This window comes from Cornus florida, unplaced genomic scaffold (genome assembly GCF_030987335.1).
Source record: "Cornus florida cultivar Cherokee Brave unplaced genomic scaffold, ASM3098733v1 CherokeeBrave_3.0.0_Hap2_Chr02, whole genome shotgun sequence".
In the NCBI taxonomy this organism is placed as follows: domain Eukaryota; kingdom Viridiplantae; phylum Streptophyta; class Magnoliopsida; order Cornales; family Cornaceae; genus Cornus; species Cornus florida.
This window is the reverse complement of record NW_026775572.1, coordinates 68,386,904-68,458,992: the sequence shown is the minus strand read 5'-3', so window position 1 is coordinate 68,458,992 and position 72,089 is coordinate 68,386,904. Positions and strand designations below refer to the sequence as shown.

The 72,089-nt window shown below is 35.8% G+C and overlaps 5 protein-coding genes and 1 pseudogene across 5 annotated transcripts; all 6 read left to right on the top strand.

Annotated features, from left to right (window-relative positions):
* The first annotated feature begins 6,029 nt into the window (after positions 1 to 6,029).
* LOC132297795 (small nucleolar RNA R71) lies at positions 6,030 to 6,128 on the top strand (annotated as a pseudogene).
* A 5,380-nt stretch (positions 6,129 to 11,508) lies between these two features.
* On the top strand, positions 11,509 to 15,361 carry LOC132287509 (protein NRT1/ PTR FAMILY 3.1-like). Its single transcript, XM_059789785.1, has 4 exons — positions 11,509 to 11,588; positions 11,686 to 11,903; positions 12,297 to 12,856; positions 14,097 to 15,361. The coding sequence occupies exons 1-4, from the start codon at positions 11,513 to 11,515 to the stop codon at positions 14,989 to 14,991; spliced, it is 1,749 nt and encodes a 582-aa protein (XP_059645768.1). The 5' UTR covers positions 11,509 to 11,512; the 3' UTR covers positions 14,992 to 15,361.
* A 15,716-nt stretch (positions 15,362 to 31,077) lies between these two features.
* LOC132296373 (uncharacterized) lies at positions 31,078 to 31,596 on the top strand. The gene has a single exon (XM_059794583.1). It carries the CDS (start codon positions 31,078 to 31,080, stop codon positions 31,594 to 31,596), a length of 519 nt encoding a protein of 172 aa, XP_059650566.1.
* A 10,707-nt stretch (positions 31,597 to 42,303) lies between these two features.
* LOC132287493 (ACD11 homolog protein) lies at positions 42,304 to 48,205 on the top strand. The gene is made up of 5 exons (XM_059789784.1): positions 42,304 to 42,695; positions 42,802 to 43,048; positions 45,498 to 45,670; positions 46,983 to 47,128; positions 47,787 to 48,205. The coding sequence occupies exons 1-5, from the start codon at positions 42,643 to 42,645 to the stop codon at positions 47,891 to 47,893; spliced, it is 726 nt and encodes a 241-aa protein (XP_059645767.1). The 5' UTR covers positions 42,304 to 42,642; the 3' UTR covers positions 47,894 to 48,205.
* A 2,438-nt stretch (positions 48,206 to 50,643) lies between these two features.
* On the top strand, positions 50,644 to 52,521 carry LOC132295239 (uncharacterized). The gene is made up of 3 exons (XM_059793419.1): positions 50,644 to 51,019; positions 51,122 to 51,203; positions 52,228 to 52,521. The coding sequence occupies exons 1-3, from the start codon at positions 50,903 to 50,905 to the stop codon at positions 52,422 to 52,424; spliced, it is 396 nt and encodes a 131-aa protein (XP_059649402.1). The 5' UTR covers positions 50,644 to 50,902; the 3' UTR covers positions 52,425 to 52,521.
* Positions 52,522 to 53,955: 1,434 nt separating this feature from the next.
* On the top strand, positions 53,956 to 55,288 carry LOC132287477 (heavy metal-associated isoprenylated plant protein 6). The gene is made up of 3 exons (XM_059789782.1): positions 53,956 to 54,098; positions 54,273 to 54,354; positions 54,954 to 55,288. Exons 1-3 carry the CDS (start codon positions 54,087 to 54,089, stop codon positions 55,172 to 55,174), a joined length of 315 nt encoding a protein of 104 aa, XP_059645765.1. The 5' UTR covers positions 53,956 to 54,086; the 3' UTR covers positions 55,175 to 55,288.
* Positions 55,289 to 72,089: the final 16,801 nt, after the last annotated feature.

Here is a 72,089-nt window from a genome sequence, read left to right as displayed (position 1 = left end):
TACTGTATTTTGCGATAGCAGTCAAAACCTACTTGTTGCATGTTAAGGGTCAGCCGACATGCCATGTTGCCTACCAATCAACACGCAACATTTTAATTATTTAAGAAACGGGCATATTGGTTCGCTAATATATTAATGACGTGATATGTTGGACCCACAAAATATCAACAACTTGGTAAAATATTTTTACAGAATTGCTTGTATCATCTCTCACGTCATTCCCAACCATGTCTGCGGGGTTTGACATCTACACAAGCCATAGTGCTATCCTTATCTCCATTTCCTCCGTTGTTCACTGACACTCCTCTCCATTTGGTCTCAAATCTCAATATGATTTTATTCGTATATATATGCATATAAATATATAATTATATATAATATTTTAATGTGATTGAGCCGAGCTGAGCTGAACTGAGATTTAACCTATTTAAAGCCGGCTCATTTTTTTGTTAGTTCAATTCGTACTCGAGTTAGGTACTCGATTAGTTTAAAATGTGAAATTGAGTTAAGTTCAATTTGTAAGTACAATATGATGCTCTTTTAATAAAACGAACCGAATTTAATCTCATGTTTGCGTTCAAAATCGATTTAGGCTAAGTTTGTATTCATGCTGATAAAGTTAGAAGTTAGTATTTTGCCATTAATTTTCTTACCAAGCTTACTTGTCAATATCATCTCCACCAGTATAATCTTTTTCTATGAAACATGCACTAAAAATATACAATATATTCTCATGATATAAGTTTTAAAAAATTACATGCAAAATCTTGAACATGCTTATGCAATTTATAATAATGAGTATATACAAACCTATGTTTATGAATATACGAATTTGTACGAGTTCATGTTGATGAGGATATACTTTCGTCTCTAATAAAGTTTACGAGTTCATATTCACAAACTAAAATGAATCCGGATTGAAGTTTAAAGTTGTATTTTACAATAATTATTTAAGGTAGAATTAAAGTAGTTTAAGATATATATATATAGTAGGTATTAGAATCCCATATTCCCCATATTCTAGAAGTATATAGATGGTTCCAAATCAAAGATATATATATACATAGTAAGTGTAAGAATCCCATATTCTAGAAGTATACAGATGGTTCCAAATCAAAGATGCAAACACGCCTTTCTCATCATTTGGGCCAGATATCCTTTGATAGCATGATATAAATCTATTTATATAATGCTAAAAAATGTACATTGAATTGATATCCATTATTTATTTTGTGTGATCAATGAAAACAATGTTAAGTGATTCCAGCTAGCCATTTAACACAATTATTTTTCAAATTTTCAATCATTTGTTTATTATTGACAGTCCAAATAACTTTCAAGTGGTTGGTTTACCCATTTAGCTTTCTAAAGCATGAAAAGTAGAAGATAGATCTGAACTTTACCGATCATTATTATGGGAAAAGTAGATTTGATTTCAAAACATAATTATAAGTTAGACTTTACATTTGACACACTTATTTAACTGTAATCAAAGAAATTACCATAAAACTCATTTCAAATGGTACGGACGGGATAAGACATACCTAGCCAAAAAAAAAAAAAAAATTGAAAATCTAGGGTCTTTTTTTTTTTCTTTTTTTTTTTAAGAAAGTTAATTTGATACTGACACTCCACCAATATGGTTAGCGTTTCACTTTCTTTCTTCTTTAATTGAAATAAAAAAGAAAGTCTATATACCATAAAATAATGGTGGATATGACAGCCACTGTCAACAAAGGTGGCTCCTCCACCCTGTTATCACTTGGAGTTATAAGCGGATTCAAAAAATTTTGTAAGAGGTGCCGGACTTTTAATTTGTGGGGCAAATTAATATGGTGGGTTTATTTTTATAATTTCAATTGATTTTTTTTTTTTATAAACTTTAAAAAATGTAAAGGGTTTGTACATTAAAGGGTTTGTACTTCATAACTGATCCGGCTAATTTTATGGATGTGCGAGGATTTTTTTGTACTTTACACACATACACGCACATGAAACATGGGATTTTTTAGTCTAATTTTTTTACAAATCATATCTTTATTTTTTTTATAATTCTTTCAAATTGAGCAGCAAGCCTACAACAGAATTTTCTTTTCTATCTATTTTAATACTCTCTAACACTAAGATAAAGTTAAAGTTTTAGCAAGAGGAGAGAGAACATTTTAAATTAAAAAAAAAAAAGTGTGAACAAACGGAGATGGAGAAATTTCATAGTTGATATTGAATATTAAGAGGGGCCAAAGAAAAAATATATATATTAAGAAGATACATTGGTCATTTTATTTACTAAATTAAAAAGGTAGAGTGTCAAAGTATATTTGTGGAGCAAAAAATCAATTTCCTCCCCCACCATCATCATCTCCCCCTCCTCCATTAGCAATTTTTGCACAATCGCACCTACATAACCTACCGATGCACCGGTAGTAATAAAAAGACAAGGAAGAGAAGCAAAAGAACAACAAAAGTAGTTTTAAATATAGTTGGTAAAGAGTACTTGCTCAGACGAGGATTGAAATATATAATCCTTATACATACATGGTTGGTGGCCGGTTGTGACCGTGAGTGACCACAAGTTGTTTGTTGTAGTGTTACAAAAATAAACTTTCAGAAAAAAATATCTAAGTATCAAGTTGCCAATGGAACCATTTTTTATGTAATATTTATCCATTTTGTACTCATGTATTCATAAGAAAGCAATTGTAATTTTTTCAGAGATTTTTTTTCATATAATTGATGTTTATATATAGCTCTAATATTTTTTCTTTCTACAAATTCTACAACTATTTCTTCTTGGGATAAAAGAACAACATTTGCTTATAAAACTTAAGTTCCTCAGTAATCTCCGCGTTCAAAACCAGCCATAACCAATCCCAAAATAATATAAACCAACATAAGCAGGGGCGGAATCAGAAAATTCGTTCAAAAGGGACATGTTAACACTGACAAAATATATATTTTTTTCAAACAGGCCGAAAATATAATAGCGTGACAACAGTGCATTAGAAAAGTGAATAAAAAATAAATACAAAAAGAAAAAGAAAAAGAAAGTTATTGCACATAAATTATGCATGAGTACAAGGAAAAAGAAGTTTTTAAGAAGAAAAGGGATTTTTTTAAGAAGAAAATAAAATAAAAAGAAAAAAATATGAGAGAATTTTGAAGGAAAAAATAGTTTTAATTGTAGAAAGAGAATGCAAATTTTTTTGAAGATGACAAAAAGAAATTTGAAGAATAAGGAGGAAAATGAATAAAGAATTAAACACGTTTTTAGAAATAGATAATTTTTTAGGGGATAGTTTATAAATTTTATAGGGGTATTTTATAAATATTACAAATTATACGCATAAAATAAAATAAAATATAGTAGATTTAGGGGTAGATGGGCCATTTTATTAATTTTAGGGGGGCATTTTATCAATTTTTACATATTTATGTATAAAAAAAATAAAAATCTAGTTAGGCAACATAGGTCTCCGCCCCTGAACATAAGCACTAGCTAACTTGCCGATCTAAAAAGAAAAAAACTAACACCGAAAAGTAAAGGATATCATTATGAAAGAACTATGCATTGCCATTCAAAAAAATAAAAAAAACTATCCATTGGAATTCAAGTAGCTATTAATCAACCAGCCACAAAAATTGATCAAAAATGGAGAACTAGAGAGAATATGAGAGAAGAGTTGGTGAAATTCAAGAGTCTTGGTTTTAACATAGAAGGGGAAATATAATATAAGTGTTGGTCCCACCTTTGAATTAGGGTTTGCCCTTGTGAATGTCAAAATAATGTTTACAAGGCTAATTCAACATTACTCAATGAATTCTGGTGTGCTTAGGGGCAGTATGGTCATTTACCGTGTGTGAAAGCACTATTGATGTTGAGTAGAGAAGGTACATTGTGCTTTTAGTCCAATTTACATGCCAATATGTGATATATTTCTGGTTTTGTAAATGATATTTGGCTACAGAGACTCTTTGGGGCAAATAAGTCTTTTCACATATTCATTTTGTCATTTTAACTATCTTGGGATATTGCATTGTATTTCATTGCTCAAAGAGTCATTTTATTTGAGTATAGACAGCTGCAACAACAGTTTTCTATAAATGTTGACAAATGTCCACTTCAGGGGTATTTTGGTCATTGTAGATGATGAATACTTGTGTGACACGTGTCCTGTGGTCCTAGTATGAGAATGTGAAGTCTATTATGCATTTCTTAGAGACCAATTTTGAATTATATAATTGATATATACATATATATTAGCTGTCACATTGTTAGTGCACTAGAGGACAAAATTTGCAAATGTAGCAAGGGCATTATGGTCCTTTTACTTAAGGAATGTCAGTACATTCTCTGGCCAATGATTAGTGGATTGTGCCATGTGTATTTTCTTATTAGGGTTAGACAATATATTCATGTACCCTATATATATACTGTTATAACATTGAGACTCCTAAGCTTTGAGTGAACACCCTTATGAGCTATATTGTGACGTACACTCGAGACACCAAGAACAATGAACAAAATCTGAGTTTTGAGAACAAATTTGTGAGTTAATTCAACTCAGAGATCCATATAGTGTGAGTGTGTATTTGAAGATGATGTTTAAGGCTGTGTAGTACTGGTTTGCTGGTGCAGAGGGCTGGTTTGCTAGTGCAGAAACCATGCTTGTATACATTTGTTAGTTGCAGTAGTGTTTGATGTCTCAAACTTCCATAAGTGCTTGTTTTTATTGGTTTATCTTTCTGGTACGAGCTTATATACTTGATATCTTGCTGTGAGTTGCAGTCTTATCATCTGAGCAAGTTTATATAGATGAATCAAGGCTGTTTAAGTTAAGATTTGCACAAAGAAATGGTCATTTGTGGTTTTGTGCTTTGAAACCACCCTAGCTTTTAGGGTTTTCTGCTGTATAATGTGAGTCATACGTAATGGAATATTTAGAAAATTTTGTATTTTTAGAAACAGATTTGTGTCTTTCTAATATATACTTATTTTAACAATTAAATAATTAATCACATGTAGATAAAATAAAGCAAAGTAAGAGTTAGAGATGACACCAGGATTTTTAGCAAGGAAATCTCAGTTAATAAAATACATCAACTATTTGAGCTGGAAAAACCTAATGGACTGTGCAGTCCAAAGTAAACCGATCCATTGTGTTTGATACAAAATACACTGAACTTTGACTCTGGCTTACACCCTATCGTTCTACCAAATACCAATAGTTGACAATCTCCTGGCTTTGTGACGTCCCGTCCAACAGCAACTTGACCTCAAGCTTATGCTTGCTCTTTGTAGAAGAATAGCAAGTAGATCAAACAACATTCCTCGAATGCTTTGACCCTTTCAAAGTGTGACCGCTTTTACTTATATTCTTCAATATCTGAATTCGATGTAGAATTAGATCTGCTTTTCTTTGATCGTTGTAGATGCAAAACTTTGATCACAATCAGGATTTGAGCAACACTCTAAACTCGGTCTTGTGTTTATGTGTATGTTCTAAAACGACTGACAGAAAAATCTCTTGGATTTTCTGTAAATATAATCTTCTTAAGGCCTTTATGAATAATGAAGTTGGTTAGCAAAAATGGCATTTGCTTGCTCATGGTTGTCATTTTACACATGTTCATGGGGACAATTGGAACTAGAATGTAAGACACTTGAATAAGTCATACATGATTCATTAGATGCACGATGATGAATATGATTGGGGGAGGAAGATATTTGATTCGCCGAAGTTTGGTTGATCAAAAATTGATCAAACCTTTGAGATAATGATTTCATCTCGGCGGTTATATCATTGGAGTTGTCAACTTGATACAAGCCAACATTCTTCCTTCCACCTAGATTTCTACCATTTTTAGAAGACAAAGATTTATGCATGGAATTTTCACTCATACTTTCATACAATTGCCACACATCATTTTCATGCTTATCAAGATAAGAACTACTCATTGATGCATCAACCATACCCTTGTGATTATCCGGTAAACTTTCAAATAAATATTGAACTAATTGCCACTTAGGTATGTCATGATGTGGGCACTTTCTAAGCTAGTCATTGAAACTTTCCCATGCCTCATGAAGCATTTCCCCATCCCCTTGAGAAAATTCACGAATGGAAGTTCTCATGGCATTGGTCTTTGATACCGGGTAGTACTTCTTCAAGAACTCTTGTTGCATTTCTGCTCAAGAAATTGTCGAAAAAGGCCTAAGATTGTTAAACCAATAATTTTCCTTATCTTTGAGGGTAAAAGGAAAAAGTTTGAGTCTTAACACTTCTTCTGGCATGTCCGTGTATTTCACGGTGGAACATACTTCAAGAAACTCATCCAAATGCTTATAGCGTTCTTCACTTGGAAGTCCATAATAGTTAGGAAGCATTTGAATGGTTTATGGTTTGATTTCATAGTGATGTGCTCTAAATGGAGGCAATTGAATGCAAGTGGGTGTATTATATTCATTAGGCACATAATGGTCTCTTAAAGCAAGAGGGGGATTTACAACCGGTGGTGCTACTCGAACACCGTGATTAGCTTAAACCATAGGAGGTTATGGAGCAAAGATTGGTTGAGGCATTCCCAATGGAATTTGACCTTGTTGTTGTGGTAGAATGAATGGTCTAGGCATGCTTAATGGTATTTGGATGTTTGCATGATGCACATTAGGGTGGAGGATGCCTTGTTGGTCTATGTAACCAAGGTCCTCCACATGGTCATTGTTTTGCTCCTCCATTGATAAAATGGAGTGATGAGAACTACTTCTTCCCTAGGATTACGAACAACCTATTCAAGATGAAAATTAAGAGGAACAAGAGTAGGATTTAATGACCTACGATCATGCATGCACTAGCAAAACAAATAATAAGAAATAAGCAAGTAACAAACACTTCGCCCGCACAACAAATCAACAAATCTTTACATACAATGATCCCATACTCCCATACTTGAACAATATGCAAAGAAAAGTAAATTGCCTCCACGCGGGCTCAGGATTTATCTAAGAAATGAAAAACAAGCCTCCACGCAGGCCGACGATTTAACTAGAACTTGAGTTAGAAAGATTTCACAAAGGGTCCTTAAGCAACTTTAATTTAACTTTCAACTTCCTAGCCTTGCTTTGCTTTGCAATTTTTTAGATTTTTAGTCCTTTTGCCTTGCTTAGCTCCTTGTTTTGAATTCTCCTTTACTCAACTTCCTTCACTCAATGCACCTAGTCAATCAAGAACAAACACAATAAGTAACTAAGAAGAAAATAAGGAAAAGACACGATCAAAACAGAACTAATTCTTATTTGTTTCCAAAACACGGCGTTGCCAGTTAAATCCCCGACAACAGCGCCAAAAACTTGGTGGGTATTTAGCCGCGGTTCACCAAAAGTTTGCAAAGATATGAACTAAGAATGTGAGTGTGCAATGTGGCCAAGTTTTAAATTTATAAAAGCCACTATTACCTCTAACTAAAAATATAGCTAGGGTGAGTAAGGATCGTCCCAAGGGATTGTGGGTGCCTTTGCAATGGAAACAATATATAGGGTTAGTAGGTCGAGTGATCAAAGATTGGTTGGATTGATTGATTAAGCTATTATGCAAACGAAATTAAAGTAAACAAAATTCAATGATTAATAAAGTAAAGAAAGATATAGAGGGGAGAACTTGGGGTACTAGAGCTCACCACTAAGCTTGACTTCATTAGACACTAGCAATTGTATATTAATAGGGAAATTGACTTGTAACTTGTGTGTGTGTGTAACATTAATTGAAACTAGGCATGGATAGCAAATAAACATATATTGTCAAGCCAAATCAAATGGAAAGCACAATCTATCAAATGAGACCAAAATCCATTCAATGAAACCACAATTTATGCACACACAACTATCTAGAAACATATACCTAATGCATTCATAAGTATGGAACACGAAGGAACAAGAGTAGATTGTCCACCTATCTGTGAATTTAAAGCAACTATACTACATCTACACTAAAGACATTAAATTAAATTAAGTAAGCTAAAGGTGTGGTACAATCCATCAAGAAACAAGTGTGAACCATCAAATAAATTGCAAGAGTGTTCAATTAAGCTCTATGTTTTGACCATTTCTAGTTAACTTCATCCATACACATAGAGATGCATAAATTCCACTAAATCTAGAGAAAAGCACATGAATCATCCATTCTAGCATACATAAACATATGGTTAGAAGTAGATAATCAATTGAAAGCACTAATCCATACACATCAAGTAAAAACTACAAGATATATATATAAATCCAAGATCAAAACATTTGTTACAAATGAATCCCCAAAAATATACAAAGAACTAAGTCTAGGAAGCAAACTTAAGGGCTACTCTAGCCCCAAGTAGATGTCTAGCCATTCATTGAAGTAGTCATCCAACCCTCAATGGCTATCTCCATGGTAGGAATGACCTCCTTCTTAATGAAAACCCTAGAAGAATGAAAGAACTCTCAAAATGTGTAAAGCTCTCTAATCTCTAGCCTCCTCTCCAAGATAAGAAAAATATAAGTTATGTTGAATGTTACAAGTTATGATGTAAAAATGGCTCAAAATCCTTATATAGGTAGGTCAAGTGTCACACCCAATGGTCTAGGCTCGTACACCAAGGTCTCTCCAATGATTGCACTATGAGCCAACTTTTAATGAGCTGGAATTTATTTTTTTTTCGGACTTGAGGAGGTTCGATCGATTGAACTGTGGAGAGATCGATCGAACTTGGCTGAGATCCATCGAATGCTGCAGAGATCGATCATCCTTAGTGGCGTTTTTTTAAATAAAGACAAATCTCTGAGATATTTTAGGATATTTTTGGGAAGAAGACAAAAGTGGTAGGTGGGTGGTAGGTGTGGATAAGATCAAATCATTTCGATCGATCTAGGAAATGTTGGATTGATCGAACTTGTTGAATTCTTTTGGATAAAGACAAGGGCTTGGATCCATCTTGAACTGTTTAGATCAATGAACTTTCGATCGATCAAAAAAATGCTGAGATCGATCGAACATGTTAAATTTCCACACTTTGCTTCATTTAGCTTCCATTTTGCTTCTTTCTTCCATTCAACTTGAGTTAACTTCTTTAATGCTCTTATTTGGCTGAATTGACTTATTTTTGGGATAAGCACCTAAAAAGGGCAATAACACGAAATTAGAATAAAACGGAGAAATAAGATAGATAAAGGTCCTAGAATGCTCAAGCTTATGGGGTTTAAACGCGCACTTTTCTGCGCTCATCAGTTTACTTTGGTTATGGAGTTTTGCTAGTTGTGGGATTTATTTAGAGTTTTGGTATCAAAGTATTTAATGATTATTTAATAAATATTTTAGTTCTCTTTTCAACTATATTATTTATTTTATTATTTATTCTCTAGTTTTCTGTGCTTGTTTTAAATATTAATTGTTTGATATCCCCCGGTCTTCAGGTGCAGACCTGATCAAACCTTGTTCGAAAATTGGGACGTATCACACATACACTCGAGACCCCAAGAACAATGAACAATATATGAGTTTTGAGAACAACTTTGTGAGCTAATTTAATTCAAAGATCCAGATAGTGTGAGTGTGCATTTGAAGATGATGTTTAACGCTGTGTAGTGTTGGTTTGCTGATGCAGAAGGCTGGTTCAAAGAATCAAATCAAGCTTGAGGCCTTTCTTGTGACTTCCAGAGGTTGAGGCAAGTGTATCTTATCATTTTATATTTGCAGAAACCATGCTTGTATACATTTGTTAGCTGCAGTAGTGTTTGATGTCAACCTCCATCTGTGCTTGTTTTTACTGGTTTATCTTTCTAATATAAGCTTATGTAATTGTTATTTTGTTGTTTGTTGCACTCTTATCATCTGAGTAAGTTTATATAGATGAATCAAGGCTGTTCAAGTTGAGATTTGCACAGAGAAATGGCCATTTGTGGTTTTGACCTTTGAAACCCTAGCTTTTGGGGTTTTCTGATGTATAAGGCATGTCTGTGTACTATCATTGTTATACCTTGTTGTTATCACTATGATTATAATCTGAACTTGTGTGTATTGAAGAAACAAAGCTGCGAAAACCATTTTCTGGTCTGTGTTGATACGAAATTCCAATTTTACCCCTCAGACCACAGATTCAACAGAATGAAGAATTGCATGCAGCTGTTGTTTGATACTTTTGAGTTGTACGATCACTTTTATCCTTTATAATAGCTAAAGTATTGTTGTTATACATCTTTTATAATGTATTTGGTGAGTTGTGAGAGCTCATAGGGTCCAAGCAGGGTTGCTTAGGACAGGGAGAGTGCTTATGTGCATTGTATGTGAGCTAGGGTACGTGCAGAGAGTGAGACAGCTGAGTGCGTTTCTTTTTACATTACAACTAGTGGATTTGCACTGGCTAAGTCAGGAATCAAGGTTTTTGATCTCTAGTTAAGAGAGATTTTCCTTGTAAAATCATTGAGTACCTGTGGTAGAATGTGTGAGCCTTTATCAGTTATTGAAGACAGCCTTTATCACATATAAATTGAACCTATAATTTGAATAAGTGTTGAAAGAAGACTTGTAAAAGAACCAATCCCCCTTTTGAGGGAAAAAAACGATGAAATGAAAAGGATATTGGTGAAGCGCCATTATTAGCTCTCTTCAAATAAATGTGATTATTTATTTAGGTTAATGCCAAGTTAAGTATTTGGATATTTAAGATCAACTTGATGAACTCAAATAAGTTATTCAAGTTTGGATGAAACTCAAGTAGAGTTTAGATATTGAATGGAAGCTTGAACTGATCCTAATCTATCAAGTATTCGTTCATTTTATTAAATTTATTTGGTATAATAAGGTGACTGAATCCACAATAAATATTTGTGATGTGTAGCATTACTTTGTGTGAAATAAGGTGAATACAATCCTTTGGGTTGTGAATAACAACTTTTATATGGTTTTTGTGGTTTTTAAAATATGTATTTGTTAAAAAAAAAAAAGAAAAAAGGGGAGGACTTTTGCCCAAGGGTAAGGTTATTTTATTTTAAATTCAGTCACCACTTGAAAATAAAAATAATCTCAGTATGTGACGGTAAAATTTTAAGTCACATTTGGTGCGCTCCCGGCTCTCTGGCTTGCGACACTTTCGCTCTTGTTGTCATTTTGTGTGCATAACATAGGCTAAAACAACATAGATCGAGTCTTCGTCGGAGTTACAGCCGTTAGTTACTGTGTTAGAACAGCATACATCTGCAGTGGTCCTAATCTCGCACAGGAAAAGTCCATCACATCTCCTTTGGCTTCAACGAAAATTTGATTGCATATCTGCTGCATAATAATATAAGAGGAGAAAAGTGGTTATTGAATTTCACCCACCACCCAACTCATGCACTCCTAATCCTCTTATATGTGGCCACAAATTAATTACTGAATGAAACTTCAAAAAGTTACAGGCGTTAGTTACTGCATAAAACCTCCAAACAGACTATAAATAGTTGGCTTTGGGGTCCATTCTAACACCACACAAAAACTAGCTCAAGAAGATGAAAATGATGGAGAAGGAAGGTAGCCATGTTGAAAAGAAAAAGGGTGGATTGATCACCATGCCCTTCATCTTCGGTAATCTCATATATATAAATTTTCTTTTTGAAACTACTTAGTAATGATCTTGTGAGATCTTGGTTTTTTAATTGGTGGTATTGTTTTTTTTTTGCAGCTAATGAGATTTGTGAGAAGTTGGCTATGGTGGGTTTTAGCACTAATATGATTAGCTACTTAACACAACAGCTTAACATGCCCCTGATCAAAGCAGCCAACACCATCACTAATTTCAATGGCACTGCGAGCTTGACACCATTGCTCGGGGCCTTCGCTGCCGATGCATTTGCCGGACGGTTCTGGACCATAACAGTTGCTTCCATCATATACCAAATGGTAAGACTGTGTGTGTGTTTGTGTGTGTATATGAAGAGACTAATAGATTTTTTGATTTTTTGATAACTAACCAAGAGAAAACAGATGTAGTTTATTCAAATAAGCACATGAATGACTAAACAGAGTAAAATAACTGTGCGTAGATGATTCCCCTGTCTGTATTTTTGAATATTTTAGAAAGTCCTCTAAAATGGGTCGCATGTCACTTGTGCATTTGGTAAGTTACTTGCAAATACTTTCGGTGTTTATGAATCAAATATAAATCCCTCAAAAACAAATTGTTCAAATTGATGCATGTGTACATGAATATTAGTGAATCAAAATTTTGTCAAATTATTGAGATATTTGTTGTTTGAATATAAAATCTAATTTTTACCGTATTTTTGTAATCAGGGATTGATATGTTTGACAATATCAGCAATACAACCAAAGTTGAGGCCTCCACCATGTGAAGCTGAGCAAGTGTGCCAAGAGGCCAATTCCCGGCAACTGGCAATCCTTTACATCTCTCTTCTACTGACGGCGTTGGGGGCCGGTGGAATCCGGCCTTGCGTGGTGGCATTCGGAGCAGACCAATTCGACGAAGCAGACCCTAAGCAAAAGAGTAGGACATGGAAGTACTTCAACTGGTACTATTTTTGCATGGGGTTTTCGATATTATTGGCAGTGACCGTGATTGTTTACATTCAAGATCATGTTGGATGGGGATGGGGACTTGGAGTCCCTACCATAGCTATGGCTTTATCGATCATAGCTTTCATTTTCGGATACCCTTTGTATCGAAATTTAGATCCAGCAGGGAGCCCATTTACGCGTTTATTACAAGTATGCGTCGCTGCTGTAAGAAAGAGAAACCTGGACATGGTTTCTGATCCTAAATTGCTCTACCAGAATGAGGCGCTTGATGCTCCAATTTGTGTAGCTGGGAAGCTTCTTCACACTAAGCATATGAAGTAAGATTCTCTCACTGATTCAAAAGAAACTCACGCCCCATTTATTTTTACGAGAAGTTGAATCTTAATCATTTATTTTAGAAAATAAAAAAAAAATATCATGAAATTACAGAGTATAGTATTTAAATCATTATAATCATTATGGGAGAACCTTATGATTCAAGCATTCTTGCCAAGCACAAATAATTCATAATTCTCCATTTTGACTGAACAACAATGGCTTGTTGGCCTTTTGTCTTCATTAGATCATCCCGCTCCACTTGTACTAGAAAATTTAACAAGAAATCTTATACCAACCATTTTTTTTTTATTGATTGCTTTAATCAGTTTGCTGAACTGTCAGAATCTTTTGCATTGAAAATATCACACTTGTGCATCGAAAATATCACACTTCGTCAGAGATTCAGATCACCCCATAAATAAATAAATGTTTTATTCATTGCATTGGTTCATTAATCCCAAGGTTTAAAATATCACCCTTTTGATTATTCATCTCTGTGTTTTTTCTTTTTTTTAAATTGTAAAAGTATTCTTTCAAAGATATGTATTTGTACAGGCCCATAAATGAGAGAACAGTCCATGGCCTAGCCCTTGTGGACCTGCAAGGACTGTGAAGCAGTCCAAGCCCATACATATATTATGTATTTGTACAGGCCCATAAATGGGAGAACAGTCCATGGCCTAGCCCTTGTGACCTGTAAGGACCGTAAAACAGTCCAAGCCCATATATATATATTTCTAACTAATAAACCATATTTTAAATAGACATTACTTAGTGCAGTTGGTAAAGCGTCTAATTAGCTTGTGAGTGACCTACAAGGACCCTAAATCAATCCAAGCCCATATATATATATATTTCTAACTAATAAACCACAGCTCAAATGGACATTACTCATTGCCCTAATTAGTAAAATGCTTAATTAACTCCTCGAGTGAGTGTGTCTGTATTCGAATTCACCCTCTCTCTAGTTCCCCTCCCCCCAAAAAAAATATATATATATATATTTTGATTATGACTTGTTTTGGGTATAAATAAATAAAAAGATTTTTTAATTGGATAAATTTATCCTTCGGAGGCTGCTTCAAAATGTAATTGGTTAAAAAATGACCCTTTTTTTTTACAGTAAGTTAGAAGGACCTATTTTTCTTCTCAATAATTACAAATTTATATGAACATAAAATTTGTGACTACTAAATGTCGGGGAAAGTTTAATTTTTGCTCATATATGGTGTGTTGCAGATTTCTCGACAAGGCAGCCATTGTGACCGAAGAAGACAACCTCAAAACTTGTCAAACGCCGAATCTGTGGAGGCTAAACACCGTTCACAGAGTTGAAGAATTAAAATCCGTGATCCGAATGGGACCGATATGGGCAGCTGGAATCATCATCATCACAGCCTATGCCCAACAACACTCTTTCTCACTCCAACAAGCCAAAACCATGGACAGACACCTCACAAAGTCCTTCCAAATCCCCGCAGGCTCCATGACCCTCTTCACCATGATCTCCATGCTCGCCACAATCGTCTTCTACGACCGCATCTTCGTCCCTATCGTCCGTAGATTCACAGGCCTAGACCGGGGCATCTCCTTCCTGCACCGGATGGGCATTGGCTTTGTCATTTCCATACTAGCCACCCTAGTTGCTGGCTTCACTGAAGTAAAGCGAAAACGTGTGGCCATGGCCTATGGTCTCGTCAACAAGCCTCATGCCACCATTCCCATCTCGGCATTCTGGCTCGTGCCACAGTACAGCCTTCATGGCATCGCTGAGGCCTTCATGTCCATTGGACACCTCGAGTTTTTCTATGACCAGGCACCCGATAGCATGAGGAGCACTGCGACAGCGTTGTTCTGGACTTCCATTTCACTCGGGAATTATCTCAGTTCCTTCTTGGTTTCGCTAGTACACAAATTTAGTGCTGGTCCCGGTGGCTCAAATTGGCTTCCTGATAACTTGAATAAGGGGAAGTTGGAATACTTTTACTGGTTGATCACATTGTTGCAGGTTGTTAATCTTGTTTATTACCTGTGCTGCGCAAAGTTCTACACTTTTAAACCCATTGAGATTCGCAGAACTGAAGATGATAAGTACTCCAAAGAAGATCAAATTAAGCTTGCAACCCATGTTTAGTTGCATTCTTATGTCATGGTTAGTTTAAAAAAACAGTGTAGACTCGTTTTATTTCCTACTTGTTAAGCTTATAGGATCAATTAGTTTATCTATAGTGTGCTAATGTGTACAATATAATAATTAAATGGAGTGAACTTTTTGCCATAAAGTATCAAGGACACAAATTTTCCTTCTTTCCCGGATTAACATTTGCAAAGCAAGTATTGTTTCTTTTGTTTAATTCTAGTGAAGTGTAATTTTCAATTTAGTCATGTCATATTGTTCAAAAAAAAGAAAAAAAAAATCGAATTTAATTGAGTTGGTCAATTAAGGTGTTTTAATATTGTATGGTATTATAATTTGAGATTTAAATTGAGTTGGTCAATGTTGTTTTGCGTGCGGATCCCTTCATTTGGTAAGAGTCTTAGTCCAAGAAGGCAACATACATGTTTTTTCTCTTTTGGCAAGATTAACCCATTTGGGTGATATATATATATACTGTGTGAATCCAAACAAGCAAATTTGGCAGACAAATGCTCGGGCAATTACGTGAAGTAGTAGTAGTAGTGGTAGTAGTAGTAGTAGTATTATGTTGAGTTAGGCAGATGTTCACACCTATATATATGCACAATTGCTCCCTATTCAGCTCAAATCCTTTCTCTTTGGGAGAGTAGTTAGGGATGGCAATTTCTTTTGACCCGGGGTTTTCGCCTTGTCCTGTACTTAATGGGTGGATTTAATTGGTGTTTCTCTAAATGAGTTTGGAATAGATATAATAAAATAATTGAAAATCCGAAACAGGCTTTGGGCAGGGCGAATTTAGTGATGAACCCACCCCGACTCCGCCCCGATTATATATGCGCCTTTTAATTTCTTTTATATATATGAAATGTATATTTTATTTTTAAGACTCTTGTTACTTTACTCGAAGTGTCCGTTAATATATTAATATTTATTATTTAGTAATTTAAAAATTAGGTCAACTTATTTATCAGCCCAATTTGAACAGATTGGGCTAGTTTTTTTTACTACATAATAAAATTGGCATAACTCGACCAACCCCCATTGTGCCCCGCACTTAAACGGATTATATTGGGCGGAATCAGTACTTTGTCCACCGAAGTAAGGGTGGTGATGATATAACAATTACAAACTCTTTCTGGAGTAGTGGCGGAGTTGGTATGACAGATTTTCTAATAGGACGGAATAAGGTTTAGCCAAACCTGCCCCAACTCCATCTCGTTGCCATCTCTAAGAGCAGTTAGGCTAATGTTTCAATGGTCAATTTCATGACAACCGATTTGGGAAGTGACAAAATATAGTAATCCAAAATGAAACTATTATTCTTCATGAAATCTTATAATTATCCAAGGGAGCTAGTGAACCGTGTATCCAAACTGAAGTTAATATTTGCACTTGCTAATATTTCGTTATTTAAGAAGGAAAAAAATTTAGATGAAAGAGAGAGAATGGGGATGGATGAGACATCCCGAATATTATGTACTTCCTTCTTTTTGTTCCGTTGTATAGAAGAGAAACGAATAAACTCACAAATTAATCACCACATTCGTTAAGAGAGAAGGGAAGAAAGAGTTTTAAATTATTTTTATCATTATACCCATAATTATCTATAGCACTGTCATTTATGGGGGATAATATTATAATTTAAAACCTATATAATAGCCCCCCTTGCCATCCTTCCTCTTGAAAATGAATTAAAGAATTATTTATTGCTTAAGCTGATAGCTTTTGGAGCTCAATAATTCCAGTATTCAAAGCCCCATTTGGGTTCCAGTTTATTCTATTTATACAATGAACTTCTAACACCAGTGGCTAGTTTCTCTCTTTAATTTATTCTCTTCCGATTTCATTCCTAATTTACTACGGATTATTTGGCATTTATCCCTCATCCTTTTCATTTTTTAGTTTCAATTAAGGTTTTATTTCTCATACCACATGTGGCATGGTCACCTCGGTATGTAGTTTCTCTTTACTAGTTGATTGTCTGTGTATGTGTCCAGTCTTGGTTGGTTTGGACTTTTTGCCTCCATACTTTGCCCCAAATTCCCTCCCAGTTTATATAATGATATAAATTGAAGGAAATTTAATTTTTTCATCGAAGAAGGAGAACTTCAACTGGTGTTCCTTTCCCACTTGGATCATTATATCTCCTAAATCTACGCGATCATGTGGCGGTGCTCTTTATTGCTCATCATGGCACGTCCCGGACTTCATGCTAACGCTTTGGTTTGCTCATCTATTTGGTGTTGCTCATTCCAATCCTCTTATTTGGTTCTTGATTCTTACTTTGCAACTTTTGTCCGGCTTTTTGTGAAGAAAATTTCAGGTTAGTTAAATTTCTCCCTTTTTCATCTGTAATTTTTGTTTCTTTGTTATTTGATCACCATGGGTGAGGGTAGCCAGGGTCTCAATCTTATATTTCAACCTGAAAGCATGTCAATTTGGAAACCTTGAGAAGATATTCTCAAGTTCTAAATTTTGTAACCCTTAGGAACTACCCTCTAGATACTAGTTATCTCAAGGTTTAGGGTCTTGAGGAAAGATGAGATGTTTTCGGCTACCCATCTCCAAACCTTCCATTTTCCTCTTCATCCATTCTATCATTTCGTTCTTTACACACTGGGCTTGCCCCTTTGCAAGTAAACTGTACCGACCCAAATTCAAGGGTCCGAATCGCTAACCTAGTCCTTACCTGAACCTGAGGTCAACAAAAGACGTTACCATTCTTTCATATGACAATACATAATATATGTGTCATCTTAGGGTTTATAAATAATAATAATAATAATAATAATATGGGATCATAGCTACAAAATAGGTCAAACAGTCCACTAACCCATCAAAACCTGTAGAGGAACGTCGCCCTCCACTTCTTTTCCCAACCTGAAAAATGTTAAAATAATGAGGTAAGCATAAGTTCAGTAGGAGGTGTCTAAGACACACTTCTTATGACCCCGTGAATCCACGTATAGAATAAAAATCAAGAGAACGGGATCATGTTATACCAAAGATACAATCCATAACTACAACGTCAAATATAACCACAATTGTCATCAAAGTCACAAGTATACCATGTATGACAATGAAGTGCAATGCCATGCCCATGTAGCTCCCCTTATCCGAAACATCTCCGTTTCAACTTTCAAACCGTTAGTGTAATTCGACCCAAGGCACCTCCAAGGCATCATAAAAAGATAATTGGCTAACTATCCACGACAACAAGGCGCCTCAAAGCGTCACATCCGGCCAAGTTAACTCAACCACACTCCCTTCTAGACTACACTAATACCACGGACCACTAGGCGCCCCCTAGGCGTCCGATTTTCGCAAACACATTTCAAAAAATTTTCCCCAAAAACAATTTCATTTGTTTTCTAAAACACTTTTCCCTTTCTCTTTTATTCCCAATGGATGCATGAATGCTTCATGCTTCTAGGCACAATTCAATAATAAAATTCTACATGCTCTTCTACATTATCATCATTTTATTATTATTATTATTATTATATTATTATTATTATTTTGATAGGAAATTCCAAACAATTATTTCACAACCACAACATCAATTTCCATAGCAATTGAGCAGTCACAATATACCAAAATTAAGCATGCTTCTTCACAATAATGTAACTAGTCATGTATATAACCCAATTAGCATGTAAAACACATTTGTCATTTTGAGCACATACAACCACAATAGCAATGGACATAATTAAAATAAAGCATGCTTATGGTCAAATTAAAGAGGAAAATTCACAAAAATCCAAGAAGTCATGGATTAGAACACTCCTACCTCAATTTTGTAGAAAACCCTCAAATGGGTCCAAATTTTTAGAATTCCTAGGATGTACCAAAACTGAAATTACTTACATCCACTTGAAGATCTCGCCGAGCTCTTCGATTTGCCGCAAACGGCACCCAAAAATTCTCACCGGTTGAAGATTAATCAAGAGTTGAAACTTTGAATGAAAAAGAAAAAAAAAATGAAAAAAAAGAGAGGAAATGAGAGAATTGCCACAGAGAGAGTTAGAGAGAGAAAGGTGAGGCCAAAATGCCTCTTAACCACAAATGAATAAAGTGGTGGGTCCCACAACTTTTCTTTTCTTTTCTTTTTTTCCATTTAATACATACATATATATATATATATATATATATATAAGTCATAATATCACATTCTCCCCCACTTTAAAAGATTTCGTCCCCAAAATCTACATTCATTAAAGAAGGAAGCCCATAGCTACACACCTTTCCGAGAAACACCTTATCAAACCGCAGGACTAGGAACTCAACAACCTTATTGCCTTTGACCCGGTTCCAATAGGCAATCACACACTGCCGCCAGAAGGACCCAATGCTCACCACCCTATGAGGGTACTCACTGCTCACGACATCATACACAAAACCCGCTGGATTCAACACTCGACTTAAAACCAACACTGGTCCCCTCTACACCGCTACACAAGGCTTCGGAGCCTGAAAAAAGAATGGTCATAAGACCCTTGAACATGACAACATCCTAAATCAACTCATCCTTTAAAGGATACACAAAATCACAGACAAGGAACCCTATCCATCTCACAATCAAGCTCAAACTCAAATCTACATGTCACTGTCAAACCAATACTTGCCATCTAACACACACCTATACCATCACATAATCTTACCAACGACTACTACCCCTACTATACGAGAATCATTACATCTATAACCTCAAGATTGTTAAACAATGATTCCCCAACGGCTGCATAGACATTAGTCACCAAAACAGTACAGCACACTATCCCGTACTCAGGACACAATCCTTAAAACAGATCCTCGATAATCAAGTGGTCGCACCACAAACCTTTATTGAATACTTGGTCCCACCTAACACACCTCGTCACCCAAGACTAACCACCCGAATCCATACCGTCTCGCCGACATAACATACGATACCATGCTCTCACTGCCCCTGGCAAATCGAACAATCATTGACCTTTGACCAGACATCGTGCTACAGAGGGACTGATTTAGGAGAAATAGTTGGCCAGGCCATTCTCGTCATCAATCTGGTCTCAACACAGACGTCGTTCCTGTCCTCATGTCTAACCTCAAACACACTCTTACATAGTCCACAAGAAAACCATGAGATCCACTCACTATCAATCCATTGTCCTACGTAACCTCAACAACTATATAGTAATATACTTGCTCTAAAAATCCCAATCATACTTTAATCAAACAACCATTAAAAAAAAAAAAAAAAAAAAAAAACAGCACCAAATACCACAGTCATCAACTAGTATAAAAGATCTCTAATCTCCTCTGAAAACCTATACCAGGTAAACAACTCCATAGCATTACTCGATTCAATTCTTACCTCGTCAAAACACACAGTGTAATTATTTCATGCCTGAAATCTCAAAACCAAGGTCAATCATTCCTATTATTCCTCAATAGAATCACACATTCACTTTCTCTAGTCACAAAATTCTAAGACAACATCGACACTTGTCCTCAAGGCACTACTCGAATCAAACGCCTATAAAAACTTCCGAGTACATGACTCACATCACATCACCTAATCGTCCTCAAACCGATATTCAATACACATTCCCTAGCCATCTCTGCTAGTACCAAACACCAGAAACACAATTCGTATTCGGCAACTCGTGCCTCACATTCCACCGATCAAGATCACTCACAAAACAAACGTTACTAAAAACCAACGACTTTATCTCCCTCCGTGGGAGTGAGTCGACCAAACTAACCAAACCTTTACCAATGAACTCTAACAACATAACAACCACACACAAGTCCGTCCACCCACGGACGGGCACAACTCGTAAACGGAGAACAAGACTCATGACAAAAGACGTCCTTGCCAGGACTAAAGTAAATGGAAAGGGTAACGACCCGGCGCTCACAAGAGACTGACCACTCGTACCTGAATCCACCCGATACCCTATCACGCGCTACTCACCAATCATCCTACCATGGACACCTAATCTCACCTAAGACGAAATGAACTCCCTACACACAAGGAGAAAGGACCAACTGGAAACACACATGGGACTACGATCTCGATTGCAGGCGACCTCACCATTAATGGACCGTCACGCTCTATCAACACAGAAACCTCGCATACTATACACCGCGATGCCCCTGCTAATCAAAACCAATCAGGTAAGAGTACCGACGTTCACAACACACTAACACTAGAAACAATCATAGCCCTTCGGACACCACGTCCCGTTCTACCTAGAATCAATCACTCCTAACCGACAATCTCTACGCCATAAAATGACACTTTACCATCCATTCCCTCTCTACCTTTCTGGGTGACACTACGCCATGCTCACAAGACCCGTAACCTCAGTCACAACAATCCACTAACTCCTCAAAAGAAAAAGGTGCCTATCTGGTAACACTGCTCTCGCTGGTTCTAAAAACTAAGCCATTCACAATCACCTCAATTGGCGCACAATCCCATCACCTACCTGACAACATACAACAACACTCATAATTCTAAAACCATACCTAAAACCATTATACTCATTAATGCTAAACATCACACCATAACGCCTCTGCTGCCACTCATTCAAAACAACGGTTCAAACCTATCACCCTACCAGACCATCAAGCCACAACTAAGCAATTCTTCTTCAAACATCCTTAAGGTAACACCTTCAAAACTAGAAATAACCATTCTTCTTGATACTCCCCCCACAACAACCACTATTTGCCACTAGGAAAGAACCTCCATACGGTAATGCCATACCGATAAATCCTCAAAATAAAATGGGCACAATCTCAGAATGTTCAACACCCAACAGTCTCCTCAAAACCACCAACTATGCAATCAATCATTAATACTTAACCAACTACTTAAACCACTCTTTCTAAAGCGATCTACATGCCTAAACAAGAAAACTTAATACCCTAGGTTCAACACCATTAATTCCTCTCTTCGTCGTTCCTCAGAACACCCTTGGCCCCAACAAAGGTCACATGGGGCTAACAACTAAACCCACAAAATCAACCTCGTCCCAATCATTCTAATCATCAGTCTACCTTTTCGAATCCTCAAGCACCAAGCACAATCCCCTAATACCTCAAACATAACATAAAATCCAACTTCAGTCCATAGCCTTCAAATCCTAGAACACAGTCTATTTGGTAACACCGTACCTACCATCAATCACTTTATCCGTAAATGACCGAGCACTTCAATGACATCATACAACCTAGCTTATAGTGCAATCCTGCTCTACGCAACTAAAACTAACCACTATACACTACCTCGAGACTCTCTCAATAATCGTGACAACCTATAACCCCACTCATCCACCGAACTATGTAATCAACTTACTGAAAGTTAATTACCCGTAACACGATCCTACAACTATCCAAAATGAGAATCACTCTTTGACAACCCCGTCTCCAAAATAGACTCTTACAAGACACAAAATACTCCACACCCTACAACCGGTCCTATATCACCCCAGACCTACAAAATCCAACAAGTACCCCACGGCAGTCAGAACCAACACGCCTCCTCAAACCATACCAAAAGATACACATCTACATCCTGTAGACTACATTTGTGACTCAAACAACTTCTGTCACACCTACCACGACTGGTTCGAAAAGAACCTCTGCACCAAACTGTGACCCAAGTCACAAACCCTAACCTCATGAGGTCATACCTTTTTCTGTCGAAACCCTCACTCACACACCCGACCTCCACGGTCACAAGAACCCATTCGCCGATGAATGAAACTCACACACTCTACAGACACCGTGCCATAAAATATGAACCCGTTCTAAAGTCGTACTTTAAGCACCGCACAAAATGGATTAAGAAAATCAAAATGACTACACAGCAAATAACTCAATCCACGAGCTAGAAGCCCACGCCATTCGTTCGATAAGACCCGGCACCCAAAAACCCTGGAGCAACCGAGCTCCTCACCTACTCAGGTCAAAACTCACACAACCATCTCTGTTTCATCCAGTACTATGCCGTTCTAACAACCATGCCAATGCTTAACCACATATACATATAATTACATTAAGTTATATATATATATATACACACAAAATGACTGTAACCCACAATACCATATGAAACATGCTTGCACATACCGTGCTCACCATTTGCCATATTATCACTAAAATGAAACTGCACACACCGTACCTACCACTTGCCGTTACCACATTCCTCATACTTGTCATCTTATCACAATTAACATGCTTTCAAATAACATGTACACTACATTTATATATACTGGCATTTAAACACGTAAGCATGTAAACACTTAGCAAATAAGCATGCCTTTTAAAACCGTAAACACATAAGTAATTAAGCAGTTGGACATGCTTTTCAATCAACTAAACACCTTAACACATAAGCATATAAACATGTAATTCAACTTCCCATGCAACCCTAGGTAGGCCTCTACTCGTCGTCCTAATGGTAATCGAACCATTGCTCTGATACCATTTTTGTAACGACCCGAACCCAAGGATCCGAATCGCTAACCATGTCTTTACCCGAACCCGAGGTCAAGAAAAGACGTTACCATTCTTTCCTATGACAATACATAATATACGTGTCATCCCAAGGTTTATAAATAATAATAATAATAATATGAGATCATAGCTACAAAATAGGTTAAACAGTCCACTAACCTATTAAAACCTGTAGAGGAATATTGCACGCCACTTCCTTTTCCAACCTGAAAAATATTAAAATAATTGGATGAACATAAGCTCAGTAGGTGGTGTCTAAGACACACCTCTTATGACCCCGTGAATCCACGTATATAATAGCAATCAAGAGAATGGGATCATACTATATCAGGGATACAATCCATAACCACAACGTCAAATGTAACCACAATTGTCATCAAAGTCACAAGTATACCATGTCTGACAATGAAGTGCAATGCCATGCCCATGTCGCTTCCCTTATCCAAAACATCTCCGTTTCAACTTCCAAACCGTTAATGTAATCCGACCCAAGGCACCTCCAAGGCGTCACGAAAGGAGGATTGACTAACTATCCACGACCACAAGGCACCTCTAAGGCGTCACATCCGGCCAAGTTAACTCAACCGCACTCCCTTCTAGACTACACTAACATCATGGACCACTAGGCGCCTCCTAGGCGTTCGGTTTTCCCAAACACATTTCAAAAAAATTTCCCTAAAAACAATTTCATTTGTTTTCTAAAACACTTTTCCTTTTCTCTTTTATTCCCAATGGATGCATGAATGCTTCATGCTTCTAAGCACAATTCAACAATAAAATTCTGCATACTCTTTTACATCATCATCATTTTATTATTATTATTATATTATTATTATTTTTTAATGGAAAATTCCAAACAATTATTTCACAACCACAACATCAATTTCCATATCAATTGAGAATTCACAAGTCACACAATATACCAAAATTAAGCATGCTTCTTCACAATAATGTAAATAGCCATGTATATAACCCAATTAGCATGTAAAACACATTTGCCATTTTGAGCACATACAACCACAATAGCAATGTAAAAGATAATTAAAATTAAGCATACTTATGGTCAAATTAAAGAGGAAAATTCACAAAAATCCAAGAAGTCATGGATTAGAACACCCCTACCTCAATTTTGTAGAAAACCCTTAAATAGGTCCAAATTTTCAAAATTCCTAAGATGTACCAAAACTGAAATTGCTTACATCCACTTGAAGATCTTGCCGAGCTCTTCGATTTGCCGAAAATGGGACCCAAAAATTCTCACCGGTTGAAGATTAATCAAGAGTTGAAGCTTTGAATGAAAAAGAAAAAAAAAAAAAATGAAAATAAAGAGAGAGAAAGATGAGGCCAAAATGTCTCTTAACCACAAGTGAATAAAGTGGTGGGTCCCACCACTTTTTTTATTCATCCATTTACTATATATATATATATGTCATAACATCACATAAACCCTAACTTTTTTAGGATAATCTATGCTCTGTTTCCCTTAAACTGAACGAGAGGTCTTGTTTTAGTGAATCCATTATTCTAGAAACGATCCATTGTTCTTCCATCTCAAGTAGAGAATCATGGTTAGTAGTATAGGTCCATTGCAGTTTGACTATTGGGTTAGTCCATATTGAGACTGTCAACATAATATTGGGTTGTCATCATATTGAGACCATTTCTTTGTCCATCATTATTAGTATGCGTGTCTTCAAACTTCTATTATTTTTGTATAATCGTGGCTGAAGCTGGTTATATACTTAATTTAAAATTAAATAACCAGAATCAGTACAATCTGAGATTGTGTTCTTTCTATTGAGCAACAATCACAATTATTAGAACCGAAAGCAAAACTGCTGTGACAGAGATTCTAGAATCCTTTCGCTCGTTCCTTATGCAAATGTTTGTTCTGTGGGTAACAACCATTCATGGTGCAATGGGGTTCATGCTACAACGCGCATTCATGATGTATTGTTCATTGCTGATATGCCTGTTAAGGTGCTAGGATGACAAGTTAAATATATGAATGTCCCTGTTCCTTGGATTAAGACCATTCCTTGTGTAACACGTACACATAACCACGTTGTTGGTTTTTGTGGCTTGAATTTGGTGTATATGCAGTGTTCTGGTGAAGTTGGACCTATTCAAGTTTTCTTTGAACTTATTCGACGTGATTGTAACGCCAACCTATTCATCTTTTGTTGGAACCTATTCAATTTTGGTAGTGAAATCCAAAACAGTGATTTCATCAAGCTGTTATTTTAGAGTTGAAGACTGGTATGGTAACTCCTTGTTGGTAAGTTGTGGAATTCTTGTCCAACAAGGAATTGGGTTCAAAGGCTTTGTAAATAGAGATGGTCATAAAGAGAAGGGAAAAAGTTGTAAGGGGTTGATGAGGAGAGGGAAGAGTATATGTAACTCCCGAGTATATATAAATGTAGCTTTAAAAGAGATGATGAGTAAGTGAGTGGGGTTTTGACATCTAGTTATATATTCCATTCCTTGATTCATAATAGTGAAATCTCTCTCTACATAAACGTAGACCTAGAGTTAGGTAAACCTTATAAAATATTGTGTTGTGGGTATGTGCGTATAATTGTTATCCCCATACATGCTTATGTTAATGCGATGTGAAGATGCTTCTGTTATGTGTGATAAATATGGGATATAACTTTCAACAATATGATTTATCTTTCAAAAACAGCCGACCGTTGGGTGGGTTAGAGGGAGTTAATACCCCCAACAACTGGTATCAGAGCCAATGTTGGGTCAGATTTGAAGATTAATATGAAGTTTATCAATGTATAAGGTTAATTATGGGGTGCAATGGCCCAAAATCTGCTACTACCGAGAAAACAGTTGACGTGTAGGTTCCATTCGTCGACCGATTTGGGGTGAAATGGCCTTTAAGGCCTGCATTTGCTGGTTTGGACCTGTACTACCTTTGTTAACTCTTTCGTAGCCCTGAAAACACATCATTAGTAGGATATAACTAAAATTAGACGTCAATGCATTTAATTAAAACATAATGAGACCGCAATCGAAGTCGAAATGAATCTAGTTATATAGCAATATGGCCTTAAGACCTTACATGGATTTGGAAATCCTAATGAGACCGCAAAATGCAAAAGAGTGGTCTCAAAACCATTTTTATCCGTCAAATAAATACATGACATCATTTAATACAAACTTGTAGCAAAAGAATTACATTGTCTTTACAAATTCATCATTTACATCTAAATCATAGTATACAAAATAGACTACATATCTAGTCCACAAAAGAAGTCCATGGGGTTATCAAGGGAGATGTTGTGGGTTATCTATTACTTCCTTTTCGGTTTCTGAAAATAATAATGAAAGGGTAACCACAATGGCTCAGTAGGAGGTACCTAAAACGCACTCCTTAATGATCTCATGAATCCAATACAAAACATAGAATATAAAGAAGGGGGATCATGCTTATTATGGGGGAAAATAACCATCATACAATTCAAGTCTCATGAGTGAATAAGATGCAATGCCAATGTCACTCCCCATTTTTTAAAATAAAACCTTTGCCAATGCAACAACCGTCAAACCGTTAATATAACCCGGCCTAAGTTAACTCCCCAGCGCCACAAGAAAAGGATTGGCTAACTATCCCTAACCTAAGGTAAGTCCTTAGTGTCATTTGGGGCCTAGGTAGCTCAACCACGCATAGGGCAGTCTCCCTAGTTCCCTTTAGGTTCCATTAACGCCACAGACACAAGGCGATTTCTTGTCGTCCAGTTTTCACAAACATCTTTTCAAAACCCTTCTCAAAAAATTAATTTCTTTCATTTCAAAATCAATTTCCCCTTTTTTTTCACCAAATGCCAATGCATGAATATTACATGCATCTCTATGTCATGCTAACATGAAATTTCTACATCAATTTACAACCATACTTGCATGCTTTGGAAGTAAATTAATACTACAATTCTCATATTATCAACTACATAACCATTGCATTTTAAACATGTAAAGCATGTATTCATTTAATTCAAGTATACATTTTTGTAATAATTCAATTAAACAAGCAAATCAATACATTTGCCACATAGAAAACAACCATCAAGTTTTACATATAAAAACACTAATAACCATAAACATAGTTCACAATTTTAACATGATATATTCACAATACATGGAAGATAACTCACAAAAACCAAAGGAATTGAGGTTTAGAGACCTCCACCTCAAATAATCAAGCAAAAGCCCCAAATGGCCAAATTTTTGAAGTTTCCAAAATGGCCCAAACGGAAATCGGCTCTGATCAAATCGTAGCCCTTGTTGTGCTCATAAAATTTGCCTTCGATGGCAAAGTCTAAATCCAAATAGAAATAGATGAAATTTGAGCTTGAATGATGAGGTTTTAGATAGAGAGATTTTAGAGAGAGAGAAAAAGAGCTATTTTTGGCAAAAAAAAAAAAAAAAAAAAAGGAGGAAATGAACCTCCATTCATCAAATGTGGTCCTTGTATGATACTTTGGTCAACACCGGCTTCGATTGACCATCTAAATGACTAAATTACCCTTTTTCATGCAATATAAACTCCAACATGCCACAATTATGTACTAAAACACACAACCACATAAACATGCTCCAAATAATAATATATGAATTGTAATGAACCCGAAAAGTACCCCCGAGCATGATAAATCAAGGTGCGGGACTCACCCCGGACCTCCCAGTCCGAAAATTCGAAAATTTGAAAAATGCCAAAATGATCCAAATTACATTTCTAAGAGTTCTAAACTCGAAAAAATGTTCTCAACCACTTTCGAAACCTACGTGGCACGCTAACCGGTGCGTAACATGCAAAACAAGAGGGTAAAATAAAATAATCCAAAAAATAAAAAATTGAGAAACGTTACAATGTATATACATATGTGTCTATTTGCACCAAATTTGGGAATCCAAATTGATGTAGGTGGTCGCAACCTTGGGAGAGGCCAAGCGTCTTTTTATCTCATCAACATTTTGGTTAGGACCAAAATAAGCTTAGCGGCCAAATTAAAATTTAAGCTTTAGCCCATCACTTATCTCTGCAAGCTCGATCATATAGCTTTACTTTCTATGTATTTTAATTTATATGTAATTTACATTTCATGCCTTTTAGTTTAACGAAATTGTACATTTAATTTCCAGTAGTGTAACTTTCTATTTGCATTTATAACCTTTTAAATCTAAATACAATGGATCAATGAAACTTTCATTCCACTGATTTTAACACTTCATCTTCATGTCCATAATGGAATGAAAAATTATAGTGATGATGATGAGCATGGTGATAGACCAAATGTATGGTCAAATACACCTTCTGATTATTCTATAATATTGATATCAGCAGCCCTTTTATTCACAGTATGCTCCATCACCTACACCTCCATACCCATTTGATCACTAGCAACCATAAGACGAAATATATAGTACTTTCTAAAGCCAAGAAATGAGTTGCAACCCTGCAGAAGGGATCTCCGTTGCCTCCTCACAATTCATCACCTAATGATCAACAATTTTCACTTAAGTCATGATATAGCACAATCTACCCAAGGAAATATGTTGAGCTCACCTCGTGTCTATGCGAAGAAAGACTCTGGTATGCCCATGAACTCGAAGGACTCTAAATTGTGCAAATGATAGTATTATATCTTATCATCGAAATTGATGAATGGATGTACATAGAGAGGGGTAAAAGATGGTGTAAAGAGAGAAATGATACTATTGAGAAAGAATGGAGAAGTAAAAGATGTGTATAGGGAAAAAAAGGCTATGGTAGAAAGATAAATGAAAGACATCCAAACATGAAATAATTGTGTTAATACATATATTGTTATAATATAGTGGGGTCCACCTCATCATTTACCCTATGTATGAGTGTTACTGCAGAAGATGGTATGTTTAGGGGATTAAGTATGTTAATAGATTATGTAGTGATGTGGGTTATGTATTGCGTGCCTTGTATGAGATAATGTAATAAATGAAGTACAGTGCATTAGGTGGCGTTTTGTAAAAGAGACACACCAACATAAACAAATAAGAGTTCTATCTTTCTTCTCTATCTATTTTCTTACATTCTGTTTTTATATCAATTGTGTTTCACCTTCTCAATATTGCTCTATATTTTATCTTAGATTCATATAACATTATCAGTACGAGACTCTGCCAACTTCAAAGAGTAAGAAAAAATAATTATTTATATTAATTTGTTCTTGTTCATAATTTATAGATAATTAAAATTGATGAGCCTGAAGTGTCACAAAAACTTATTTATTTATTTATATTATAATATTTTAGTTCATTCTTTACTGAAAAATAAATTGATGAGCCTAAAGTCTCGCAACTACTAAATTATTTATATTTAATGATTTTTACAAACTCGAAGTTTTGCATATATTAATAGACTTTTCGTGAGCTTGAAGTTTCACGAATATTTGGTACTCTTTGCGAACCCAAAATTTCGCATATTTTATTGGCTTGAAGTCCAAGTGAACCTAAAGTTCTTTGACCTGAAGTCATTTACACTGAGTACCCTTCCAAACATGAAGTTTTGAAAAACGTAGAAATATAAATTATATACTATTTAAAGAAGTACTTATATATATATATATATATATATATATATATATATATAAGTACTTATGTTCACATTTTGACTTTTTGTATGCTTTACTTTTGTTGCACTTCTGACTATTCCATGTATGTAAGATTATGCCTTTTTAGATATGAAACATAGATGAAAAAGGTGCAAAAAGAAAAAGAGGAAAAATTAAATAAAAAAATTTACCACAAGATTCGGATCGTGGCCCTTTAATGCGCAAGTTAAGTTAAAGAACCACCAAGCCACTTATTCTATTGTGAATTTAAATTGACTGTTATTTATATATTGTATCACCATTATGCAAATCATATTATAGTGACTGCGGTATTTTTATAATCTTAAGTTGATTATTCTTTCATTATAATGCATATTTGTGCTTAATAATTCTAATTATGTTATTTTTTTACTTATAGTCCCCTTCGTAATGTCAAATCTTACCAAGCTCGAATTTGTCACACTTCATATCTTGGGCAAAAACTACTTGTCATGGATCCTTAATGCCGAGATCCACTTGGATGCCATGAATCTCGGAGAGACAGTTAAGGAAGGAAATAATGCGTCCCTGCAGGACCGTGCGAAAACCATGATCTTTCTTTGCCATCACCTCAATGAGAAATTAAAAACGGAGTACCTCACGGTCAAAGACCCACTTACACTGTGAAAAAATTTGAAAGAACGGTATGAGCATCAGAAAACTGTGATCTTTCCAAAAGCTCGCTATAACTGGATCCACCTGCGATTGTAGGATTTTAAAAGTGTAAGTAAATACAATTCACCCCTATTTAATATCAGCTTACAATTGAAATTATTTGGAGAAAAAATTACTGATGATGATATGTTGGAAAAACATACTCCACATTTGATGCCTCAAATGTGCTTCTGCAGCAGCAATATAAGGAGCAAAGATTTGCAAAATATTCTGAGTTGATTTCTTATTTGTTGGTGGCTGAACAAAATAATGAGCTTTGATGAAAAATCACCAGTCCCGTCCAACTGGATTTATACCATTCCTAGGAGCGAATGTGTCCTCATTTGACGGCCATGGACGTGGACGTAGACGCGGATGTAGTAGTGGTCGTGGATATAGTCACAATATAAATAATTATCATAATCGTGATGGTCATAATTTCTCATTGGTTTCTAGAAGGAACTTCACATCGTCCCACCAAAAGTGGAATTTAAATGGGACCAAGCAGGCAAAAGGAAAAACTTTGCAAAACAAAGCTCCTGAGATATATGATGACAAACCTTACTATAGGTCTGGAATGAAAGGGCATTGGTCACTTACCTATCGAACGCCCAAACATTTATTCGATCTTTACCGTGTCTCAATGAATGATAAGAGAAAAGGAAATGAATTCGAAATGAATTTTGTTAATGATGACATGCCAGTTAGTATTACTCACCTCGATGTTTCTGACTTCTTTGTTAATCCGAGTGGTAGTATTAATCATTTGATTGGTGATGGAAATTTCTATACCAATTAATGTGTCCTTCTCTAGCATGTTATGCCTTGTGTGTTTTATTTTGTTTGTATCAGTATGTTTAAATTTTTGTTGTATCAGTATGTCTCTGTCTTAGTTGTACTAGTATGTTTTTATTTTGGTTGTTTTATATGTTTTATCTCCTTTGTATTTCATGTTTGAAGTAATAAAATATATATTTTGTGTATTTAAATAGGCATAGATCTGGCCAAAGCATTGACTGTGTCCAAGATAAATGATGAAGATATATATCTGGCAGACAGTGCAACAACGCACACTATACTCCGGGATAGAAAATATTTTTCATGTATAACATTAATTAAAGCTAGTGCCAATACAATATCAGGTCCAGCAAACCTAATTGAAGGCTCTGGAAGAGCTATCATTGTGTTACCATGTGGAACAAAATGAAATATTGATGATGCTCTATACTCTGCCAAATCCAAAAGAAATTTATTAAGTTTTAAAGATATACGTCTCAACAATTATCATATTGAGACTCTAAATGAAGGGAGTGTTAAATATCTCTGTATTACATACCAAAAGCATGAATTAGAAAAACTTCCTACTTAATCTTTTGGATTATATTATACAAATATAAGAGCAATTGAGTCACATGCAGTGACACAATAGGAGTGTTCTAACCCAAATGTTTTTATACTTTGGCATAATCGCCTTAGTTATCCTGAGTCAACAACGATGCGATGAATCATTGAAAATTCACATGGTCATCCACTAAAGAACCAGAAGATTCTTTTAGCAAATGATTATCCATGCACCGCCTTCTCACAAGGTAAGTTAATAGTCAAACCATCACCTTCCAAGGTCATTGTTGAATGCCCAATATTTTTACAACGAATTCACGGGGACATATGTGGGCCAATTCATCCCCCATGTGGACCATCTCGGTATTTTATGTTTTTAATAAATGTATCAACCCGATAGTCCCATGTAAGTTTACTTTCTACTCGTAATGTTGCATTTGCTAGACTTCTTGCTTAAATAATTTGATTACGAGCACAATTTTACGATTATCCAATCAAGACAATCCATCTTGATAATGCCGGGAAATTCACATCTCAATCATTTGATGATTATTGTATGTCAATTGGCATTCATATTGAACAACCTGTTGCACACACTCACACCCAAAATAGTTTTACAGAATCTTTTATCAAACATCTTCAGTTAATAGCTAGACCATTACTTATGAGAACTAAACTACCTCTTTCTGCTTGGGGACATACGATATTACATGCAGCATCACTAGTTCGCATTAGACCAACTGCATATCATTTTTTTTCACCACTACAACTTGTAACTAGTTAACAACCAAGTATCTCTCACTTACGAGTTTTGGGATACGCTATATATGTTCCCATTGCACCCCCACAACGCCCCAAAATAGGCCCTCAACAACGACTTGGTATTTATGTAGGTTTTGATTCCCCATCTATTATTAGATATCTTAAACCTATGACAAGTGATGTTTTTAAGTTGTGGTTTGTTGACTGTCATTTTGATGAGGCTGTCTTCCTTCAATTAGGGGGAGAAAAGGAAAAGCCAGAAGAGCAACGAGTTATTAATTGGAATGTCTCGACTTTATCTCATTTCGGTCCTCGCACAAATCAGTGTGAACTAGAAGTTCAAATGATCACTCATTTGCAAAGTATTGCAAATCAATTGCCAGATGCATTCACTGACACAAAGAAAGTGATGAAATCACATATAACATCTGCAAACATTCCAGCAAGAATTAATGTCCATGTAGGATAATCTGTCAGTGTTATTGCAAATGCATCTAAGACACGCCAGAAGCGTGGTAGACCAATCGGTGCAAAAGACACTGTTCCCCGGAAGAGGAAAGTACAAGAGAAATCAAATAAAGAAATTGGCGCTCCTGAAGAGGCCACACTTGCAAAAGGAACAATAAAAATAATTGATCAATCTAAATTTTATAAGTAAGTAGCCCTAAAAGAGATACATGTTTCGGAAGTGGCGCATGCCCCGGAAGTGGCGTAAGCCCCTGAAGAGGGACTGATACCTGAAAATAACGATGTCTCAATAAACTAAGGAGAATTGCGGGATAGAAATACAGTTATTATTAATGATATATTCTCATTTGCAATTGATAATAGGAATCCCAAACCTCAAAACGTCGAAGGGTGTCAACGTAGAAATGATTGGCCAAAATGGAAAGAAGCAATATAAGCAGAGCTAAACTCATTAGTAAAACGTGAAGTATTTGGACCTGTAGTAGACACCTGAAGATATCATACATGTAAGGTACAAATAGGTATTTGTATAGAAACATAATGAGAAAAATGAAATTGTAAGATATAAAGCCCGACTTGTAGCCCAAGGTTTCTCGCAGAGACCTGGTATTGATTATGAGGAAACATACTCTCCTGTGATGGATGCAATCATATTTCGCTTATTGATCAGTTTGACAATCTCAGAAGGACTGGATATGTGTCTAATAGATGTGGTTACGGCTTATTTATATGGATCACTAGATAGTGACATATATATGAAAATCCCTGAAAGATTTAAAATACCTGAAGCAAATAGCTTGAAACCATGTACCATGCATTCGAATCAAGTTACAATGATCCTTGTACGGATTGAAGCAATCCGGACGCATGTGGTACAATCGTCTCAGTGAGTATTTAATAAAAGAAGGATATGTGAATAATTCAGTTTGTCCATGTATTTTCATCAAGAAATCAAAATCTGGATTTGCCATTATAGTTGTATATATTTACGATCTAAAACTTGTGGGAACTCCTGAAGAGCTCACCACGACTACTAATTATTTAAAAAAAAAGTTCGAAATGAAAGATCTTGGTAAAACAAAGTTTTATCTTGGCATGCAGATCAAGCATTTACCAAGTGGAATTCTTTTCAATTAGTCAACATACACTGAAAAAGTCTTGAGGCGCTTTCATATGGACAAAGCTCACCCATTAAGTTTCCCAATGGTTGTCCGATCACTTAATGTGAAGAAATATCCTTTTTGCCCTCGAGAAGATGATGAAGAAATTTTTGGTCCTGAAGTAACATATCTTAGTGTAGTCAGTACTCTTATGTACCTTGCAAATTGCACTAGACCTGATATAGCATTTGCAGTCAACTTACTAGCACGGTATAGTTCTGCACCAACTCGGAGACATTAGAATGGAGTCAAACATATTATGCGTTACCTTCGGAGAATGAATGATATGGGGTTGTTTTATTCAAGAAAATCAAAGCCCCAGTTAATTGGATATGCAGATACAGGTTATCTTTCTAACCCACATACTACTCGATCACAAACAGGATACTTGTTTACTTATGGTGATATTGCTATATTATGGCAATCTATGAAACAGACCATGACTGCAACTTCCTCAAATCACTCTGAGATACTGGCAATTCATAAAGTAGGTCGAGAGTATGTTTGGTTGAGTTCTGTGATACAACATATTTGGGAATCATATGGACTCTCCTCAATCAAAGATAGACCAACAATATTATATGAAGATAATACAACATGTATTGCACAGATAATTTAATAACCCTAATTTTAAAAGGATAGTTTCGGTATTATTTTTAATGTTTTAGTTGTATTTTATTTATTTATTTGATTATGTGATTATTTGCTTACACGTTTAATTAAATTGTTTAATTATATATTTATTTGCTTAAATGTGTTATTTGACTTAACTGATTATGTGCTTGAATGTTATTTGACTTAATTGGTTTAATTAAATTGTAGGTGTTGTTTATTTGAAATAAATTGTAGATTAAATGTTTCTTTTGTTTTATTTTATTTTTAGTGGTTAGTAATAATGGGTCAACCAATTGGGTTCCATGGATTACTTGGATAAGGGGTTTAATGGGTACGGATAATTACCCATGGATAGTTGTATATGTATATATAATAAATAAATGTGTGTATATATATATATATACAAGGAAAGTCCTTTAGTAATAATCTGATGTATATTTATATAATTTATAATAAGAATATACATAAATTATACGTAACATATATTTTAGTTACCTTTTTAGTTATTTAAATTTATTATTTTCTTTATTAGTTAGACTTGAATTGGGAAAAGGAATAGGGTTATTATTTAGCCTATAAATATATAACTATATGGTTGGAAAAGGAGATTAGAAATATATCACGTAATATATTTTAGAGAGAAAGAGAAAGAAAGAAGGAAGAGAAAGAGGAAGAAGGAGGTTAAGGTTTTTTATCAAATCCCTAAAGGCAAGTTCTTGTTCTACATTTCTCCCTTAATCTGTGAATTTTATATCTCTAGTATAATTTTAGGATTGTTTAAAGAACAATTAAAACTGAAATATGTAATTTAATTGATCTAGAACATAGGATTTATAAATTATATTTCATGATTGTTCTTGTTGTATGAGTTGATAAATTCATGGATTTGATATGAGTTCTTTATGAATTTTTATATGCCTTGAATAATGTATTTTCATATCTATATATTGATGGAACCTAGAAACATGCCTTAGAATCCTTAAACAATAATGAATAAATTCACAGTAGGGTTTCTGGATTGAATCGCGTAATAGTACCCGATCTGCCGTTACAGTGCTCGAGCCATGGACCGAAAGCTCAAGCCATGGAAGAAAAGCTAGAGCTATTGATGTTAAGCTCAAGCCATGGACTGAAAGCTCGAGCTATTGGAGAAAAGCTTGAGCTATGGTTAGGAAGCTCGAGCCATTAAGGTGAAAGCTCAAGCCTTACCTGGAAAATTTTCGTAAACAGCGTTAAATTAATTTTAATTGAATTTGAGGGATCCTAAACATCAAATAAGGACTTGGTATGAGTTTAAATAAATTCTAAACAAACTTAAATATAACAATGTATGCTATTTGAATTCTTTGAGGAATGAATGGATTTAATCTTTATTTTGTTCTAACAATTAAAATTAAATGTGTAGCATAAATTGTATTTGGAGAATACTTACTTGATTGTATAATAAAATATCGACATGTTTAAGATTCAGTTTGTGTAGAATATATGATGTAGGAAGCTTAAATAAATTATAAGTCATTCCTATTTTGTGATAGTATAATATTATATTATTATGTTTATTTCTGGATTATTTGATGTATTTCTTTAATTGCTACATCAACTATTGGATTGTGTGGATATAGTGCACCAGTATGGGATGGTGGCACTTTAGGGATGGATTAACTTATCAGTTAAGTCCTACTTATTTTATAAGGAAACGGATTAACTAAAATGTTCAATCCTACTTATATTCGTGTCAGGTTAACTGAATAAGTTGAATGATACATAGTGGATTACTTTATATTGGATATATATATATATATATATATATATATATATATATATATATATATTGACATATGCTATGATTTGAGCTTGAGCTTCAGAATCAGTGGATATGGTGTGTATATTGCCAGGGATGTGTAGCTAGATATAGTGTAGTTGTGTGCCCTAGTAGGTCTAGGTATTCATGCTCACTGTATGTGCGTTTTTGCATGTTGCCTACTATTTAGGTTAAGGTAAACCTATAGTCTAGTGAGGTTTCTTTAGTGTCTATATGTATTTATAGACTATGTAGTCATTGTATGGGTTAGCTATAGATATATAGTTTCTCCGGTCTCTGTTTAGGTTGTCGTATAAAGAACTTGTTCGTAGGCCTGACCCACTATTATATTTTTCAGATGTCCGTTAGTTTCAGATATAGAGTTTGTTTGTGCTGAGCAAAGACAGTCCATGTCACTCTTCCGATTCTACGTAGGATTCCATTTATGTTTTAGTTTTGGATTATATTTCTTTTCAGTTATTTCAGTTTGGATATCATCAGAGGTCTACTAGATGGATTCTCGAGTTGTAATGATACTAAAGGTTTTGGATATTTCATTTGCAGGATTAATTATTTATTAATTTAAGAATTTATTATTTAGTTTTCTTTTCTGCTATTTTATTTATTCTTAGTTATTTCTTTTACAATCAAATGCTTGTTTATATACTTAATTGTTTGGTATCCCTCTGATCTGTACTCGGACTTGATCACTCGTGGCTCTAGAATCGATAGGTATTACAGATAAGAAGAGGGTACATAAAAAGTGACAGAACCAAGCACATTTCGTCAAAATTCTTTTCCACACACGAGCTCCAGAAGAGCCGTGATATTGATGTTCAGAAGATATACTTGAATGATAATCTAGCAGATTTATTCATTACAACGCTTCCAACTACAACATTCAAGAAGTTAGTGGATAATATTGGAATGCGTCGACTCAATAGTATTTAATGCTGAATGAGGATGAGCAATTGAATTGAAAATGTATTGGCATACTGTACTCTTTTTCCTTCGCTATGGTTTTTTCCACTGGGTTTTCCTCACAAGGTTTTAATGAAGAAGTTTTAACCTATGCAATACCATTTTCAATGACACAAGGATATTGTACTCTTTTTCTTTCGCTGGTTTTTTATCCCACTGGGTTTTTCTAAGCAAGGTTTTAATGAGGCATATTCTTAGTATAGTACAGTGGACCCTAAGGAGGAGTGTTGTAATATAGTGGGGTCCACCTCATCATTTATCCCATGCATGAGTGTTATTGCAGAAGATTGAAAAGGGTATTTTTGTATTTTTATCTAATTTTTGTATCATTAATGACACTTAATGGTAATTTTTAATTGACATATGATGGTGGGGCAATTTAATACTAGATAACAGAGGTGTTTCATGCACAATTTTTGTATCAACAAAATTTTTTTGCACTTTACCCTATATATTAATAATGATCAAGCAGCACAATTAGTACACATCATATCCTACAGCCATAAAATCAATAAAGGAATATTTTTTACTTAAAGCATAAAGCCCACTGGGCATGCAAGTGCGCTAACAAAAGATTAAAAATATTTTCATATATTTTAAATTGTTCAAACATATTATGAATTGAAAATTTAGCTTGATCTCACACACACACCTATATATATATATATATATAATTGACCCTAAAAGATTCTTCGGCAAATTGAGTTGACTTATCATCTATATTGTTATCAAATTAAGTTTTTTTCTATAAATTATACTTTTTGATGAAAAACATGTTCTGTTTTCATTTCATTGACAATTTTTTTTAGCTGATGTAAATTCATTTTCTTTATATTTTTTGTGAAAAAAGAAATAAGTCCTTTTAATTGATGGCAACATCAATATGCATTTCTTACAATTGTAAATTTTTATTAACTGAATTAACAACAACTAACAAATTGTCATAAGCAATATAAACTCAAAATTTTCAAATTCATATGTTGTAAGGAGAAAAAAGATAGCGAGGTGACTTAATAATATGGAAAGTTTCACCGATTAAATACATATTTAATATTTAATGCGGGAGTAATTTACCAAAAAAAAATTTAGTGCAGGTGTAAAAATATGAGAGAGAAAAAATATATATTATTTAAGAATATAAATATTTGGCCCGAATTTTAAGTTTCTTTATTGGTTAGGGTTTACTAAGAAACATGAATGAGGATGAGAGAGAAAGAGAATCATTTAAGGATATAAAATTTTTTGGCCTAATATTAAGTTTCTACATTGGTAAGGGTTTAAAAAAAAAGGTGAAAAAAAAAGAAAAAAAAAAGAAAAGAAAGTTATTTAATGATATAAATTTATATTTGGATTAATTTTGGGGCTTAATATTAAATTTCTCGGTTAGAGTTTAATTAAAAAGAAAAATTATACATAGACAGAGTTAAGAGTTCTAAATAACAAAATAGTCAAATTTAAAATTTTAATTTTTACTTCGATTTAATTAATTAAAATAATTATTTTGGCGTTGAGAATTATTATTGTTGTATACTTTGAGGGTGATAAAAAGGGGATTATATAAATAAACAAAAGTCTAAAGCACATAATATCCTCTTAGTCTCATTTTCATTGTTTTATTTGTCGGTTTTGTGTACACTCATATCTAAATAAATAAAATAAAATAGTCTTGTTTTGTGTTTTTAAAATTGACACCCAACCAACAAAATCTAAAAGTATCCCAAAGGTGATTGACGCTTTACACCAGTTGATTCTTCAATTAAAAACCTTTAACATGCTTTGCACCTCAGATTGATTATTAGTTAAAAATTCTAACATTTAGTAAATTGTGTAATGTAATATGAGATTAAACACCCAATGCCCCCAGTATACAAGTAAACACGGCATCAACGTAATGAGTATTTGACCACATTTATTGGACACATCGACTCTGTGGGTTATGATTTTTAATGGTAGCCATACACGAATATATTTTCCCTTGTTTAGGTATTTATTTATTTATGAAAACGTTGTGATTGTCGTTTGATTATTATGGATCAAGATGGGTTTGACTGAGCAATTTTTTTGACTGAATGAATTATTTGATTTAAGAAAAGTATTTTTGGAACAAGAATTTGTAGAGAATTTTTTATCTGAACGATAATTCTTGATGCGTGTGTAATTATTTTACTTAATTTAATTAAAATAAAAAATAAACTTTAAAATAGATCACTTTATTATTTAGGACTATTAATTCTACTTAAATGTAATTTTTTCTAATAAAAAGTGTGAATAAAGAGGGGAGAGAAAAAACAAAAAGAGATAAATTATTTTAGGATAAAAATATTTGAAATCTAGTATTAAATATGTGTATTGATTAGTGTTTAATAATAAATAAAAACAATATAACTTATACAAAGAAAGCTAAAAAAAATTTGGGACGTTCCTGTGGGCTAGCCCTCAGGCATCAAAATGGTCAATTGTACCCTTTTTAATTCTACTGTGTGTTTCAATTAGTCCGAGTGTTGCCTCATTAACTTCCCAAATGAAGCCGACCAAACTGCACAAATGTTTGAATTTCGTTCGTCTTCTCGCATTGCCACATGTAAACTTTTTGTTTTTTTTTTGGTTAAATGCCACATGTAAACTTGGTATCGAATTATGACTTGGTCTGGCTACCACCTGGGCTACCATTTTTGCGTGTCAACGTCATCCCAACCTTGATGAAATCTCAAAATTAAGAAATTTTGCATGGGTGTTATTTTTCACAACAATACCTTCTGACATCTGTTTAATTCATGGGTAGCATGCTGATAACTTCAATTTATTTAATTTTTCCTCTGAGGAGTCTAATGTTAATTGTTTGGTGTTTTAGATAATTACTCACAGGGAGGAGGCCGTATGTGCCCAGGGGGCAGATGCCCCTGTTCATGCTGTCTCACTAGAATATATATATATATACATAAATTTTTAAAAATTGACATAATGTCCCGTCTAAAATTAATAAAATAACTCCTCTACCCCTGAATCCACTAAATTTTAGTTTATTTTATGCGTATAATTTCTAAATATTTATAAAACACCCTCATAAAATTTATAAATTATCCCCATGAAAATATCTATTTTTAAAAATGTCTATAATTCTTTATTCATTTTCCTTCTTATTCTTCAAATTTCTTTTTATCATCTTCAAAACTTTTGCATTCTCTTTCATTTTTTTCCTTTTATTTCATTTTCGTCGTAAAAAATTCTTTTTTCTTCTTAAAATTTTTTTTTTCTTGCACTAATGCATAATTTATGTGCAATAACCTTCTTTTTCTTTTTTCTCTTCTTATTTATTTTTTATTCACTTACTCTAATACACATTTATTATACTATTATATTTTCGACCTACTTGAAAAAAAAAATTATTTTATCAATACTAACATACCTCTCCTGAACTAAATTCCTAACTCTACCCGTGGTTACTCATTCACCTCTTTCAATCATGTTTCCTAGTAAATATACGTATATGGTTAGAAACTGATCTAATGAACCGAAATCTTTTTGTTTTGCTTTCTCCATTATCTCAAATTGCATAACTAATTACCTATCCATTTTGTTCCCAAAAATGAGTGAACACTGACAAAATTTTGCTGTAACCCAAAGTGACGTAGTGTTCACACTGTACACCATCAATATGATGCAAAACTAATATTTATGCACTTAGAGTTTGTTGTTACTAGTTTATGTCGACATATATACGCTACTAAGAACGCCAAGAAAGACTATTTGAAACAATTTCGACCAGAATTGAAAAAAGAAAAGAACCAAAGATGAACTTAGTTGCTCAAAGAGGAAAAAATAAAGGACTTACAACATATTAATGGTTTAGATTAGATATGTTTGGCTTTCTAATAGGGTGAGGAAGAAGAAAAAAGAGGAAAAAAAACAATGAATATTTCTATCTATTTAATTAATTAAAAATATAATTGACATAACTGAAGAAAATATTGGAGTGTCAATATCAACTCCATCTTAATACTCCCTCTATTCCAAAATAAGTGTCATGCTTGTGTTTATTTTTCTTTTTCAAATAATATATTTCACATATTTCTATATTTTTCATTTGAGTTTAAAATTTTAAACTTAAATATTCAAAATTTAAGTTTAAAATTTTAAAGGACGAGTTAGTAACTTTTCAAGGAAACAATGCATGTATCACATGTCTTTTAAAAATTACTATTTCCAACAAACACACTTTAATTGGGACGAAAAGAGTAAACAATAAACACCGATTTCAAAATTATCTTTACTAAATAGCACGGTGTGTTGTATTTTTTACATGTAGAGTTATTATCACCCTACCATGAAAGAAAAGAAGTTTGTTTTTTCATGCTATAATTGGTTTTAATAAAGTAAATAATTACGGAGTACAAATATAGACTTTGTACAAGAGAAGTTTCTACTTTGGTAATTGCTAAAGTTGTTTCAAAATAGGAATTGAAAAAAATAAAATAAAAATAATAAAACATAAAATTAATTTAATTCTCGCTATCCAAAATTCCACGACAGTGTGTTGACGGGTTGGCGCGAAAGTAGAATAGCAAACCTTCACGGACCAGGAGAAAACCTCTTTTCCCCGAACCCCTTCTTTCTATACTAATCTTCCACGTTTCCCTCTATAGAAAACCCTTTTCTCTCTCTTTCTCTCTCTCTAGAAATCCTTCTTCAGGCCAACCTTCATCGGATTCACAAAACCATGGCCTTCCATTTCTTTTTCAACAGAAGAGAAAGAGAATACAGAGATAAATGGTATCATATTGTTATCTTAATTTTTTTATTTTTTTATTCTTTTCATTCTGATAATAATTCACGAATTGAAAAAATGCATGCACGTTGTTAATTTGATATTGTGAAGGGCCAACAATAGTGCAACAACCACCGTTAAAGGAGAAGACGCCGCCTTTGCCAACGCCGTCGCCACAGGGACGCCGCTCTCCTCCATCGCAGAGGCGTTCGAGGAGCTCTCCGGGCTGGTCATGTCCGGTGGTGATTCCGACGATCTGCGTTTGAAGTCCTTCTGTGATGCGTGCTCTCTTGTCTCTGTCCTTTTCGGTTGTCTCGGGATTGCATTCAAATTCGCAGAGGCTGAATACGTCAACAAGGTCGGTTACGTAACCTTCATCTTTTTACGTATATGACAAATATTGAGATATTTTGCTTACCCAAAAAAGCAAAAATATTGAGATATTTCAAATATTGTTATTTTTTTATTTTAGAATCATAGATTTATTTTATTTTACTTTTTCTTAACAAGAAATTCACCCAACCCAATCACTTGAGTATGAATTAGGCTTTTGGTGAATTGTGAAATTTTCATTTGAATTTTTCTTTTGCATAATTGTTGTTTTTTTTATGTATTATTTCCTAGACTGTGATAAGACTTATGAGAATGTCAATATATATATATATACATTTTTTAAAAAATATATAAGATTGTATTGAGAAAGAAAAAAAAAAAATATATATATATATATATATATATATATATATATATATGTACATAGGCCAGAAGAGCCCCAATAAGCGGCCGGAACAATTACTGTGGGCTAAAAGCCCAAATACGCCCACAACTAAACAGACAAAAGCCCAGTTAGAGAACCCAACACTCAGTCCATCTACAAAATCACAAAAATCACTGTATATAAGCTTCCATTGGTGCACCAGTACAGTACTAGGGCTTCTATTAATGGCAATTCTCAATAGTGGCAATAGGATTTTAGTTGTAGCTGGAGTCGTTCAATTCGCAATCTTTTAAGAGAGGAAGAGCTGAGACAATGGATTATAATTTGATCCCAACCTGATCAAATGATTCTAATATGAATTGAATTTTGTTAATAACGGAACCGACTATCCGTGATGCTCATCCGAACCCCACTGAGCAAAGGCTTGACGTGTAGGTTTTTGCCCCACCCTATTTATAGGCCCGTAAATGAAGTAGGGACGAATATGGTAATAAAAATTAAAACCAGTCTCGGGTTCGTGACAGAGTGAATTTAGTGTTTAACTCGTCCCATTCCGAACCTAATTATAAATATGTAATTTTTTTTTTTTCATTGGTATTTATTTGTTCATTGTTTTAAAACCCGAACCTGATTTTTATTTTTTGTTGATTATTTTTAATTTGTAAATGTACTTTTCCGAGTAAGAGTAACTAATGTGTATGAGAGAGAAATTAGGATGTTAAATTTGTAAATGTGCAAGTCAACGAAAATGAAAATTTTAATAATATGACCCAAAAAACCAGGATTGTAAATTTGAAAAGATCGTGATGTTCACTCAAAATTAAAATTTTTTATGTGAGAGAAAATAAGATGATAAATTTATAAATGATTGATGTTCCACCCAAAAACAAAAACTTTATTCTGAAATAATGGTGGGTATGAGTGGCAAGAAACACCTTACTCCACTAGACACTCGCATATGATTCTGAAAACTATGTGTATATGTACGTCTGTGAGTGCCAAGCGGACTCACTAGACACTCACATTTCTATAGACCCAAAGTTTTCTATTTATAATCCCATAAATGAGTCGGTGCATGAAGCTTCTGGAGAGAGGGAGAGAGATTTCTAGAGACAAAGGTGTTGACTTTTGCATCTATAGAGAGAAGTTTCGGGAGAGAGAAAGGTGTTGACTTGTGTATTTATGTAAGATATTTGTGCAGATACATTTACAAGTTATTAATGTTTGCACCCTAGAGTCTATGTAATTATTTTGATAGACACATACTTGGCTTGTTTGAATTAAGAACTCTTCTAGAAAAGCTCAAACAAAAAAAAAAAAAATGGTTCATTTTATTTATTTATTCACTTATTGATCAAGTCAAATATTTCGGAAAGTTATTTTTAGAAAGTTATTTATAGAATGCAATTTAGTCGATATAAATCACAGTTTCCTAATACAATAATCAAGTTTATAATACATGATTTTTTCAGTCGTTGAATCATTTATCAGGTGGATTCCATCACTACATTCAATAGTTGAAAACTTTAACTTTTTCGTAAATACCATATTAATAAAACAAAATACCATTTGACCCCTCTACGTTAACTGTTTTCCCAAGTCTATCATTCCTGCACAATTTGAAACGTGTTGAAAATTTGGATTCTCAGAGAGAATTCCATGCTAATGCAAATTGAACTTTTCCAAAATTAACCAAATCATACCTCCACGAAGGTTCGATCGCCTGACCACCCTTTATACCAGCTGGGCTATTGCCCATTTGGTGATATTTTACTTTTTATTTGTTCTGAAAAAAAAAATTTAGTGCATAATATTTGATGTGGAACTTTCAGACCTGATTATTGAAGGGTAACAAGTGAGTCATCTTCATTTGTGTGATTGTGAAACCAAAAGTTTAAGATTTGCTTACTTTACACATTTTGGGACTGTTAAGAATTTTTATGGTTAGGTCTGCACATTCCAAATAACAGTATTTGTTAGTATATACTTCAATTTTAACATTTAACCCATAATTTGTTTTTTCTTTTTCCTTTTCGCTTCTGGCCTAATAGATGTCACTGGATCAAATGCTGTTGTTTGATACTTTCAGGTGCATAACCTTGTGGAAGCATCAAAGAGATATGACACTTTAAATAACATACTGGATTACGATACACAAAATAAGAGTGTGAGAACGCCAGGAAGCCTTTCACGAAATTTGCGCAGGGTCAGGCAGGGTCTGGACCTCATTAGAGCTTTATTTCAGAACTTCTTGTCAACAGAGTACGTCCTGCTCCTTCCTTTCTTTGCATCTAATGGAAACCTTTATAGCCACCGGTGCAACTGAATATCAGGATTTGATATTGATCGAACAGGATATGCCATGAACTTCTTGCAATGCACCTTTTTTCTGCAAAATTTGTTCTGTTTACACATTCCCAGTCACAATTTGCAGCACTTTGGCACTTGGAAATAGATTAAAGACAGTGATTATGATGATGATGATTTGTTCTAGATGGGAACTGCTATTTTAGGTGAAACAATTACCCATAATCATGGTCTCTTGTAACTTAATATGACCAATTAGTTCATACTACTTCTAAATCCAATTTAGCCCCATATACTATTAAAAACTAAGTTGTGCCTTTTCTATTTCCTGGACAAAAATGTGGTGTGGGACATCTTATTAACATAGATTAAATATGCAGCTTTCAACATTGGACATTTGGGGCATTACCTGGCCTAGTTGGTAGAGCGCCTAGCTCCCAGAGCAGATGTGTCTGTGTTTGAGTCCCCCCTCCCCCTAGTTTTCCAGGATTAAAAAGAAAAAACACACATGCACATTGGACAACGCCTAGCTCCCAGAGCGGATGTGTCCGTATTTGAGTCCCCCTTCCCCCTAGTTTCCCAGGATTAAAAAGAAAAAACACACACACATTGGACATTTGCATAGTTTTAGGGACTACATGTGTATTTTGCTTGATTAACCTGCTTGCAGGTTCTTTGTTTCTTGCCAATATGGCTCTTTGTACAGTTTTATATTTTAATAAAACATACCTTTCGCGGAACATAAAAAACACATAGATTAAATATGCACCTGTAAAAATGTCTTCAAATGTAACACAAAAATCCCATATTATATGCCTCAAATAGTCTCAAGTAATGAATGAATACATGTGAGGCAGAAGATGCTATATAAGTTTTATTGATTTTCAGCTTCAAGAAGGATGGTTGTTGTACTGCTTGCTTAAGAATGTTGTTCTAACAATATGTCAAATTCAAAGCACTATATATATATATATATATATATATATATATATATTATCTTATTCTTCCAAAGAGTAATATTTTGTTCAGTGTGTCATTCCTTTTGTGGCATTTGTCTGCTATTCCCATCAGTCATGAAAGGAAAGGAAAGAAAAATATGCAGAGATATTACAAGCAATTTATTTTTTAGGGCGTCTATCAACTCTAATGTCATAGTTCTTTGATAGTGCCTAGCACAATTGTTGTTCATCTGATCAGTTTTTAATATTTGCTTTTATTGTTCTACAGCAATGAAATTAATTTCATAGTTCACTCTTATCACTTTCAGCTATTGCTCTTTAAAAGAAGCAGCTTCAACAGCTTACGCGCACGTTTGTGCACCATACCACTCTTGGACAGTCAGGACAGCAGTTTCTGCTGGAATGTGTGCTCTTCCATCAAGGGAGCAACTTCTGATGAAGTTAAACGCAACCGGTGAGTGTTTTCTTTTTCTTTTTTTTCTTTTTTTGTGTGTGTGTGTGTTTCACTTTCTTGGTATAATGGGAACGTATTTCATCTTTCCAGCAAGAATTGAGTTAGATTCTGAGATTAAAACCTTCTCTCAATAATGTGGATAATCAAAAATAAAAATAATACTGCTGTAAGTAATAAAGTAATGTGTAAGCAGAAGAAATTTATAGGTGGATGGAAACTTACTGAAGAAAATTATAATGGATGAATACTTAAAATACCGATCATCTCAAAAGTTTATCGAGTGCAAACAGGGTAACAAAAACAAGTGCAGATGTAGAGACTTGAACCCGAGAGCTCTCAGAACCAAGGCTCGCATACTATGTTAAACCACAAATTCAGTAATGTGTATGAAGCTCTCAACATGGTTGTCCCATCAAGCAAGCAAAAATCACATGTAACATTTGAATGTGCCACTATCTTTTCTCATAATTTTTTCTTGTTTGATTGAGAGAAGATTGAAAAGGCAAAACAGATGTTTATAATAGCATATGATATAACTTGTAATGTCCTTGACATATTAGTTAAGAATCTAACCAATGTATTGTCAATTTAGTTATATCTATAAAAATTTAAACTCTATTGATATGATTTCAATTTACATACTTCAATCTTGTCGCAGATGAGGTAGCAGAGAAGGAAATGAGAAGGTATATCAGTGCCTCACTTCCAGTCATAGAATACATAGACAAGCTTTACCTCTCAAGGAATATCAGCTTGGATTGGTGACTTATATCAGCCATTGCCCATTTTAATCTTCCCCATGAATGATCTTCGATTTTTTGAAGGCATTTTATCTCGTTTTAATTTTAACCTAAAGCATATTGGTTCCAGTTTCAACGAATTCAAGATCTTGCTCTTGTAGTTGCACAGAATCTTCAACTTAGTGGCATTTGTAACCAATATTAATTGTTTATAATGAAATCTTAGGTGATGTACACATTTTTTTTTGTACTTCTTCTTGTTCCTTTTTCTTTCCTATGCTGCTGGCAGCAGTATGTAAATGGCATTAACGTAATAATGGAGTAAAAATAGTTTACATGACAATGGAGTTATTGAGATTGATTTTCTGATGACTTGTGATGACTACAGGCGACACTCCAGCAACCCTAGGGCGGTTGGGAGTGTCAACTGCATGCAATGATGGCTGTCAACTGCAAATTTTTGTCTGACGCCTATTTATACTGCATTTTTGGGCATGTTTGGTGTACATTGGATAGTCTTGCCGAGCTCTTAGGACATTTGGTGTGCATTTACAATATTATCTATCCATTTTTAAAATAGTGGATAGCCACGTCAGCACACTTTACATTAAAGTATATTGACGTAATGATCCACTGTTTTTTCACCAACTATGTCCCATGGTGTGCAGCCCACTATCTCGGCTATTTACTTTATTATTTTATTAATTTATTTCAAAAGGAGAGATAAAGGGTAAGGGATCTACCGAAATTAAATGCGGCAGCTTTTAGCATTCTCTACTTCATTGGCTGTATGTAGAGATTGGGATAGAAAATGGCATGTGGGGCCCGCTGATATGGCACTCGACTCGTTATGCACACCAGCTACTTCTCTCTCCACTTTACATTCATATTTGCTATTGAAGCCTGCACTCGGGATGCCCTTAGCCGGGTACAGGTTGTGACTTTGGTCTTGTATATGGTTGTGCATTTTTGTGTTTTGAGTCTTTTGATTGAGACCTGGTGGGCAATCAAGTACCATTACATGGGCAAACATTAGGTGAAAATTTGACCAATGTAACAATTTGCCTGAAAACGATAGGCATGAAACACTCCAAATTCACTGAATGGAGTGAAAGTAGTGCCAACATTTCTAAGCAATCCTCTGTATATCCGCAAAATTTCACCAAAACTGACAAGAAGAGGTCTCATGCGTGCAAGAATTGATGGACTTGATAGAACAAAGACATCTATCTTAGTCAGAAGTTCCAGTAATAATTGAAAGTTACCTATTAACATATACATACATACATATATGCATGTATGTATGTATGTATGTATCTTTTTTCTTGTTCATACCAGCTATAGACATGAAAATCAAGTTCTAAGAAGATCCTTGTGCATGGGACATGCATTTTCCATGATGTTCTTGTACTGTCATGAAAAGAAACCTTAAAAAATACACAAGAAAAACCTAGAAACTCGAGTTTAATGATCATTTATTTTTCAGTTGCAACTCTGCCTATGACATATGAAAATAGCTTGCTGCAGTGTTTAATTGGAATTGGGGACGTGTCAAAAGCTTTGATCAATTGTTGGAATGGTTCATTCATCGTTCAAAAATATTGTGATGTGAGGCTGAACATCACAACATTTTTGTAAAATACAACACTAACTCGACGGTAAATGACATTGTTTCACATGAGAGGACTAGTTGCGATTAGAAAGGTTTTGCCTATGAGCTTTCTTCCCTTTTTGAGGGTTTCTTTGCTTTATACACCATCTTCCTATAGGGCCGGGCCGGGCCGGGCCGGGCCAAGGGCTGAACCCTATGTCCTGCCCTACCCATGCTCCTATAGGGCGGGGCCCATGGGCTTCAGGTTGTTTTTGCCCCCTTAGGTCTAGTGCTTGGACTTTCTTGGCCAGTTTTTTTGTAGGCTCCCGGGGTTACACTTCATCCCTTTGTGTATTTTATTTATAATTAGTTTTTTCTTTTTAATATATTTTAATTACCAAAAGTAAAATGTGTTAATCAAATGTCAAAATTAAATAAAAAGAACTTCCTTGAAAGGTATCCAAGTGATAAATAAGGGTAGGTAGAAATTGTATTACACATTTAACTAATATGATTGTGTGATGTATGACATTACTGTTATCCGGCAGTTATGGTCAGTTAAAACTTAAACTTGAATGGGATAATGTTGGAAAAGATGTCCCCATCTTCTTGCTCCTCCATTGAGGTTTACCATTTGGATTTGGATGTAATAATATCCCATACCAACACAGTAACACCCATATCAGTTTCAAGGGTTGGCAATAGTGGTAAGTTAGGCTTGGTACGTCGTGAACTCATGAAGCATTAGTCTAAGATTGGATTCCTCTTTAATGCAAACAATTTTTTTTATAGTCAGGTCCGCGAATGAAAATTTCCTTTTGCAATTGGTGGCCAGATGATAATTTTACCTGCTTTGCACAATATCCCGATAATATAGTCTGTCATTTATGGGTAATAGAAAAGTCAAAGCATCTAAGAGTAATAGAAAAGTCAAAGCATAACCAGTGTCGGCCAAAACTTGTGTAAGTTGGGTTTTCTAAATCATATCCAAACTCAATGTGACATGATTGGTTAATGGGAACTGAAAAAAATGGACAAGAGAGGGTTAAATTCCTCTAACCTACCACCGTAAAATTATTCTGCCAGAAGAAAGATTCACACACCACCAAGGGAGAGTGGTGGGCCAGCCTGAGCGAATGAAGCATCTTTGTCAACCCCAAACATTAGACTAAGTACCTTTTTACACTTTACCATGTCAATCTCTATCCCCCCCTCTTCTCCAACAAATGAAGCATCTCACAAAAAAGATGGGATTGCTCCATCACCATAGCAGTAGCTGTTCATAGATCTTTTTCCCCACACACACACGCAGTCACACACACACACCTCTCCCTCTCTCACTCTCTCTCTCTCTCAAGGTTAGATGATATAGTACTTGAAGAAACCTCACAGCCCTATATGAAGGGCCCTGCAGCTTCTGAGTAATATTCACAGAACAAAGTGATGGCTGTTGCCGATCGATCGAAGAAGAAGCGCACTGCAACTGGATTACAGAAGTCAAATGGGACTTTATCTTCTCAAACCAGCCTTGCCTACTTTGAATCATTGACCATGCCTCTTGTTAGTTCTCTCCATCTTTCTCTCTCTACACACACACACACACACACACACACATTGATGTTAATGGGATTTTCTTGTTTGTGTTTCTTTGCTATGTAACAGGTCCAAGAAGTTGTTATATCCGCGGATTTTCGATGTGCAGAGTGTCAGAAGAGGGTAGCTCACTTGATTTCTAAAATGAACGGTAATTTTTTCTTTTATGTTGCGTTTGGGAGAATCGAATTAATATCTTGAAATTGGAATAGAATGAAATTTAGTTATTGCCCCAATCATCTGATCAGAAACAAGTCTGGAGTGACCGTTATACCAACTTAATAGCCATTCCAATGGAGTAGGGTCCATTTGAGCCCGCTGTCTCGTTTTGGTTTTTTCTTCACTTTAGATTCCCTTTAAGATATTTCCTGTTGATACCGGATTTTCACATTGGATTCCATACAATTATTTTTTTTGGGGCACATGGAAGCAGCTTTTTCATAAAGGGTTTTCTTTATGAGAATAATAATTATTATTATTATTATTATCTTTCAAGCAGAAAAGTGGTCCATTGTCCTGACACAGAATGGGGACTATGTCTGTTGTTTCAGGGGTTAATTTATTGCTTCAATAGTGAAACTAATTGAACTTGAGATGAAAACAAAAAATTTACCAGTAATCATATGGATATTGTTGATTGAAGTTGCTTACATATGTATACAACACACACACACACACACACACACACACAGAGGCATACACCTCGAATGAAGATAGGATTTTCAGTGATGGAAGTTTCACTAACAATTAACTTCCGAAAAAAAGAAAGTTTCACAAACAATTGACTGCAAAACACTTGGTGAAACAACTTAACTTCAAGTTCTACTTTAGATTGTCATAATTTACTTTTTGCATTATGAGTTGAAGTCATCCATTTGGTGTGAATTAGTACCATAGTGGGCCACAAAAATTATTGAAAAGTTCATTGCAGTAGTGCTCCTGATCATTTCATTCACCGTCTTAGATTGTTATGGTTGTTTCAATGTTTAATTGCAGCAGTGCTCTTAATTATTTCATTCATTATCTTAAATGATTATGATTCTTGAAATTTCTGACTAGTGTTCATGTGGCCTTGAAAATCAGAAATAGATTCACTGCATTTTCTGAATTCAGTTTTGCATTTTAATTTCAATGTTTAGTGATGATATATTATTCTTCATATTTCCATTTTTCAGGAGAGACAGAGTCTGTGGTAATAAGTGTTTTGGAGAAGAAAGTGATACTCACTTGTACATATCCTCATGTTGTTGAAGTACCCCCACACCAAGTTGCTGCAATATACAGGAACCCTTTGAAAAAAATCGCCACGATTAAGCGACTGTTTCTCTCTTCCTGCACTTTCTATACATCCAAAAGGACCATTAGAATATGAAAAATACATTTATTATGAGACCAAAATGATCATATGTGTTACATGTGTATCTCGTTCGACATTGATATATAAAGTGACAATTTTTTTCTGCTTCCAAGTTTGATTGTCTTATCCAATACCCATATATGGTATTATTCATATGAATAGTGTTCTTGCTTATTTTGATGATGTTCTCGATAAGGATTGAAGAAAAAGATTGGGAATCATCAAATATGGGACTATGGAAAAACAAAAACATTATACATGTTTGCTGGGAAATATGGCATAAACATTTTATTGTTTTCTAAATCCCTTAACGAGGATTCATTGGATGGCAAGTCTGGTGCCAGCGGCCGTGGTAATTCCAGCTCCAATGGTGTATGTTTAAGTTGTTGCAATTAAAAAGTTCGTAGTTGGGCCTTGTTGGGCTTACTGGTTTGCCTTCCTGTGTGCATCAGTCGTCTCGTCCCTTCTGTCGGCAATGCGCTCATGGCCTTAACTGGCCGGGTCATACCTCCGGCACTGTTACTTTGAAGAAATTAGAGAGCTCAAAGCAAGCCTACTGTCACGGACGGATTCTTGACGACAATTGGAGTAAGGAAGATACGCATGTTGGTTGGTGAAGGGCAGAGTTTGACTAGAATTGGTTTCAAGGAATGGGCATGCAGGACCACAAAATGGTATCTCTTCAGAGTTTAGGCAGGTAGACTCGGTTTAGTTCGAGGAGTTTGTCGCTAGTCGTGGATTTGATTATGAAGAAGGGAGTTGGTCATCCCTGCACAAACTGGTCGGGAACTAGAATCGTTTCCCTGATGAGGCCAAGGCAAGCCAAAACCAATCAGCATGTTTCTTCGAGATGGCAGGCGATAGTGGCTAACCTGGGTGCTTGCATGAGTAGAAGCAACGTTTTGGTGTCGCACGGGCCGTGCCGCTACGCGCCAAATCTTAAAACCTGTGGCACTACGTTCTATATACATCAGCATAGGATTTCGATCCTATTATGATGGCCTTGGGGATCGGAGTAATGATTAAGTTGGGGGCATTGGTATTTTATTGGCAGAGGTGATATTCTTGGAACATGTCTATTTGACCGTTGAAAACTAATGAGGAGGAATATTAGTCTTGGATTCTAAGTACTCATTTCTTATTCTATGTCTTGTCAGCAAGTAGTTTGATAATTAGTGACCTTTATTTTCTTGCCTTGATGGTTTTGGGGATGAGACCTAAATGTTTGTGTGTGTGTGTGTGTGTGAGAGAGAGAGAGAGAGAGAGAGAGGGAAATAATAATTATATGTGAAACTTGAACCTTCATAAACAGGGAAGAGATGTAGCAGATACCTTTGTGTACAAGAAAAAAGATGCTTCATAATGTCACAAAGTAACACAAACCTAAGCAGAAGGAAATATGCATGCTTCCCCTCCTCAATATGCTAGGCAAAAGTAGACAAGCACAATAAATAAGCAAAACACTAATCTTTCCCTATATCATGGATTTGGCATAATCAGATTCCAAATTGAAAGGGAAGAAGAATTTCCATATGACAATCCAAAGATGGAATTATCCACAGAACACCATCACCCTTTATACCTTAAACTTTATCATTACCTTTTCCATCACTTTCTGATGTCTCATTTCACAAGCATACCGGTCATCGATCCCGGTCTTGGCCTATTTTCAACTTAATGTCAGGACAGGCAAGCTCAAACGGCATCTTCATTAACTTTTTATTGCATTGTTGTTGAACTTGTAGAAATACAAAAGCACAATTTTCACAAAAATAAAAAATTGAAGTCTAATTGATCCTTCTAGTTATCATTCTCTTATGTGTATTTGTTTCTGTTCCTTTCTTTGTTCATGTTTAATTGCAGTATCTCTGCATGGTGATGAGGGTGAACCTTGACTGCAATGCTTGCTGTAGAAAGATGAGAAGAGTCCTCCTTAATATGAAAGGTAAGGTTTCTCAAGAGTTGAGTGGTTAAAAATGTAGATTTACATACATAATACGATTTTGTCATTTATTATTATTATTTTTTAAATAAATAATAATAATAATAATGTTATATATAGAATGTGCAAAAACTTTCCTGGTATTCAAAAAAATCCCTACATTTTTTAAATTGAGCAAATAAAGATATGTTCTCAATTTGAATACTGGAATACCTAAAATGCCCTTAAAGAAAAATTAATAATAAAAACACATTTATGTACAAAATTTATTAAGGGTATTTTACGATTTTTTTATTAAAAAATTGGTCTAAATTGACAAATCATGAGCCAATTTGTTACAAATTTTCATATTATAGGGATTTATATTCACATACTAAATAGCACAGTTATTTCTTGCACATTTTTTTATATAGGAGGTGATTTTTTGCCCTTCACCCTTAGTTTAATTCTCTAATTAAAATTTTTTAATTGACTTCGTTTTATTTCAAAAACTCTCAATCAAAACGAATTTTGAAACTATATTATGTTTTTGAAATTATTAAATTATTCTAAAAAAACTGAAAAAAACAGACACTTAAACGACACTTTTTTTATGATTGTAGAAATAGAGCAGCACTTGATAGAGAAGCAGCTTTGCAATGTGAGCGTGTGTGGGAGATTTCAGCCGTCAGATGTGGCAATAAAGATAAGGAAAAAGATGAAGCGCAGAGTCGAAATACTGGAGGTTCAGGAGGTCAGCAGCGTCAACGGTCACGCAGAGGAGAACCCCAAGGAACAACAAAACCATGCCTTGCAGCAGCATGGCATAACAAATCACCACTAAATTTAGGTTGTACTGTAATACACATGCATTACATAATTCAGAAAACATAGTAGGATATATGTAAAATCATTCTGTATGTAATCTTCAACGAGTTATCTTTACTTAGTGTAGTTACCTCGATAACTCAGTGGATTTGTGCCTTCCATGAATCTTAGAATGTGAGACTTCGACTCTCTACATCTACTAATCTAACATTTAACAAACAATCAAAAATCTTTGCTTAGTGGAAAAAAAGAAAAAAATGTTTAAATTTTGTGAAAAGTTCTACAATATCTGAGGGTTACTGTAACGACCCACTCCACCACATGGTATGATATTGTCCGCTTTGGGCCTGAGCCCGCACGGTTTTGCTCTTGGGTTTCACCCCAAAAGGCCTCATACCAATTGGAGGTGACACACTTACATCACATTTCCTCTACCCAGGCGATGTGAGACTGTGCACCGCCCCCGTAGCTCGCCAGTGTGGTAGCCTGACAGTATCTCTCGCACCCGCCCACGACACACCCGCCCACAGGGTCATCACAATCCACCCCCCTTAGAGGCTCGACGTCCCCGTCGGCACACTTCCGGCTGGGTTAGGCTCCGATACCATTGTAACGACTCACTCCACCACATAGTATGATATTGTCCGCTTTGAGCCTGAGCCCGCACGGTTTTGCTCTTGGGCTTCACCCCAAAAGACCTCATACAAATTGGGGGTGACACACTTACATATAAGCACTTCACCTTTCCTCTATCCAGGCGATGTGGGATTATGCACCGCACCCGTAGCTCGCCACTGTGATAGCCTGACAGTATCTTTCACACCTACCTACGGCACACCCGCCCACAGAGTCATCACAATGAATTGTCACACCCCAAATTTTAACACAAAGACTCTTTGTCTTGTATGTAAAATCTGATGTATAACTTCCACCAATTCTCCACATACATCCATCATAAAATATAACTATAATGAATCCCATCATCCAATTTATTAACATGAGTGTCTGACAAACATAAATCAAATCCATAAATAGAGGTGAAAGTCCCTCTAACACAACAAAACATCTATTACCACTGAAACAACTCGATAAAGTTTCATAAAACATTAACTTTATTACAATAATCATAATAAAGGAAAACCGAGCTAAAATCCGACTTTGTCATGCGTCTCCATCACGTTCCTACTCTACGAGCACCTGAAATGTGATAATGGGGTGAGCTCACAAGCTCAACAAGAAATGCTAAACACAATCATTCTTCAGCAAGCTAACCTTACTTTGTATTCCCATATATATAAGCAACTCAATAAATGCATTAATTAATTATGCATAACCCAGTTAATTATAAACTCAATAAATAACCATTATTTATTTTTAATAAATCCGCATATCTCACATGAGCCCCTAGCTCACATCCAATAAAGTGGTGTGAATTGTATAGTCCCTGACTACCGAAAATACACGTGTGGCTGGATTGTACGTGTGACACCCCGAACATTTTCCACGCATAAGTTGATCAGGCTTATACACGAAAAACGAGGGATATCAAAAACAATTGGCAATATATAAGCATGGAATACAAAATGATGATAATAAAAGAATTTAGACAGGAAAGGAACACTAGATAATACAACATCCATCCATCCTTTATTTAATACAGTACTCCATTACAATTTGGAAATCCTATGTCAAGGATCCCTATATATGAACCGGAGAGTTCAACGTCAAAAGTAAATAAAAACTGAAACTGAAGTAATACATAAAACTTCTACCCTGAACTGGATCGTAAGAGTAGATGAGTTCGGATGGTGGTCCCTCACTGCTAACCTCAACCTTGGAACGGGTACTGACCGTATCCTGAAATAACAACAATGGTGGGTCAACCCCACGAGCAAGTCCTCTCTATTATGACCCAAATCAGAGAATCAAATAAATTAATCATTATGAATCGGACGAGTACTATATCGGTATACATCCTAAGGGAACTATCCAATGTATAACATGACCTCAACCAGAATAGACGGTGATCACTTAGACTCACACTAGGTGGTTAAGTGTCGCCTTTCCCTACCCGGGAAATCAGCTATTATACATGGTGCATGGTACTGACAACACAGACTATAACGAACTACACAGTGATAACACCTCTCAAAGTACTGATGAATATACTGCGCATATAAATTAGGCAACACATGCCAATAATATTACTACACATACTGAGCATGCCAATTAGGCAACACATGCCAATAATATTAAACCACATACCCCGACAGCCACACATCTGTCTATAGCAACGAATGCATAAGGTATAAATGAGTCTAAACTTATTAGTCAGCTCACATGGTTCTATATGGCAACACATCCATATAATATAAATGTGACATAATTAAACAGTCCATTTATTTCCTGAAATGCACACAGCATAATAATCATAGTTTATATATCATTTAACAGTATAAACATCCCATAAGATATCATGGATAATTTATATGACTAAAACCATGGCATTATTTAATTTAACAGTAATGTTTGATACCATTTAATAAGATAATAACACTATTTATATTTAACAATGTCATTAAATAAATCACATTAATATCCGTATTGTAAACGAGCCAATAAATGATTAGAAAAGATTAATCGGCCATAAGAATAATTACCGGGTATTAAAATAATAATTTCGTGGCCCGTTAAACCCGTAAATCCCAACAAAGTACCTAAAAAATCCAAGTTTAAGGTTCTGGAATTTACAAAACAGGCCCTAGGGGTATTCTGGTAATTTCCAGCAGCTGAAAGGGCCCTTCACGCGCCCCCACGCGCCGCCCTAAGCTTCCCCACGCGCAGCCCAACCTTCCCCACTCTCCCACGCGCCTCCACGCGCGTCTGGTATCTGCCATGCGCGCGCACGCGCTCCCACGCGCGTGTTTAAGTCTCCTGCAGACGTGGCGGTCAATGATCCGGGTGTACCGCGGTAACATGGACCGCGATGCACCGGATCAATCAGCTTCATCTAAGGCCCAGGATGCGCGCGTACACCCTCCTATGGTGCGCCGCATCACACCGGATCACTCCGGTCATCTCCCCCATTGCCGGCGACCGGAAAACACGCCGGAGGGTCGCCGGAAAATACAGAAAAATTTCGAAAATTGCCCAAAAATTCTAGAAAAATTTCTAAAGCCTTAAATAACAATTTCCTAAGTTTCAATTAATTACCTAGGCCAATAATAAATTATTTAACCCTTAAATAATTAATATCACATTATTTTAATAAATTAAATAATTAATTTCTCATTGTCCTAGCATGGTTTCTAACCTAAAAAAAATAGCCGAATAAATGTAATGAATAATTTATGGACTCAAATGGGAAAAGTAGATAATAACTTGCCTTTTTGGATTTAAAATAAATCCGCCGGTTGCGCGTAGTCGGGTAAATTTTTCCTACACCGGTCCAAGCTCCTTTCTTTCTCTCTCTTCCTTTCCACACTTTTACAATGGCTCACTAAAAGTTATAATTTATTTCTAACTCCCTTTCCTTCCTACTAAGGTAGGCTAGCTAATTTATATACAATTTATATAATATAAATATTACAAATATCTATTTTTGCATTTAATTAACCACATTCCCAACCATATGGCTTTAAGGCAAGCAAGCCAAGTCAAGCAAGATGTCCTAAGGTTCAACTATGGGAATGAAATCCTATCCTAAGATTTAATTTCTTCATCATTACATTGATTTAATACTATTATTATTTATTATAAATATTTTTATTATTTTTATTATAAATATTATTATTATATTATTATTAATAAACTATTATAATTATTATTATTATAAATATTATTATTATATTATTATTATTATTCAATACAAATTAAATACTTTAATTAAATAATAATAATTAATCTAAAACATAACCAATAAAAATTTCAAAACTAATCATTATACTATATAGAACATAAAATCAATATTACATGCACAAATAAATAAAATTAATTAACTAATCTAACATATATAATTACAAGGTGAATAAATCTACACATTAAAGAATTAACCTAACACAAAATTAATTTAAATACACTCTTTAAAATTACGGGGTATTACAGTACGTCTACTCCCCAGATGATCCCTGATCATGTCCACACAATAATGGCTCATTAGACCCATGGCCATAATAATAGGGTAGTGCACTCCCAATTAGGCAGGTCCCTGACCATACCCAAAAGTCATCATAGGTTCAGTCCCTGACTACCTCTCCGACTAATCTGAACTCATCCATTAATTGCTAATTATAGTGAATTATGAAATACATTATTAATTAATAATTAAATTAATAATTAATACACACAAATACACTTTTAATTTAAAAACAGAACTCTAAAGACCCAACTAGTGAGAGTACAAAATTTCTGGATAAAGCCTAACATTAAATATAAGACCCTGCAAAATTTCAGAATCTAACTCCTAATAGTTTTTCCGTATTCTCCGTTTTAGTGCTGAAAATAATACTTTTTCAGGTCTTAATTTCGTAAAACCATCAAACAATCATTTTACAATCTGTATTTCAGCACAACTAAGTTCAGTGCACTTAGAACTAATATTCTGGAAATTTCCTAAGTTATTGGGATAGCAATACTATTTTTCCTAATTTTCTTTAGTTTAAAATCAATTAAAACAGTAATAATTAAATAAAAAGAAAATTATTTTATATAGCACACAGAACCAATCCATTTCAAATGTCCCGTCATTCACTAACAAATTAACATGCAATCTGACCCATCTATGTCCAGTCAAATCATTGTTTAGTAAACATATGTATTACATATACCATTGTGTACCCAGTAACCAACACCTCCACATGATTAACACAAATCAATTAATACATATTTTAAAATAACATGTATATATATAACAAAAATTCTATAATTATATATATAGAATAATTATATATATAATTATTTTCACAAGTTCATATATATAAAAAAAATTCAATTATTATATATATATGTCATCTATCAGGAAATAAAATAACCAAATTAAGGAATACATGTTTTAAAATTGATGTTTTCAAACAATACCCATGTGCCAATCTAAGATTAATCATCGTTAAAATGAACTCTAGTAACTCAGCAGATGACACTAAAATAATATACATCAACCTTGACAAATCTAAACTAAATTTATTTTCGATAAATTCATATGATATAAAACCTTAAATAATATTCTTATCAAGTCACAAATATAATATAAAATTACAAAGCAAGATTAACTTGCCTGAGTACGCAACTCTTTCTTTCCTATGTAAAGATTGGATCACCGTCCCTTCTCCCGGCTACTGCAGAAGGTAAGAAGTATCGATAACTTCTGTTTCTCTCTTTCTTCCTTTTACGCAATAGGGAAAAATAAAATAAAACTAATATAAAGATAAGAATATCGGTAGGTGAGCTAATTTAGGATCCCCTTTAAAATTTCAACTTTTTTTAAAAAAAATAACCTATTATCTCTAATATTCCTTAAAAAGTCAACTAAATAATAAATATTCCTAATAAAAAAAATACGGATATTACAGTTACCGTACTCGGGATCTCCCAGCCATTGGATCGTCCATTAAGTGAACCTCACTACCCCAACATTGATCTAAAAATTAATGTCTGATAAAGCTTGGCAAATAAGGCAGAGTTGATCGAGAAATTATTAAATAGTTCCGAACCATAAACCACTTGTGATCCAACCCCATGGAAGATGATCATAATGCAACCTGCACTTGTCCCATGCTTGCTTGAAACGGGAACTCCCTGCTTCCAAACAACTCAGAGTAGCATTTCTCTATCAATAATACTAACAGATTTTAGTGCCCTATGTAAAAACATCCTTGAGAAGAGTACCTTCATACCAAGGATCTTGATAAACTCTTGTTGACCATTTCCAATTTGAAATATAACATTCTGCAAAAGAGGATTTTTTTTTTTTTCGGTTGCAGAATATGTGTTACTCCTCGGATTTCAAGACCAAAACCCAAGGTGTGCTGAGACAATGAGAGTAGTTTAGGGATTTTAACAAAATTCAAGGAGATTTCATTTTCTAAAGTAAAGCATATCATTCCAATAGGTTCGAATTTTGAAATCTTTATTTAACATTTTTCAGTAAGACCAAATTCAAGAAAAATTTAATGTTCAAGAAACCCGAATTATTTTTCTTTATATCAAGCTTATATTGAAATTTCATGCAAATACATTTCCCTTGAGAATCATAAAATTCAATTTTTTGGCAACATGCTACACAAAATGTGAAATTTCAGAATAAATAATCAACTTGTTTCAAGTATCTGGAATTCTATAATCCACATGTCTAAGTAATTTATTCAAATTATTGAATAAAAGAAAATTTAATTTTTAATATTTAAACACCTAAAATATGTCTGTAGGTGCAAAATTTCGCTCAACCAATAATGATTAAGAAAAATAGAACAACTCACTCAAAAAACAATAAAAATAAATAAGAACAGTATATCGAGAAGCGTAGAATTGCTTGATCCTTTATTGGAGGTCTTAGCCTCTATTTATATACAAAAGATTGCAAAATTATGGTAGGACTCGCGTTGCTTGCCCTCCAATTCTTTCTATATAAACATTCTTTTCTAATAGAGTTCTTTCCATTGTCGAATTTTCCATACATAGAACTTGCCTTGTACAGAACTTCCTATCTCAGAGTTTTCCTTCTACAGTAAATCCTTCAACTGGTAGGACTTGTGCATTCTTGGGCTGAATATATTTTGATCCGGCTGGGCTTGAGTAATAGGCCGGATGTTAAATATTCATAAGCTGGGCTGATGATTTCTTGATTCGGCCTTGATGGAAGTTGGAGGACAAATAACAATGGTCTTGGGCTGTAAATACTCTTAAATTGGGCTTGAGCATGATGGGCCTTATATGTCCTTGGAATGTAGATATGGGTAGTGATGACGTGTGCGCTTTTTATTGGAGGGAGTTTTTTCCCTCCACACTTTGCCCCAAATTTCGTTTTTAATTGAGCGACGGCTCCTATTAAAGAGGGAATTGAAACCGGTTTTTTACTTTGCTTCAGAAACGGTTCAAGGTCTTTCATTATTACTCCGTCGTACAAGATTTTGCAAGAGTTACATTTGCCCTTGCTGCACTTCTGCGTTCTTCATTCCATCGCTTTGTCAGGTTAGTCTCGCATCTTTCTCTTCAATCTTTCATTATGAGTACTTCATCTACTCCCGAACGTATAGACCTTGGGGATTCTGAATCCACACCTTCATCTTCCCCCGTTCGCATTAGGGCTCCCCCTCCTAGGGTTTTTACAGATCGCCCTTTGTTGAATCCATTAGGTACCTCCCCTCTTCCAACCGAGACATCCACCTCAGGCTCTGATTATGTTCTTACTCATGAAGAGAAGAGAGCAATCATCTCTATTCGCCGCATCAAGTTCTCTATTGCTTCGGTAATGGAAGAATTTGATATTCCCGAGGGAGTAGAAATTGCAGAATATCCCGAGGGTGCCGATTTTACCTCCGGCGAGGGAATTGAGGAGGATGAGTTGCTTCTTTCGGTGGGGCATCTTAACGCCCTCCGATTCCCTCTTCATCCCTTCTATCATTTAGTTTTCAATAAGCTGGGTCTTGCACCCCATGGGGATTAATGCTGGGTTCTTCGAGAACATCGATTGGAACAAGCCGAATCAACTCTTCATCTGAAGATGATGCGGCTGCGGCCAATCGATCTGCTTCGGCATTTTCATCTCGTGGTACCTGATGGAACTCGATTTGATCGAACTCCCGGATAGCACTCTCTACAGCATCTTTGTACGACTTCATACGTTCCTCCTTGGGAGAATAGTGCCCTGTCACTTGATTGATCACAAGCTGTGAGTCACTAAAAACTTTTAAACATCGTACCTGTAGCTGTTTAGCTAGCCGAAGTCCGGCGATCAACGCCTCATACTCGGCCTCGTTATTAGTAGATGGGAAATCTAGCAAAATTGACTGCTGCAGCTTGGTACCCTCGGGTGTTGTGATGTCAATCCCGGCCCCTGCCCTTTTTCGGTTGGAAGAGCCTTCAACCTGTAACTCCCAGTATGGCTCTTGAAGTGTCGGTTCCTCAGGTTGATCTTTGTACTCTAGTAGGAAATCCGCTACTGATTGCCCCTTGTGAGATACCTTCGGTGCATAGGTGATGTCAAAAGAGCTAAGTTCAATAGCCCATTTTGTAATTCGACCAGACAGGTCTGGTTTAGCTAGGATAGCTCGTATAGGGTGATTTGTGAGTACCACTATGCTGTGAGACTCGAAGTAATGTCGAAGTTTCCTCTTGGCATAAATTAACGCCAGGATTACCTTTTCCGTCTTGTTGTACCGTGTCTCGGCATCCGTCATCGTTTTGCTTGTGTAAAAGATTGGGTGCTGAGACTTGCCTCCTTCTTTGATCAACATTGTGCTCGTTGCTACAGCTGATACTGCTAAGTACAGGATGAGAGTGTCTCCGGGCGTTGGAGCAGAAAGGATCGGAGGTTTCGTCATGTAGCTTTTCAATTGATTGAGAGCTTCCTGCTGCTGAGGTCCCCACATATCTTTGTTTTTGGATCGAATAACATCAAAGAAAGGTTTATACTTATCAGATAATCGGGATATGAACCGGCTGAGAGCCGCAATTCGGCCGGTTAGAACTTGCACTTCCCTGCGGGTTTTTGGCTCCTGGTTCTGTATGAGTGCCTTTGCCTGAGCTGGGCTTACTTCTATTCCTCTTTTATTCACGACGTGCCCGAGGAACTCTCTTGATGAGACGGCGAAGGAGCACTTGGTGGGGTTCAGCTTCATACTGTACCTTTTGAGAGTATCAAAGACCTCCTGGAGGTGCTTCGGGTGGTCCTCTTTCCGTATACTCTTGACCACCATATCATCGATATAGGCTTCAACTGCGTTCCCCAGCAGATTATTGAAAATTTTATTGACAAGTCGCTGATAGGTGGCTCCGGCATTCTTTAGGCCGAAGGGCATCACTCTGTAGCAATAAGTGCCCGTCTCTGTAATGAAAGCGGTTTTCTCCTCATCTTCAGGATTCATGGGAATCTGATTGTAGCCGGAGTATGCATCGAGGAATGTGAGCCTCTCATAACCTGTCGTAGCATCCACCATTTGATCAATTTTGGGCAGAGGGAAACTATCTTTTGGGCAAGCTTTGTTAAGGTTGGTAATGTACGCATACCCTCCATTTCCCGTTCTTCTTTTGAACGACTACTACATTTGAGAGCCACTGTGGGTACTGCACCTCTCGAATGAATCCTGCTTGTAATAGCTTATTTATTTCCTTGGCTATTATGCGATTCCGTTCAGGTGCGAACCGTCGGTGCCTCTGTAGGTGACCTTCTGAGGGTCTCCGAGGACTACCTCTATAGCTTCGAGGGACTCCTCGGTAGGTGCTTCAGCCTCGGCTTCTTCCTCTGCCTTGAGATACTTGAGCAGAGGATATTGTAATTGCTATTTGATTGCGCCTTTGGGATTCGCCTCTAACTGAGGTGATTTCGACGCCTTTTTTGCTTCATGTAGCGTTAGCATGTAACATTCTTTTGCAGCCACCTGGTCTCCCCAGAGGTCGATGACTTCCCTGCCATCTGGGGATAAACACCTCATTACTTGATAAAGGGTAGAGGGGACTCCGTTCATACGATGGATCCAACCTCTCCCCATAATGAGGTTATAAGATGGATGAATCTCTGTCACGACAAAGTTCTCCTTCAGAGTCCTCTTTGCTGCAGTAACGGATAGATCGATCACCCCAAGCGGATTCACCTTAGTACCATCAAATCCCATTAGGGGGCTGGAAGTTGGCCTGATGGACGATGGTGAAACCCCCAACTGATCAAAAGCTGTTTTTGTAATGATGTTGGCGCTACTTCCCGGATCTATCAGCAGTCTCCTGATCATATAATTCGCTACCAGGAGGCTGATGACCAAGGGGTCCTCATGCGGGCGCTGGACTTTAGAAAGATCATTGTTACCGAATCCAATGTTGATGCTGCCTGGTGCAACCGTGTTTACCGAAGACAATCTTCGTAACTTATGAGCCTCTCTCAGCCTGGATCTGTACAACTCTTCAGACTCTTCATCATCCTCTGACCTTCTGTGTATAGCATGGATAACCTTTACCTGACCGCCCTCTACCCGTCGAGGGTTAACCTCCCGAGGTTTTACGTGCTCCTTCGTGGCGAGATACTCCACCAACTCTCCTCTCGCTATCATGCTTTCTACCTGTCGCTGTAGGGACCTGCAGTCATTGGTGGTATGCCCATAGTCTCTATGGTAGGCACAATGTTTGCTTTTGTCCCTCTGCTCCAAGGGCTGTTTCATGGGCTGAGGAGTCGCGAACCTCGTCTTATTCTCTTGGAATAGGCGCGCCAAGGTAGTACGGAGAGGGGTAAGCCTGTCCTCTGTCCTTCGCCTCTTCTCAGACGCTTGGGTGACTTGCGTGGCGGTATGAGGAACCTTCTGCATCCTTGTGCTCGCAGCTTTCTCTCGAGACTTGTTCTCCACTGTGACGAGGGTAGCGTGCTGCACACGGTGGGCTACGTTTTCCTCCAACCGAATGTAGATTTGTGCCCTAGCGTTCAAAGTCTGCATATCCGGGGAGGAATATTTGACCAAGGATGTGTGAAACTTGGTTCCCTAGATCATTGCCAGCTTAAATGTTTCGATTGCCGTGGCAGGGTGGTAATCTGCTATCTCCGAAGCCTCCATGTTAAACCTGGATAAAAAATCTTGCAGAGTTTCTCCCTTCCTTTGCCATATGGTGAAAAGGCTGGCGATACTTTTCTTCTGCTTCTTATTTCCGCAATACTGGGCTAAGAACATAGTGCACAAGGTCTCATAATCAGGGATAGACTTGTGTAGCCTATTCCTGAACCATTCTAACGCTGCTCCGATTAAACTGGTAGGAAAAACCTTACACATCCACGAATCGTTATGATCATCCAGTGCCATCTTTTGCGCATAATGATCGAGATGCCGAGAGGGGTCTCCTGCCCCATCGAACTGGGTGAAGGATGGCATAGTGAACTTCTTTGGTCTTTCCACAAGGTACACCTTGTCAGTAAAGGGGGTCTTGACCAAGGAGTTTTTGTGCTCTCTAGCCATCTCCGCTGGTGTCTGAACTCTTAAGAGCTTCTTTTCGTCGAAGGCATCTTGTACGCGTGCGCCATCTGGAACGCCATTGGACCATACCGTAAGTCTATAGCTGAACTCGACCTGTTCGTCCTGTGTGCGATGCGGGAGATTATCCGAAGCAACCGCCTCGGACCTCGTCCCTTGCTTTTGCTGAACCTCATTAAGTCGAGCCCCGTTGGGTGGTGTCTCGTTGGCTGGAGGCTCGTGAACCGGAGGTAAATTCTGGGTGGGGGGTGGTGCTGCAGCATCGCCTGGTGACGGTTGTGGCGTTAGCCTGGCCATGGCCGTATGCAGCGTATGAGTCTGCTGCTGAAGCGCAGCTATCTGGGCAACACTCGTATCGTTTGCTTGCCGGAGTGTCTCAAATTGGTGCAAGAACTCTTCTCGCATCTTTTGCATCAATTCTATCTATTGATTCATTGCTGACTCTCCATTTGACATTCCAGACACGACTAAGGATTTGATTTGAAGAACAAGTGGGTGTATATTTTTATACGTTTCCCACAGACGGCGCCAAAGTGTAGGTGCAAAATTTCGCTCAACCAATAATGATTGAGAAAAATAGAACAACTTACTCAAAAAACAATAAAAATAAATAAGAACAGTATATCGAGAAGCGTAGAATTGCTTGATCCTTTATTGGAGGTCTTAGCCTCTATTTATATACAAAAGATTGCAAAATTATGGTAGGACTCGCGTTGCTTGCCCTCTAATTCTTTCTATATAAACATTCTTTTCTAATAGAGTTCTTTCCATTGTCGAATTTTCCATACATAGAACTTGCCTTGTACAGAACTTCATATCTTAGAGTTTTCCTTCTACAGTAAATCCTTCAACTGGTAGGACTTGTGCATTCTTGGGCTGAATATATTTTGATTCGGCTGGGCTTGAGTAACAGGCCGGATGTTAAATATTCATAAGCTGGGCTGATGACTTCTTGATTCGGCCTTGATGGAAGTTGGAGGACAAATAACAATGGTCTTGGGCTGTAAATACTCTCAATTTGGGCTTGAGCATGATGGGTCTTATATGTCCTTGGAATGTAGATATGGGTAGTGGTGACGTGTGCGCTTTTTATTGGAGGGAGTTTTTTCCCTCCACAATGTCAGTTCATAGAATTTAATCACTAGCTTTCAAACTTTACACACACTTCATTTCCAAAGCTCACAAACTTTTATATAATATCACCAAACTATTACAATCCAAATTACAAAAAATAAAAATAAATAATGTCAACAGACCTAAAAATCGTCTCACGTCGTCATATAAGTCAAGTAGGCACACATGTAGGCCACACTTTAGTCACACAATTCGTCCAAAGAAGCTCCTCTCTCAAGCTCTGTACGTGAATTTGCGATTTAGGAGCGAATTCGTACAAAATTCGCGAATTCAATTTTTGCAATTCACAAATTTGTTTTCCTAATTCGAAATTCGCCATTTTCATACAAATTTACTTTATATAGCTAAATTTGTTACAATCCCAGTGATATGGAACACCTAGATTACCATAATTGCATAAAAAAAACTTTCCAATCAGAGAATATTACAAATAAATCACGCATCTATTAGTGAGAAAAATTAGTTTATTTATTACATATATCATTAATGAAATAAATAATCATAAAAAGTTAGCTTAGTTAGCTTCTTCCTTTTCTTTTTTTTTTTTTTTTTTTTTTTTTTTTTTTTTTTTTTTTTCTTGGTGTTTTCTATATGAAACTTTTGAAATATTCTCTGGAAATTTATTATAACAATATTCTTAAGCATAGTGCTTGGCCTTTGCATAGTTTAATTAGAACCATTCATTCTTAGCATAATGTGGTAATAATGATTAATTTAAGGGTTAAGTGCAACAAACACCCTCATTATATACAAAAGGGGCAATAAACCCCCTATTGTTATCTAAAAACCCCCATTGTTTACAAAAATTATCTACTAACCCCCCAACTACGTAAACTATCATATCACCCACCGTTAGTTGACCGTCTAAAATTAACGAATCTTATTACGTGACTATCACGTGCACCCTATATTACATTATAATGACTAAAATACCCTTATTCTCTCTACAGTCTCCCTTCTTTCTCTCTCGACAACGTTGAACGAGGGACTATCAGGACCTGTGGAAGATGATTCCTAAACTTTTTCTACGTGAGACTGAATCAGTACTTTCTGGTTTTGACATTGTAGACACCAAAATTTGAGTAGGCTTTGGTTTTCACAAATGAACCCATTAAATATGGGTCTAATGTTTAATTAAGTTATTTAATTGGCCCAAACTTGGTCCACTTAAATTATTTAATTAGTCCAGCCCAGATGGTTAAATAAAAAGATAATTATTTCTAATAAAATATATTTGGAATAATTATTTTTAAGGATAATTATCATAATATAACCAAGTTTGTGGCCAGGTCGGATCGAGGTTCAAGGCCCGTCGATCGACTGTTTGTGGCCAGGTCGGATCGAGGTTTAAGGTCCGTCGATCGACAATTTGTGGCCAGGTCAGAACGAGGTTTAAGGTCCGTCGATCGACAGTTAGTGGCTAGGTCAGATCGAGGTTCAAGGTCCGTCGATCGACAATTGGTAACCAGGTCGGATCGAAGTTCAAGGCCTATCGACCGATTGTTTAGTTAAGCCAGGGTTCGAAGCCCACCGGTCAATTATTGCTTTTTTTTGCTAAGGTGGATTGTCTCGTCTAAGTGTTGATCATTTTGTCTTCTTGCTCGAAAATGGTACTATGGTAAGGTCATCTTAACTTAACCCTTGGTGACGTGGCTGGACCATATCTATAGACTCATTTGGTGACAATCGGCGTCTAGTCAGAGTAATCCGTGATGGCCGTGTCGAAGCTCTATTTTGGGTTCCCGGAGTTGGGACATTAGTCACCGGAAATGGTTTTCGCTGGAAATAGTATTCGTCCGCGATGACTTTTACCGGATTTGGAAGGCATTTTGGAATTTTTATAAAAATAATTGATCAAAATGACTAATTAGGGGGCAATTTGCACCCAAAAAAACACTAAGGGGTCTTTTGCACCCAAAAAAATAGTAAAGGGTTTTATGTACATTTTTGTATATAACGAGGGTAATTTTTGCACTTAACCCTTAATTTAATTATTTCTTATGTCAGTTTTAATGTTTTATTTCTAACTGCTTGTATAACTTGTTTAACATATATCTTAATGTGAAATGAAGCTACCCAAGGAAGTAGTATAACTGAAAGACAAGTGTGTTTTTCTTTAGTCATATATATGACCTTAAGTAACTTTATCATATTTTAATGTACATGAATAACCATGGTAATTGATCTATTGAAATTTTCTGTCGTATAATTTTCTATAGTTCTCTTCATCGTTCAAATTCATTTTTTTTTTTTCCCTTTTCCTTTTTGCCACAAGGTTTAAATTCAATTGAAGTAGAGAAGATTCAGGTGGAAGCTAACAGAATGAGCAGTGAGTTTGCATAAGTTGTCCTAATGTCTATTGTTTTTAATGGTAATCCAGTGGGTTTCTTTAAACCATCACGAGGCTTGTGCTAAGTTGATCCTCTTTCTCCGTATTTATTTATTCTTTGTGCTGAACCATTATCCTGTTCTTTGCGTGTTGCTTGTCATCATCACGTTATTTCAGGCATTAAAATCTGCAAACAGGCTCTGGAAATTTCCCACCTCTTTTTTGCAAATGACTCCATTATTTTCTATAAAGCTTCTAAGTCTGAGGTTACCTCTATCAAAAATATTCTTCATCGATATGAGCAAGCATCCGGTCAGCAAGTTAATTTTCTCAAATCTTCCATTTTCTTTTCTAAAAATATTTCTTACCAGAGGAGAACAGAGATATGCAATCTTTTGGGTATTCGCGAAGAAAATTGAAGGAGAAATATCTGGGTCTGCCAGCCATCATTGGGAGATCAAAATGGGATGTATTTCACTTTGTTTATCAACGAGTGGTTAATCGTTGGAAAGCTGGCAATCTCGCCTTCTTTCTTCAGCAGGACGCAGGGTTCTTATCCAAGCAGTGTTAAGTGCTCTCCCGACTTATGTGATGTCGTGCTTTAAACTTCCACGCAAGCTTTGTTCTTCCTTAACTTCTATAGTCTGGCGATTTTGGTGGGGTTCCAAGAATTCCTCTCAGAAACTATATTGGGTGAAGTGGGCTGATCTATGTATAAGCAAGGATGTAGGTGGGTTGGGATTCCGTGATTTTGAAAGTTATAATATGGCTCTTCTCGCTAAACATGGGTGGAATTTTCAAGTGCAGAAACAAGGGCTAGCTTTCCAGTTATTCAAAGCTAAATAATTTAAGCATTGTTCTTTTTTTCAAGCTTCCCTCGGGTACAATCCATCTTGGGCATGGCGAAGCATTTGGTCCACACAGAGCTTTTTGAAAGAAGGAACTTGTTGGATCGTTGGGAATGGTCAGTCTATTGATATATGGTCTGACAAATGGATCTCTAATTTTGCAGGTACGCTTCAAAAGCCCTCATACCCTACTTGTCCTCAAAAAGTTTCTCAACTTATTGATCCTTCTTCTAATACTTGGAATATGCATGAGGTGGTTAAATGGTTCCCTACTTCGGTTATTGGTCATTTACACCACTGTCATTTTAGTTTTTTTTAATTTGGAAAATAAACAATTTTGGGCCCCGGACCCGAAAGGTTTTTTTTCAGTTCGCTCCGCATATTATCTAGCTACTACGTTTTTGAATGGGGGTACTTTTGAGCCTTTTCCAACCGATGATGGTGCTCATTTACCAGCTTCTTCCACTAAACTGTGGCGTGGAATTTGGAGATGCAAAGCTAAAGAGAAAATTAAGATTTTTGCCTGGAAATGTTGCAAAAATGCTCTTTCAGTTTCTGCTAACCTTGTTTCCCGTGGCATTGTCATGGATTCTACCTGTCAAAGATGTGGTCTTGCAGAGGAGAATTTAATTCATATGTTTTTTCATGTCCCTCTTCTGTTAGTGTTTGGAAATTGTCGCCATTTAGGTTTGATTTTTCTTTAACTCAGCCTTCTTCTTTTCTAGAGTGGTGGGGGAGCTTAATTTCTTTATGGGGCATTTCAACAGAAGGCCTTAAAAATCTTGGTTTTGTTGCTACTTTTTGTTGGCAAATTTGGAAAGCTCGAAACTCCGTTATTTTTAATCATGAATGTTGGACTAATAATCGGATTGTAAATTCCGCCTGCTCTTTTTTTTGGGAATTTTTGGACGCTTCAGACTCTGGCCTTCCTCCTCCTTTGGTTCCTGTCACCGCACTTATCACTTCTTTTCCCTCCGACTCTGGATGGATCTTCCTTTGTGTTAGTGAGATCAAATGTAATGTGGATGCCTCGTTCTATTCTAATTCCCTTCAGGGCGGTGGTGGGGCTGTGTTTCGTGACGAAAATGGGTCCATTCTATATGCAGTTGTGTTTTGTTCTTTCAAAGCTCAGAATGCTTCTTTGGCTGAAGCTGTGTGCCTTCGTAAAGCTCTGCTGTGTGCTTATCATTTTTCGTTTCATCGTTGTTGGTTTGAGATTAATTCCTTGATTGTTTGCAAGGTTGTTTTGGATGCTGATGTTTATTCAGTGGATATGGCGGCTGTTATTCATGATATTCAGTGTGCATTTCAAAGAGTTCCCTAGTTTCGGCTTAATCATGTGCGTCGACATGGCAACGAGGTGGCCCATATGATCGCTAAACTCTCTCGAAGTCATCTTCACGTGGACACTCTTCTTTCTCATATTCCTTTGGATATACTCCATCGTGCTCAGCTTGA

What these genes read in the sequence shown, in the direction of transcription:
- LOC132287477 (XM_059789782.1), top strand. An exon ending in AGTCCTCCTTAATATGAAAG is followed by an intron (nt 54,355 to 54,953) that starts GTAAGGTTTCTC and finishes TTATGATTGTAG; the next exon opens with AAATAGAGCAGCACTTGATA.
- LOC132296373 (XM_059794583.1), top strand. Translation starts at nt 31,078, where the DNA reads ATGAAAAATCACCAGTCCCGTCCAACTGGATTTATACCATTCCTAGGA.
- LOC132295239 (XM_059793419.1), top strand. Translation starts at nt 50,903, where the DNA reads ATGGCTGTTGCCGATCGATCGAAGAAGAAGCGCACTGCAACTGGATTA. An exon ending in AATCATTGACCATGCCTCTT is followed by an intron (nt 51,020 to 51,121) that starts GTTAGTTCTCTC and finishes GCTATGTAACAG; the next exon opens with GTCCAAGAAGTTGTTATATC. An exon ending in CTTGATTTCTAAAATGAACG is followed by an intron (nt 51,204 to 52,227) that starts GTAATTTTTTCT and finishes TCCATTTTTCAG; the next exon opens with GAGAGACAGAGTCTGTGGTA.
- LOC132287493 (XM_059789784.1), top strand. Translation starts at nt 42,643, where the DNA reads ATGGCCTTCCATTTCTTTTTCAACAGAAGAGAAAGAGAATACAGAGAT. An exon ending in CAGAACTTCTTGTCAACAGA is followed by an intron (nt 45,671 to 46,982) that starts GTACGTCCTGCT and finishes TATCACTTTCAG; the next exon opens with CTATTGCTCTTTAAAAGAAG. An exon ending in GATGAAGTTAAACGCAACCG is followed by an intron (nt 47,129 to 47,786) that starts GTGAGTGTTTTC and finishes ATCTTGTCGCAG; the next exon opens with ATGAGGTAGCAGAGAAGGAA.
- LOC132287509 (XM_059789785.1), top strand. Translation starts at nt 11,513, where the DNA reads ATGAAAATGATGGAGAAGGAAGGTAGCCATGTTGAAAAGAAAAAGGGT. An exon ending in CACCATGCCCTTCATCTTCG is followed by an intron (nt 11,589 to 11,685) that starts GTAATCTCATAT and finishes TTTTTTTTGCAG; the next exon opens with CTAATGAGATTTGTGAGAAG. An exon ending in CTTCCATCATATACCAAATG is followed by an intron (nt 11,904 to 12,296) that starts GTAAGACTGTGT and finishes TTTTGTAATCAG; the next exon opens with GGATTGATATGTTTGACAAT.